The 60,999-nt window shown below is 38.6% G+C and overlaps 1 pseudogene across 1 annotated transcript; it reads left to right on the plus strand.

Moving 5' to 3' along the window:
- The first annotated feature begins 52,710 nt into the window (after nt 1–52,710).
- On the plus strand, nt 52,711–53,327 carry LOC309821432 (solute carrier family 52, riboflavin transporter, member 2-like; annotated as a pseudogene). The gene has a single exon. The product of its transcript is annotated as a solute carrier family 52, riboflavin transporter, member 2-like (transcript).
- The last annotated feature ends 7,672 nt before the right edge of the window (nt 53,328–60,999 follow it).

Raw genomic sequence — 60,999 nt, forward strand, 5'->3', positions numbered from 1 at the left:
TGTATCCATTCAGCCAGTCTATGCTTTTGGTTGGAGCATTTAATCCATTTACATTTAAGGTTATTATCGATATGTATGTTCCTATTACCATTCTCTTAACTGTTTTGGGTTTATTATTGTAGGTCTTTTCCTTCTCTTGTGTTTCCTGCCTAGAGAAATTCCTTTAGCAGTTGTTGTAGAGCTGGTTTGGTGGTGCTGAATTCTCTTAGCTTTTGCTTGTCTGTAAAGGTTTTAAATTCTCCATCGAATCTGAATGAGATCCTTGCTGGGTGGAGTAATCTTGGTTGTAGGCTTTTCCCTTTCATCACTTTAAATATGTCCTGCCACTCCATTGTGTCTTGCAGAGTTTCTGCTGAACGATCAGCTGTTAACCTTATGGGGATTCCCTTATATGTTATTTGTTGTTTTTCCCTTGCTGCCCTTAATTTTTTTTCTTTGTATTTAATTTTTTTTAAACATCTTTATTGAGGTATAATTGCTTTACAATGGTGTGTTAGTTTCTTCTTTATAACAAAGTGAATCGATTATATGTATACATATGTTCCCATATCTGTATTTAATTTTTGATAGTTTGATTAATATCTGTCTTGGCGTGTTTCTCCTTGGATTTATCCTGTATGGGACTTTCTGCACTTCCTGGATTTGACTGACCATTTCCTTTCCCATATTAGGGAAGTTTTCAATTATAATCTCTTCAAATATTTTCTCAGTTCCTTTCTTTTTCTCTTCTTCTTTGGGACCCCTATAATTCGAATGTTGGTGTATTTAATGTTGTCCCAGAGGTCTCTGAGACTGTCCTCAATTCTTTTCATTCTTTTTTCTTTATTCTGCTCTGCAGTTGTTTTTTCCACTATTTTATCTTCCAGGTCACTTATTCGTTCTTCTGCCTCAATTATTCTGCTATTGATTCCTTCTAGAGAATTTTTAATTTCATTTATTGTGTTGTTCATTATTGTTTGTTTTCTCTTTAATTCTTCTAGGTCCTTATCAAGCGTTTCTTGTATTTTCTCCATTCTATTTCCAAGATTTTGGATCATCTTTACTATCATTACTCTGAATTCTTTTTCACATCGACTGCCTATTTCCTGTTCATTTGTTTGGTCCATGGGTTTTTACCTTGCTCCTTATCTGCTGTGTGTTCCTCTGTCTTCTCATTTTGCTTAACTTACTGTTTTTGGGGTCTCCTTTTTCCCAGGCTGCAGGTTCGTTGTTCCTGTTGTTTTTGGTGTCTGCTCCCAGTGGTGAAGGTTGGTACAGTGCATTGTGTTGGCTTCCTGGTGGAGGGGACTGGTGCCTGTGTTCTGGTGGATGAGGCTGGATCTTGTCTTTCTGATGGGCAGGACCAAGTCCAGTGGTGGGTTTTTGGGTGTCTGTGACCTTATTATGATTTTAGGCAGCCTCTCTTCTAATGGGTGGGGTTGTGTTCCTGCCTTGCTAGTTGTTTGGCATAGGGTCTCCTGCACTTTAGCTTGCTGGTTGTTGAGTGGGTCTGGGTGTTAGCATTGAGATGGAGATCTCTGGGAAAGTTTTCGCCATTTGATATTATGTGGAGCCGGGAGGTCTCTGGTGGACCAATGTCCTGAACTCAGCTCTCTCAACCCAGAGACACAGGCCTGACACCCGGCCGGAGCACGAAGACCCTGTCAGCCACACAGCTCAGAAGAAAAGGGAGAAAAAAAGAAAGAAAAGAAATAAAGGAAGGAAGGAAGAAAAATAAAATACAATAACAAAGTTATTAAAATAAAAAATAAAGAAAATCATTAAAATTTTTTAAAAATTAAAAAGTAATTTAAAAAAGAAAGAAAGAAGAGAGCAACCAAACCAAAAAATAAATCCATCAACGATAACCAGCGCTAAAACCTATACTTAAAAAAAAAAAAAAAAAAGAAGGAAAAAAACCGGACAGACAGAACCCTAGGACAAATGGTAAAAGCAAAGCTATACTGACAAAATCACACAAAGAAGCATACACATACACACTCACAAAAAGAGAAAAAGGGAAATATATATATATATATCTTTTGGGAAGTCTGAGGTCTTCTGCCAGCATTCAGTAAGTGTTCTGTACGAGTTTTTCCACATGTAGATGTATTTTTGATGTATTTGTGGGGAGGAAGGTGATCTCCACATCTTACTCCTCCACCATCTTGAAGGTCTCCAGAAATTTTTTTTTAATTTAGGTTCCTGTGTGTTTTCTTCTGCTGTGAAAGACAGAACGACTGAGATTTTTCTTTTAAGAAAAGAAAGGAAGCATCAAATTCTGCCTCAGCACTTGGATATTTGGTCACAACTTCATAAGTTTATGTCACTTCACAGTAATTTTCAGGGTTTCCCTGGTGGTGCAGTGGTTAAGAATCTGCCTGCCAATGCAGGGAACACAGCTTCAAGCCCTGGCCCAGGAAGATCCCACATGTCGTGGAACAACTAAGCCCATATGCCACAACTAGTGAGCCTGCGCTCTAGAGCCCGCGAGCCACAACTACTAAGCCCACATGCCACAACTACCAAAGCCCGCATGCTTAGAGCCCATGCTCTGCAACAAGAGAAGCCACCACAATGAGAAGCCCCTGCACCACAATGAAGAGTAGCCCCCGCTCACCACAACTAAAGCCCACGTGCAGCAACAAAGACCCAATGCAGCCAAAAATAAATAATAAATAAATTAATTTTTTTTAAATAGTAATTTTCAAATGGCATTAAGCAATAGAAAGCAAAATCGTATGTGGGAGCCAAATATTTTTAAAGGAAAAAATAAATAAACTGGCAGTTCTTATTAACCCCTTCCTTATCCCTAAGTCAGGCAGTTCCCGCACCTTTGAGAAGAAATTCATGTGATCATCAGAAGAGTTTGAGGGTCTCTAACAAATAGAAAATACAAGTTAATGTGTGGCTTTAAATTTTTTTAAAGAAGATTTGTTACAGTATCCCAATGAATGAGTTGCACTATCAAATGGGTTTTTTCTTTTTTCTTTTTCCATATCCTGTTGAAAGATGGCTGTAGCGGTGCAGTACACTTAAATTTGGAGAAATTTTTAACCAAGACTATAATCCCAGCCTTAGTTAGCTGATGTTAAGCCCACCTATGGAAAATAATGAGCCCATAGGCTCAGTTGTTTCTTAAGGTCATCCTTTCTTCCTAACAATAAACCATGCAGTCAACATGGAAGAGGTCACTTGAGGCACACAAGAGGGCATGCATCCAATCAATTGAAGAGCCTTGCCAGATTATTTTAAGTTATGCTAGTGATAGAGAGGAAATGACAAACTCCAGTTCTGCAGCAAATGGAAATGAAATTCCTTTTGTAAGAAGACCATTCTTACCTGCTCTAGTCTAGTAACATTATCGTACTAGAAGTTTTGAAAAAGTTATAAATGTTAAAACATGTTCTAAAGAAGAGTCTTCTTTATTTCATTGAAATCTGTCAAGAAATGATAGCAAAAAGCTCAATATCTTCTTTTTCTCAGTATCCCTCTTATCTATTAACTTGGGCAATGAAGCGGTTATCAGTAGTGGAATAATTATACCAAAACTTGATTTTCTCGTGCATGGCATCAGGTCAAGTGACTGTTCTACAGCATTAGTTTTGTTTTGTTCCTTTCTTTTTTCAGAAAAACTTGTCCATAGTCTTGAAGGTATATACAAGGCACTGGTAGGTCTGTAAACTGGGACCAACCAGAGAGCTTTTCTTTCATTAGAACTGGATAACAGCACTTCAGATCCACTCTGATGTAGTCATACAGAGGAGCTATTTAGGGTAAAGTTTGAAAGAAACACTGACACTGCCTCCTGCTTTCAGTTCTGGCAGGGAGGAAAAGAAAAAAGCAACTTCTTTGCTACTACTCCTAGTCTTAAATATTCACAGATGCTTTAAGATGGCAAAGAAAACAACTGATAAAGTTAATAACAAAATTAAAAATTCTTCATGGCAAAACTCACTATAAGAAAAGTTAAGGGCTTCCCTGGTGGCGCGTGGTTGAGAGTCCGCCTGCCGATGCAGGGGACATGGGTTCGTGCCCCGGTCCGGGAAGATCCCACATGCTGTGGAGCGGCTGGGCCCGTGAGCCATGGCTGCTGAGCCTGCACGTCCGGAGCCTGTGCTCCGCAACTGGAGAGGCCACAACAGTGACAGGCCCGCATACCGCAAAAAAAAAAAAAAAAGAAAAGAAAAGTTAAAATACAAATGAAAAATCAAGGGAAAACATAGTTGAAACATGTCAAAGACAAGGGATAATTTCCTTTATAATGGTCTCAGAAAAATCAATAACACCAACAAACCAATAGAAGAAAGGAAAAAAGGACAGGAACAGATAAGCTACAAAAACTACAAATAGCTCTTAAATATATGAAAAAAGTGCCTTATCTCAGTCAGAAAAAGAGAGATAAACATCTAAACAAAATTAGGTACAATTTTTTTTTATCTATAAGATTGTCAAATAGCGAAAAGTTTGATAGCCCTAAATGTTGGTGAAATTGTTGGTGACTTGTAGGATGAAATTCACACAACACTGAGGAGAGAATAGAGACAATGGGAGACTGTACAGACAATATGTGAATAAATTTCCAAATGTCTATCAAATGTACAAACGTACAAGGATATTCACTACCATATAGTGTGCAATAACAAAGGATATCCATTGATGGGTTACTAGTTGAATAAATTATAGAATATACGCAGAGTGGAATGTGACATTGGAAAGAATGAGGAAGTTCCATATGAGTTGGGGGGCAGTCTCCAGCTTTAAAGAAGGGACTTTAAACACTACATCTCCTACCCAGGATCAGCTCTTAGAGTAAGGGAAAGGGTAGATGAATAAATGTTCCTTTTCAGATAATTTCGGCATTCAGAGAGCAAAGTAGGATGGGGCTCATTTCCAAGTGGGGCACATAGTGACAAGCAAAGGCGCTGTTTTAGTCTGCAGAAAAAGGAGAGCCTTAAGAAGGTCTATCTGCTACATATTTTAGGGAGTACAAAAGGCAGGCATGAAAGATAGGGAGAGAAACAGGGAAGGAGATAAGAGGATGCACTATCAAGCCTGGCCATTACAAAACATGACTGATTACTGCATTTTTCTTAACCAATCTCTGAGAAGTCATTTGGGAAGAAAAAGCCCCAAAATGGACCTAATCTGAAATAATTAATGAAAACTGGAATTAACCGGGTAAATTTTCTGCCACCAAGCAGAAATGAGGCTCACGATAGAGATAAGGATGAGTTATAGAAAAAATAAAGCCACATTTCTAGCACCCCTGAGGACACGGCTTGAAAATATTGATCATGTCACTTGTATACTGGCTGATTCAATGACAGCAACATTGAGGATCAGAGCACGTCCAAACTTTAGAGCACGTCTAAAATTCTATCTCAAGTAGAATTTGCAAAGAAACATTGAGTATTAATTAATCAATAGGGCTAGTCTCTTGATATAAGTAAAATTTTCTCTAGATAAGTATATTAGTTTGCTAAGGCTGCAGTAACACAGTACTACAAGCTAGGTGGCTTAAACCCCAGAAATTGATTTTCTCACAGTTCTAAAGGCTAAAAGTGTAAGATTAAATTGTCAACAGGGTTGCTTTCTTCTGAGGCCTCTCTCCTTGTCTTCTAGATGGCTGTCTTCTCCTTGTGTCCTCTTATGTTCTTCCCTTACTACAAATCTGTGTCCAAATTTCCCCTTTTTATCAGATTGGATTAAGGTCACCCTAATGACCTCATTTTAACTTAATCACCTCTATAAGGACCCAATCTCCAAATATGGTTACATTCTGAGGTTAGTACATCAATATAAAGTTTTTTGTGTGGGGGACACAATTGAGCCTGTAACAAGTTACCTTTTCTTTTTTTCTCTCTTTTTTTCTTTTCTTCTTTTTTAAAATGTGTGTTAGGGGCTATGAGGCAGCCGGATAGAGGGAAGGATCTGTAAGAGCATTGACCTGAACATGTGTGCAGAGAGGCTGGGGAAGGTAAACAGCCAAGAGGCTGGTACAAATTATCATAGACATATCAGACCTCCTGAAAGAAACAAAAGTAGACTTTAACGAATGGTAAGACATCCTCTGTTCTTGGATAGGTGACTTGGCATTAAACATGACAGTTTACCTTAGATTAATTTATCAACTCAGTGCAACTGCCCAAAAATTACCAAGAAATTATTTAATAGAGTTAGACAAGTTGATAACTAAAATTTACATGGAAAAACAAATATGCAAGGATAGCCAGGAAAACACTGAAAAAGAAAAACTACAGAGAGGAACTAGCCCTACCAGACATTAAAATATACTATAAAACTTCTGTAATTAAAAGTGTGGTATGGGCACATGAATAGACAAATAGATCAACAGAACAGGATAAAAAGTCCAGAAATAGATACAAATATAGATGAGCATTGAGTATATGATAAAATGGCATCTTAAGTCACTGGGATAAAAATGGACTTTTTAATAAATGGCGCTGGAACAACTTATGGATGCTGACAAGTTGTTTAGAAAAGGTAAAATTAGGTCCATATCTCACACTGTACACAAAAATATTATACTCTGTTTAGCAAATCTGTTTCTCATAGGGGTATGGGCTAGCAATTCTATAATCATTTATGTGTACTCTAGGATTGAACAAATAAGTAAGGATATTATACATATTGAGATCCAGCTTTCTCACTGTGGGAAAAAGAAGTTAAAAATAAGGAAAGAAGGAAGGCTAGAAAGACCTTGGCAGTGTTAGATTGGCATCAGAGATACGAGTATGAACTCAGTTTTTAATGTATATGCAGATATATAAATATAGAAATAAATGTAAATATATGTGTGTATATGTGGGTTAATATATATGCTACCCACTGAGAGGGCCTGGGATCAATGATACTATAGTAACAAGGAGCACACCCAGTACCCAGATCTTCATCTTCTAAATGCCATTCTCCAAAAAAGAAACCAGTCTCCTTGGAGAACTGGCTGATACCAGGACTGGAGTAGAGGAAATATAAGATAAGCCTGGGACATCTTGTGATGCTAGAAAAATAAGGAAATGTACGAAAAGAATGAGATGTGTCAAAGGGACACAAGAGCAAATGGCAAGGAACTCCAAATGGCCAGAGTTGAAAAATGAAAGAAAGAAAAAAAAGAAAGAAAGAGAAGAGAAGAAGAAAGGAAGGAAAAGAGGAAGGGAGGGAGGAAAAAAAGAAAAGGAAAAAAAGAAGAAAAGGAATTGTTGGATTTATAAGCCACATAATAAAATAAACATCCAGGACTCCCTACAGATTATAAATACTTGAATAAATAAATCAGGGATACAGGACATCTCTTCTTATCAGAAAAGTTCCCATTAATAAATGTAAAAGTAAAGAAGGAATTAGAAAATTACCATGAGGCCAACACAACAGTAATATCTGTTACAGACAAGATCCACCAATGGATGCTAATACTGGTGGGCAAAAGTTTGATGAAAAAGAAGATATTACTATACTCTCAAAATATCTACTCCACTAATTAACAATTTCAAATGTATAAATAATAACTTTACAGTGGAAACCCAGCAGATACCACCTTAACCAAGTGATCAAAATTATTGCCAGTAGTAAGACATATCTACTCCCTGCTGGGATGTGCTGAGAAGGATGCAACGTCACCAGTGGTATTTTTGTCGAAAAACCATAACCTCGTTCTAATGATGAGAGAGCATCGACAAACCCAAACTGAGAGAGATATTCTGCAAAACATCTGAATATTTATCAAGATTGTCAAGGTCATGAAAGACATAGAAATAATGTGTCACAGGTTGGAGGAGACTAAGGAGATAGATGAACTAAGTGCAAGTGAGGTCCTCGATAGAACCTTTGGACAGGAAAAGGATATTTCAAGGAGAGGGAAACTGGTGAAATTTGAATCACAACTTTGTAGTTGAGTGATCAGAAGTGTATCAATGTTAATTTCTTGGTTTTGGTCATCGATTTTGATCATTGCACTATGGTTATATAAGTTATTGACAACAGGGACTTCCCTGGTGATGCAGAAGTTAAGAACCCGCCTGCCAATTCAGAGGACATGAGTTCGATGCCTGGTCTGGGAAGATCCCACATGCCACGGAGCAACTAAGCCCGTGCGCCATAACTACGGAGCCTGCACTCTAGAACCTGCAAGCCACAACTACTGAAGCCTGTGTGCCTAGAGCCTGTGCTCCGCAACAAGAGAAGGTACCGCAATGAGAAGCCTGCACACCGCAATGAAGAGTGGCCCCCACTCGCCACAACTAGCGAAAGCCCACGCGCAGCAATGAAGATCCAATGCAGACAAAAATAAATAAAAAAATAAATAATTTTTTAAAGTTATTGACATCAGGGGAAGCTTAGTGAAAAGCATATGTGAACTAGATACAATTTTTGCAACTTTTCTGTAAACTTAAAATTTTTAAAGAGACACTGGGGAGAGAGAAGCATCTCTTACCTGCTACATGAGAAACAGGATTCAAAAGAGAAGAATTCTGCAGATAAAGAGGTTCCAAAATAACAAAGCAAAAGAAGCTACAAAAGTAAAATGGAACTACACATGGAAGACATAGTTTAACCCCTGTTATTCTCTCAAAGAAACTCCCACCCCTAACCAATGGCCCATTTGCAACCTTAACTCTATCAGAGGAGTAGAGAAGAGCCTCTGGAGAGGAAAGCACGTGCCATTAATGTCTACTCACAAGATTATTGGGAGGGTTAATGAGGAAATATATTAAGAGCTCAATTTGGTGACTAATGAATAAGCGGAGCTCAATAAAGCTTAGTTCCTGAAAGGCAGGAGATGGGTTGGTGTCTATCCCCTGCCCTCATACATCCACAGAAGACAGGGGACTCTTGTTCCACTTCCCAGGAAGGAGCAGCAGGAATGAAATTTCCAGCATCTTCTCTGAGTGTTGATGTCACAGAGTGATTAACGAGACTGGGCCATACAACCAGTGAGCTGCTCAAAATCAAGACAGACTCCTTTATTTCTCATTCACTATGGGCTTTCTGCTTCAGATGTCTGTAAAACAAACAAACAAACAAATTTTTTAACCCCCTGGTTTCTCCTCCATGCAGAAAGCAAAGAGAGATCTGCTTCAGCTTGCTTGCCCTCCTACAGCTTTCTGTCTGCAGGTAAGTGGGTAAACCAGAGGTCCCAAGGTCATTTCTCAATGGGCATTCTCAGTTTGGTCCCTTACTAAAAAGCACTGTTCTTAGAAACAGATTAATGGACTATTGTCTGGTCCTTTGATAACAGATATATTTTTACCCCTGGTCTTGTCTTTATGGACATACTCTATGGACGTCGGAGGAGAAGAGGAGTGATGTAATCTAGGCATCAAGCCTGACCCTGAACTTCCTACCATTCTATTCTCTTATATTTATAGAGACTTGGATTTAGTGTAATTATGATATGTTATGTGATCTTTGTCAATGAAGGGTTCCTGAATTCTATTTTATTTATTTGTCTGTTTGTTTGTTTTATTTTGGCTGTGCCCGGTCTTAGTTGTGGCACGTGGCATCTTTGTTGCGGCCTGAATTGTCAACTGGAGCTCTCTTTCATGAAACAAACAATAAAATCCAAGGGTAGAAACTCTACTCTATTGAAAGGCCTTGCTGGAATGATTTAAATTCTAATCAACTCTGGCTTCCAGAGTAAGAGAAGGGAATTAGAAAGCACATTAGAGGAGTCCTTTAGCAGCTCCGCTTTGGTGGTAGATAAATCAATGAGGTGATCATCATGCCAGGGACAGGTCCTCCTCTAGGCTTCCTTTCCCCAAAGCCTGCTAGTTATATAATATTTTAAATATTTATTGAACTGCTTGTGTGTACTCGGCACTGGGTGAACACTGTGAAGAATACAAAAGATGCATGAATTTCCTCTGGAATTCACAATCTCACTGAGGTAATGACAGAAATACAAAATACACAGATTATCAGGAACCATCAAGAGTATTATAAGATCATACGACAATATGTGGTAAAACCAATAAGGTACAGGAAGTCAAAGAAAGAAAAGATCAGAATTGCCAAGCATATGTGAGGAAAGCTTCAGGAGGACGTGAAAACTGGGATAGTTTCTGGAGGATTTATACTTGTCATGGTCAAGACAAGTGCAAGTCAGAAAATGGTGATTAATGCCCCCCCACCAAAGAGGTCCATGCCCCAATCCTGGAACTTGTGAATATGTTACTTTACATGGCAAAGGGATTTTGTAGATGGGGTGATTAACATTGAAGACTCTGTGGAGGAGGGATTATCCTAGATTATTCTGGTGAGAACAATCTAATCATACAAGTCCTTAAAAGTAGAAGAGGAAGGCAAAAGAATCGACAAGGAGATGAGAAGACAAAAGAAGAAGCAGGAGAGATTTGGCGCTTGAGAGGGACTTGACTTGCTGCTGCTGGTTTTGAAGACGGAGGAAGGGGCCACAAGCCAAGATATGCAGGCGGTTCCTAGAAGTTGGGCTTTCAGCTGACAGTCAGCAAGAAAAGAATCCTTAATCCTGCTATTGCAAGGAACTAAATTCTGCCAACAGCCTAAATGACCCTGCAAGCAGAATCTCCCCTAGGACCTCCAGATAAAAATGTAGCCCTGCTGACACTCAGATTTAGTCCAATGATACCCATACAGAACTTCTGACCTACAGAACTGTAAAATAACAAATGTGTGCTCCTTTAAGCTGCTAAATTGGTAATTTATTACAGTATACACAGAAAACTAATGCACATGGGCACAGTTCCCTTAGCGTGCATGGGGAACCTCTGTCAAAACATTAATTTCTTATTTCTTGTGTGGGCTACGCAGCCAATTGAGAGCACCATGAAATCCAGCTGAGAATGCTCAAAGTGGCTTCCATGGCCATAACCCACTTCTGGTTTCCGGATATATAGGTCTCCATGCCCTGAACCACGTAGCCCTAATATCTTGAGCAGAATTCAATGAACAAGGAAAGGACAGCCGACCTAAAGTAACCAAAATAGTTTACCAGAAGGTTAGGGGGTAACCCAGGAGCATGCTATACTTCATGGTGAATGAATGATGGAATGAAATCCCCTCCCCAACCTCAAAAGAGTCATCAGACAGATTGTTGTTGGACAGAAGAAGGAGACAGAGAGAAAAGTGGTAAAAAGAAGTTACTCAGAAGCTAACAGAAGGCATGACTACAAGCCACAAGTTAGCAGAAACCCTACTATTAAAAGAAAAAAAGGAGGGGAACATAGATAATTATCTGATAATAGTAAGAACAGTGGAAGCAGTGTCCACACTTGTGCAGCAGGAGATAGGAAGCAAAAACCTTCTGCTGTTGAGGAGGCACAAAAGGAACAAGATTGCATAAGTAGTATTGTGCTTGAACAAACTTCTGGATTCCATGAAGCCTTCCGAGAAAGCTTCCCATTGTTCATTTCCTATTCTATGTATCCTTGCAATAAGCCTTTTTCTCCTTAGATGACCTGACATCTCTCTTACCTTGCAAGCTGAAAGAGCCGAACCAGCTTACAGGTTCACATGACTCAGTTTATTACTTTCTGAGGGTGACCTGCCCTGTTGAATGAAAAGAGATTTATTGTAAGGGGCTCTTGACTTCTGACCTTTGTGGATTTCATTTATTGTTGTCCTTTAGGTTATTTATTGAGAAGTAAGCTATGATTCCCCAGAAATTACCCTGACAACCAGCCATTCAAAATATCAGTATCAGAAGTGAGCAGAGCCAGATTAGATGAGCAGGAAACCAAAAACTACCCTTAATCCTACATAAACATATCATTTAGCAATTAACTCTATGCATAATCATAATCTAGTATTTTCAGTTATTTCATGGGTAACTGTTCTCCCTTATCACACTATAAATTTTGAGGAGAGAGAATTATCTGACATTTCAATAATGCAGAATACTTAGTTATATACCTAATAAGTGTGCATTAGTTCATTAACTTTGGGGACTTTAGACAAAATAATGTTGTTTCTCAGAAAGATGATCAAAGACCTCACAGCATAATCAAAGGCCATCTTTATTCTCTGTCTACCACTTAATACTCTCCACCTTGCCCACCCTTCATGAAAGAATCCTCTGCCAAAGAGTCCAGCTGCAATAATAACACCCCACCAGACTAACTACTGGGACATGTCTTTCTGATAACAAATGGGTAAGGAGATAGATGACAGTATAGTCATGGTTTCCTTACCTTTTTTAGATATGGATAAAATATAACTACCATTTGCTAAATAGCTATTATGGGCCAGTAGCTGGCCCATAGTCATACATTATGACTAATCTTCACAACAACCATTGTGAAAGGTCACTTCACTTGAGAGGTGAACTGGAGTTGAGAGGGGTTTTGTTTCTTACCCAAAGCATTCAGCTCTAAATGGTGGAGAGGATATCCTGAAGTCAGTACGTTCCAACACCCTCATGCCTTCCACTTCCTTACTCATTGATTTTAAGTATGTAAGTTAGCAGACCCCGATGATCTCAGGAAGCAGGGTTATGAGCCCCACTTTAATCTGCTGAATTTAATTGGTAAACCCCCAGGGAAGGTCAGTGGTCTGTGCTATATAGCTTCAAGGAGAAAAGGTTTGCACTGGGACATGGTGCCACCTGTTGGTTAATCCATGAAACTGATGATGTAGGTAGTTTCACCCCACACACCCATGCCAAAAATCAATCAATCAACCAAGATTTCTTTAAAAATAGAAGTCAAAGACAAATACCATATGATATCGCTTATATGTGGAATCTAAAAAAAGCGTTCAAATGAACTTACCCACAAAACAGACACAGAGTTACAGATGTAGAAAATAAACTTATGGTTACCAGGAAGTAAGGCAGGGGGATAAATCGGAAGACTGGGATTGACATATACACACTACTGTATATAAAATAGATACCTATAAGGACCTACTGTATAGCACAGGGAACTCTACTAAATACTCCATAATGGCCTGTATGAGAAAAGAATCTAATAAAAGAGTGGATATATGCATATGTATAACAGATTCACTTTACTGTACACCTGAAACTAACACAACATCGTAAATCAACTATAATTTTTTTTTAATTTTTTTCCAATAAAAATTAGAAAAAAATAATAGGAGCCATATCAAGAACTGGTCTCTCCGCCCCATTCTTTCCTACCTCAAGCTTCCAAAATCTGTAGGCAACCAGTTGGTACCATGCAAAAAATTACTGAATTTAGAAATCAATTCCTGTTCTCCGACTCACTACTGACAACGCTAAGGAGGTGAGTTAATTTCCCTGAGTTTGAATTTCTCACCCGTAAAATTAAATGATACCTTCCTACATTTCAAGTTTGTTATGAGGATCAAACGAGATAATACAAAACAAAGTGTGGTGTAAATAGAATAACACTCCATAGGCCTTATGTTATTGCTATACTTTATTGGCACCTATCACTACTTTTCATTTAAAGTTTGACTTATATGAAAGAGTTCCTCATGTGCAGTGGATCCGTCCCTCCACAACTAGATCACAGATTCCCTGTCTTTATTCCTGTCCACCTGTGTCAGCATTATCTCTGTACATAACAGTCTCTTCTCCTGGATTATAAACTCCGAAGGGAATGGGCAGAACATATAAATCTTTATGTACTCACAGTACATAGCACAATGTTGCACATATACTGGGAACTCAAATATGTATTTAAATTTAAAAATTTTTTTCCTCAAAAGAATTTGAAAGAGAATAGATACATGTATATGTATAACTGATTCACTTTGCTGTACACCTGAAATTAACACAACATTGTTAAGCAACTATACTCCAATATAAAATAAAACTTAAAAAAAAATTTTTTTAACTTAAATAAAATTTTTTTTAAAAATTTTTTCCTCAATGAGCATGTGGTATTGAGTGAGAATCTAACTGTGAAATGCTTCATTAAAAAAAAAAGAGATGACTTTTAATTAAAGGTAATATTGCTGATTGCTGAGTGCCAATAATCTCCTTACACTTGTCAAGATTTCTTTCTTTTTCAAAATTCTTTCACAAAAAGTCTGGAGAATAGAGATGTTAAACGAATTATCCCTAAGTTACAGTGTACAAATCAGGACAGGAACCTGTGCTTCTTAATTTCCCACCAGTGTTCTTTCACTATATCATGATATCACCTCACCACGTGGCTAGAGTTCAGATTATCACGACGTGCACGCGTGCGCGCGTGTGTGTGTATGGTTTGTCAAACTCCTACTCACACTTCAAAACCCACCTCAAATGTCACTTCTTTGGGAAGCCTTTCATGGTGCCCTCAAGTAGAATTCATGGCATCATTCTCTGTAATCCTATGACAAGCAACAACCCATTTTCTATTTATAGGGCTTTCTCCCCCGACCACCACCACTAAATTATTAGTACAATATCCTACCATTTGACACAATGCTTGGCACATTTTAGATGAGCAATAATGATGAATGCACATTTAATGCTGTTCTTTGCATAGCTGCCTTCTGGGAACTCACTGTTGATAGATATAAGGCAGGATATTCTCTTTTACCTAGTTATATCTAGGTAAGTATAAACAAAGAAAATGACAGAAAAGTAAATCCCATGATTTAAAAGATTAACCAAGACTTTGAACAACATTTAGAAATTACCCACTTTTTAAATGCTAAATATTGGTTAACATTGAAGGACCCTAATAGAAGAATCAGGGCATAAATGTTATCTCATGGGCAAACGTGGGAGTCAGAGGCTCAGGCTTTGGAGTCTTGGGTTCAAATCCAAATTTATTTTCTATGAACTTACATACATAACTTCAATTCTCTAAGCCAAAATCTATTATCTTTGATCTCCTCTTTAAAAATCTTATTAGCAAACTATGTTCAGTCTCCCTCCTTTTACTTTTGCCTCTGTAAGCATATTCTTAACACAAAACCAAGTGAACCCTACAAAATGTAAGATCTGTGCAAAGGTCACCAGTTGCACTGTTAGTAGGGCTGGGGTGAGGGGATGGAACTATGTAGACACAGCTCCAGGAGAAAGCAGAGCTTTATTATTACTCTGAAATACCTGATGTGAAAAAGATTGGATTCAAAGCCTATCCATTTTCACATGAAATTTTACCACTGACTATTTCAACATGATAAAAGGAATCCTTAGTTTTATTAAATATAATTCACCTATAGTAAATGGTTATTAAATAAATCAAATTTTTCACCTGCTTGTTTGTAAGAAGTTTCTAGTTGATGATAACTATCAAGAATTTGAGGCAACTGTCCTTAAAAAAATCTGGTCAGAAATTATGTTACACTGTTTCAAGCCTAAAACATGATGCCAAAAATTTATGGTCATAGAAGTGAGCTCAGGACTTCCCTGTGGTCCAGTGGCTAAGAATCCACCTTCCAATGCAGGGGACACGGGTTCGATCCCTGGTGGGGGAACTAAGATCCCACATGCCGTGGGGCAACTAAGCCTGTGCACCACAACTACCAAGCACACGAGCCACAAATAGAGAGCCCGTGTGCTGAAACTACAGAGCCCATGCACTCTGGAGCCCACGCACCACAACTAGAGAGAAGCCCAAGCACCACAACGAAAGATCCCATGTGCCGCAACTAAGACCAGATGCAGCCAAAAATAAAATAAATAAATAAATATTAAAGAAAAAAAAGAAGTGAGTTCATATCTCTTATTTAAAATGTGACAAGAGCAGATGCAAGCTATTATATATAGGATGGATTAACAACAAGGTCCCACTGTATAGCACAGGGAACTATATTCAATATCCTGTGATAAACTGTAATGGAAAAGAATATGAAAAAGAATATACATATGTATAACTGAATCACTTTGCTGTACAGCAGAAGTTAACACAGCATTGTAAATTAACTATACTTCTTTAAAATTAAAAAAAACTAAAAATAAAACGTGACAAGATTTTATTTATAGGTTTTATAAAAAGTCCTTATACTTTGGTTTTTATTTTTCTTATGGTTTTTGTTTTTCTTATAATAGTTACATAGCATAGGGAAATATGACCATTTGTTTTCCACCAAGCCCCAGTATAGATATTCTCAAATCCCCTTCTGTTTTCTCCGTCTGTATGCAAATATCGTCACTTTCTATGTGTGCTACTACATGAAAAGTTATTGGCAAGTTCTGAAGTAATGGTCAGGAGAGATTGAGACAACAAGCTGGTTCAAACTCATATTTCAGTACTCATTAGCCTGGATTAACCCTTTCTAAACTGTAGTTTCCTTATCTATAAAATGGGGATAATAATACCTACCCTATCGGTTTCTTGTGAGGACTACATGAGGTGATGCATGCAAAGCACTTGGCACAGCGCCAGCTTGTAGGAAGTGCTGTAATTGTAGTAATTGTAGTAGATAACTGCATCTCCATGAGAGCAGTGACGAAGTTATTGGTTGATGTTGATGAAAAGCCTTGAATTATAAGACTGATTTTACATGTCAGTTCCTGAGACATCCTCAGATAACCAAAACTCTCCCACATCTGGAGCTTTATGAAATATAGCAAAAATTGCACACAGACTATAAGAACACGAGTTAAGAACCACATTTCCCACATACTGTGCTGAATGTTCTCTTAAATTTATTAGACTGGGCTTGGTACTGAAATGGTCTCAGCAAACTACAGACATTTCAGGACACTAAATAAGGATTTCTTTAATTAATCCTGAAACCATGAAATACAGCCTAAAGAAAATATTTCATTTTATTCTGTCATTTTGTTCACTTTTCTCAGGGTTAAATATAAATAAGAAGTAAAAATGGCATCATCACTCAAAGAGGCTCATGCATTTTTCATAGATGTGTGACATTAATATACCTTGAGTATCCTGAGCCTCTTACTGGGGGGTTTTTTGTTGTTGTATTTATGATATTCTACCATCTGCAAGTGAGATTCCAACTAGAAGGAAATATTTATATACACCAGGGAGTCATACATAATTTAATGCTGGAGCAGGAAAGAAGAAAGAAAGTGTTCCAGCATGTAGCACAACATCCCTTCCAAGGATATATATCTGAGTAGGAGTTGAAAATCAAAGAATCTTCTTCTTGAGCAACACCAGATATTGAGAATAAGAACAAATTTAATTTGGATTTTTTCCATGGACTATTCCCTAGAAAACCAGGGTTTATTTTATATATCTCTGAATTAAGGGATAAAATTGAAATTTTCCTTGGAATAACTAGAGAGAGAATTTTTTTTATATCACACATATATTTTTCAGCTCTGAGAAAACCTAGTAACAGAACAGATTGGTACATGTTATCTATATCATAATAAACTCAAACATATTCTGGCAATAATCTCTGCCTTTCTAAGTCAGCATTAAGTACATTTATTGCAATACTGGATAATGTGTTTACACTCTAGGTGCCTCATATTTATTGCTTTATTGGAAATTGATGTTATCTGAGAATTTTATAGTGTTTTCTACTTTTAATTTTGCAATTCATTGTACTTGTTAACAGAATGAAAATTGTAAATTAAACATTTTAGACTATATGATAAAGTATAATGCAGCAACGCAGTAATGAAAATGTCAGTATAAAAGCACAAAGACATTAATTAAATAATGTTAAGTGAGGAAAATGGAACACAAATTTTCTATAAACTTGGATTAAAACTAGTAAAATGATGTATATTTTACATAAATAAAGACATTGTGATGGTCATTAATACTGTTCATAAATATTCCAACCTTCTCCTCCTTCTGGATACACAGTAGGTACATTAGAACTTCTGTAATAAAGTACCACAAACTGAGCAGCTTAAAACAACAGAAATTTATCTTTTCACAGTTGAGCAGGCTGCAAGTTGAGAGGCTAGAAGTCTAAAATCAAGGTGTCAGCCAGGTTGGTTCCTTCTGAGAGCTCTGAGGGAGAATCTGTTCTAGGCCTCTCTCCTAGCTTCTGGTAACCTCAGGCACATCTTGGCTTATAGATAATGTTCTCCCTGTGTTTTCACATCATCTTCCCTCTATGCATGTTTATCTCTGTCCAAATTTCTCCTTTTTAAAAGGACACTAGTCATATTAGATTGCAGCCCACCATAATGGCCTCATTTTAACTTGACTACTTTTGTAAAAACCCCATTTCCAAATAAGGTCACATACACAGGTACTGGGGGGTTAGGACATCAACATCTTTTGAGGGGTGGAATTCAACCCATAAAAGAAGAACTGCACTTTCCTGCCCACTCTGGAGTTAGGTCTGATTACGTGATTTATCAGGACCAGTGAAATGTGAGCAGAACTAATGGGTGTCATTTCACCACATGATCCTGCACATCCCCTTCTTGCCTCAGCAACCCATCCAAGGATGTGCTCAGATGGATTCTCCATCAGCCTGAGGCCCTGAGTCACTATGAGGTGCCAACTCTCTGGATATTATGAACAAGAAGTAAATTTCCCCCGTGTCAAGTCATCGAGATGTTAGAGCTGTTGTCACTACACCCTAACTGAGCCTGTTCAGACAGATATAAAAATTGGAACCTAAAAGTAGAATGCTACTGTAATGAACACCTAAACTATGTGGTACTGGCTTAGTGGTCAATTGGCAGACAGCGAGAAAACTGCTAATGGAGGTTGGAAAGACGGCAATACGCATGAGAATGGTGGCAAAACACTTGAAAATAAAGTCACCTGTGGCAACTTGGGAAGCAGATCACTCACCTACTAAACTTGTAGCCATAGAGAAAGCCATGAGGAAGCAAATTGTTGGTATTGAGTATCGGTGTTGTTGCCATCTTTGGCAAGGTTTACAAGAAGGAGGTGAGCTCAGACACTAACTGGCCCAGTTTAAAGACAAAAAGGAACAGTAATAGAGTCCATGAATTCAGAGAGTTGGAGGGTGGAAAGAGGCAACTGCTTCTCGGCCCCAAACAGTGAAATGTAAAATTTAGAAATGCTTTGACTAACAAAGTTGATTAAAACCCAGCCTTGATCCTACCTAACAAGTCAAAAGGATCATACTCATTGCTAAAATCTCTGAATGGATTAGAGTCCCCTAGAGCAATGGTCAGCTAAGGGTATGAGGTCCAGTAAAGACTTTCAGTGGGGGGGCTTCCCTGGTGGCGCAGTGGGTAAGAGTCCGCCTGCCGATGCAGGGGACATGGGTTCATGCCCCGGTCCGGGAAGATCCCACATGGGGTGGAGCGGCTGGGCCCGTGAGCCATGGCCGCTGAGTCTGTGTGTCCGGAGCCTGTGCTCCGCAACGGGAGAGGCCACAACAGCGAGAGGCCCACGTACCGCAAAAAAAACAAAAAACAAAAACAAAAGAAGACTTTCAGTGGGGGAAAACAGCTTTAAAAAAAGAAAGAGAGAAATAAAAGTTTAGGCAGAGCCCATTGCTGACCCTCTTTGGACATGAAGCACTAAAAGAAATAAATATTTGCAGATTAGCAATTTAGTCAAGAGAGAAAAGCAAGGAGAGCAGAAAGCCAAAAAATATATAGAAGTGTAGAAGTCTAGAAACAAACTGTGATATGGTTATTAACACACAAAATTTGATTGGCATCAAATACATGGAAAGCTTACCAAGGTGCCCAGGAAAGCTAAGCTGCCCAAGAAGCCCCTAAACCTGTCCTGATTCAGAAATGAGAATACAAGAGAGAATGAAAATAGCTGCTATGGCAGGGAGTTAAATTAGAGGTGACACTGGGGTTTTCTTTCCTTTCACAATGTTTTATAGTTAACAATGTCTTTAGAGACAAATATCATATGATATCACTTATATGGGGAATCTAAAAGATGACACAAATGAGCCTATCTATGAAACAGAAACAGAAGCAGGGACAGAAAATCGACTGGTGGTTGCCAAGGGGCAGGGGGGTGGAAGAGGGTTGGATTGGGAGTTTGGGATTAGCAGATGCAAACTGGTATATATTGAATGGATAAACAACAAGGTCCTACTGTATAGCACAGGGAACTAGATTCAATATCCTGTGATAAACCATAATGGAAAAGAATATGAAAAAGAATGTATATATGTATAACTGAGTCACTTTGCTATACAGCAGTAATTAACACAACATTGTGATTCAACTACACATCAATAAAAAACAAATTTTAAAAATGTCTTTATAAAAACTAAAAAATAATATATAAAAACTTAAACTCTGGTGGCGACTTTGTTCTTTCTTAAGTAACTAACATTCTCCCAAGCAGTATCAACCCAAGGTCAGGGATGTAAGAAGTGATTTGGTATCATGAGAATCTCAGCAGGAATCAAAAGAACTTGGCTCTGCTGCAAATTTCCACAGATCCCCAGGCAAGTGAGTACAAATTATACTCAGGCAAAAGAAACTCTATTGGGTAAAATTTGGATAGGGAGGATTCATGTCTGCACGTTTTGTTAATACTTGTTACTGAAGGACTATGTCATTTATTGTACTCTTTTAGAGTTGAGTTGATTATTTTTGTGCAAAAACAAGCACTGTAATAAATGGTATATCAGGGCTTCTATTTCTACTTTTAAACATGTTCAGTAAAATCCTTGTTTGATTCATATTTGCAGTTATATGCTTGTAAGCCCAAAAGAGTATAAAAAATTGAGTTCTTGCTTAAGTCTATTATGTTATTATCTATGATAAACAAGTTCATCTGATATACCGAGAAGATCAGATGCTTCAATGCAAGAAAAAAAAAGAAAGAAAAAAAAAACACGAGGTTATAGAGAGCAAGAGGGAATCTTTGATCACAAGGACTATCAGATTCAAAGCAAGGTCTCAGTGGAATTATTTGGTCTTGATTTTGATTTAGAAAGTAAGAGACGAATTCTAACCCAGCCAAATCTAACCCCTTTGATCCAGAGAAATCTTCCTCGGTCTGGAAAAGAGATTTTATGATAATGAATCCCTTGGGAAATCAGACTTCAACAATTTGGCAACATTTTCTGAATACTCATTATTTTACGTCTCTGCAGTTTACATATCAATCTGCAGCCTTAAATTGGATATTCATATGTGGAATACATTTATAGAATATCTTCCTTGCCTCAGAGAGTTACCTATAAAGATGAAGCTAAGTTCTTCTCATGCTCCACCCCCAACACACATGTGGGTACAGGCAGGCACTCACACACACACGTTACTGTCACCAGTCCTATTACTACAGCCAGATCCAAACAGATGCCAAGGGGGCAACAAAAAAGTCAAACCCTAGAACAAAGAATTATACACCAAAAACTATTCAGAACGTGGCTTGCTGATGTTGGCAAAACTCTAAGGAATATGTACAAGAATGTATTTTGAGGTATTTGGCCAAGGAAGAAAAGAATGTAGTTTTATATTGGGGCTAAATTTATCAATACAAGCACATTTAACAGAAATTCTGATTTGATGTCCTTGCTCAATAGCTGGCAGTAGTTCTAAAAGTGTGCTTGGCTGGTTCATGGAAATCTTTTTTTTTTCCAGTTTTATTGAGAAATAATTGACATACATCATGGTATAACTTTAATGCATACACCATGATGGTTTGATTTACATATATTGTGAAACAATTACTACAATAGGTTTGGCTAACATGCATCTTCTCATACAGATACAACAAAGAAAAAAAGGAAAAAATTCTCCTTGTGATGAGAGCTCTTAGGATTTACACTTTTAACAACTTGCTTATGTATTCATACAGCAGTGTTAGCTATAGTCATCATGTTGTACATTACATCCATAGTACCTATTTATCTTATAACTGGAAATCTCTATCTTCTGACCACCTTCCTCTAATTCCCTCTCCCCTCACCCTTTCCTCTGGCAACCATGAGTCTGATCTACTTTTCTACTAGTTTAGTTCTGTGGGTTTTTTTTAGATTCCACATAACTGAGATCATACAGCATTTGTCTTTCTCTGATTTATTCCACTTAGCATAATGCCTTCAAGGTAAATCCACGTTGTTGAAAATGGTAGGATTTCCTTAGTTTTTATGGCTGAATAATATTCCATTGTAACTTCTTGATCCATTCATCCACTGATGGACACTTAGGTTGTTTCCATGTCTTGGCTATTGCAAATGATGCTGCTATGAATGTGGAGGTGTAGATATCTTTTCAAGTTAGTGTTTTCATTTCCTTTGGAATTGCTGAATAGTATGGTGTGGTTCTATTTTTAATTTGGGGAGGATCCTTCATACTATTTTCCATAGTGGCTGTACCCATTTACAATTCCACCAATAGTGCAAATGCTCCACATCTATGCCAACATTTGTTATCTCTCATCTTTTTGATGATGGCCATTCTAATAGGCATGAGGTGATATCTCATAGTGGTTTCAATTTGCATTTCCCTAATAACCAGTGCTGCTGAATATCTTTTCATGTACCTGTTGGCCTTTTCTATATCTTCTTTGTAGAAATGTTCATCCAGGTCCTTAGTCCATTTTTTTCATTGGGTTATTTGGGGTTTTTTACTATTGAGTTGTAAGAGTTCTTTATATATTTTGCATATTAACCCCTTATCAGATGTATGGTTTGCAAATATTTTTTCCCATTCCATAGGTTGTCTTTTCACTTTGTTGATGATTTCTTTTTCTGTGCAGAAATTTTTTAGTTTGATGTTACCCCACTTGTTTATTTTTGATTTTGGTTATGCTTTAGGTGTCATATCCAAAAATTATTACCAAGACCTGTGTCAAAGAGCTTTATTCCTGTATTTTCTTCTAGAAGTTGCATGCTTTAGATCTTATATTTAAGTCTTTAATCCATTTTGAGTTAATTTTTTTGAGTGGTGAAATATATGGGTCCAGTTTCCTTTTACATGTGAAATCCAATTATCTCAGCACCATTTATTGAAGAGACTGTCTTTTCTCCACTGAGTATTCTTGGCTCCCTTATTATATATTAGCTGACCATATATGGGTTTATTTCTGGACTCTTTATTCTGTTCCATTGGTCTCTTTGTCTGTTTTATGCCAGTACCATATTGTTTTGATGACTATAGCTTTGTAGTATAGCTTGAAATCAGGAATGTAATGCCTCCTGCTCTGTTCTTCTTTCTCAGGATTTCTTTGGCTATTTGGGGTCTTTTGTGGTTCCATAAAAACTTTAGGACTGTTTTTTCTACTTCTGTAAAAAAGGACCACTGGAATCTTGACAGGGATTGCACTGAATCTATAAATGGCTTTTGGCAGTATTGACATTTTAACAGTATCAATTCTTCCAATCTGTGAACATGGGATACCTTCTATTTTATTTGTATCTTCTTTGATTTCTTTCATCAATGTCTTACAGTTTTCAGAGTATAGAGTTTTCATCTCCTTAGTTAAATTTACTCCTAAGTTCTTTATTGTTTTTGTTGCTATTACAAATGAAATTGATTTCTTTATTTCTCTTTCAGAAGATTTTTTTTTTTTTTTTTTGCAGTACGCAGGCCCCTCACTGTTGTGGCCTCTCCTGTTGCGGAGCACAGGCTCCCGACGCGCAGGCCCAGCGGCCATGGCTCACGGGCCTAGCCACTCTGCAGCATGTGGGATCTTCCCAGACTGGGGCACGAACCCATGTCCCCTGCATTGGCAGGTGGACTCTCAAACACTGCGCCACCAGGGAAGCCCCCAGAAGATTCATTTTCAGTGCATAAAAACACTACTGATTTGCGGATGTTAGTTTTTTATACTGCAACTTTACTGAATTTATTGATTAGATCTGTTTTTCAGTTGAGTCTTTAGGATTTTCTCTCTATAAAAATCATGTTGTCTGCAAATAGAGACAATTTTACTTCTCCCTTTACAATTCTGACACCTCTTATTTCTTTTTCTCGCCTGATTGATCTAGCTAGGACTTCTAGTACTGTGTTGAATAGGAGTGGTGAGAATGAACACCCGTGTCTTATTCCTGATCTTAGAAGAAAAGCTTTCAACCTTTCACCATTGAGTCTGATATTAGCTGTTGGCTTGTTATATATGGCCTTTTTATGTGAAGCTATGTTCCTTCTTTGCTTAATTTTTTAAGAGTTTTTAACATGAATGGAATTTTGTCAAATGCTTTTTCTGTTTACATTGAGATGATCATATGATTTCTTTCTTTTATTCTATTAATGTGATATATCACATTGATTGATTTGTGTATGTTGAACTATCCTTGCATCCCAGGAATAAATCTCACTTGATTATGGTGAATGATTGTTTTAATGTGCTGTTGAATTTGGTTTTCTAGTATTTTATTCAGAATTTTTGTATCTATATTCACTAGGGATATTGGCCTGTAGTTTTCTTTTCTAGTAATTTCCTTTTCTGGTTTTGGTGTCAGGATAATGCTGGCCTCGTAAAATGAGTTTAGCAGTGTTCTGTTCTCTTTGATTTTTGGAAGAGTTTGAGAAGAATTGGTGTTAAATCTTCTTTAAATGTTTCATAAAATTCACCAGTGAAGCCACCTAGTCCTGGACTTTTCTTCCTTGGGTGATTTTTTATTACAGATTCAATCTCCTTACTAGTAATTGGTCTATTCAGATTTTCCATTTCTTCCTGTTTCAGTCTTGGTAAGTTGTATCTTTTTTAGAATTTTTCTCGTTCTTCTAGGCTGTCCAGTTTGTTGGCCTATAGTTGTTCATAGTAGCTTCTATGATCCTTTGAATTTCTGTGGTATCAGTTGTAATGTCTCCTTTTTCTTTTATAATTTTGTTGCGTTGGGCCCTTTTTTCCGCTTGTTTAATCTAGTGAAGGGTCTGTCAATTTCGTTTATCTTTTCAAAGAACCAGCTCTTAGTTTGGTTAATGTTTTCTATTGTTTTCTGTTTTCTATTTCATTTATTTCTTTTCCAATTTTTATTTCCTTTCTTCTGCTAACTTAGGGCTCAATTTGCTCTTTTTTTTCTCATTCTTTAAGGCATAGAGTCAGGTTGTTTATTTGGGTTCTTCCTTGCTTCTTAATGTAGGTGTTTATTGCTATGAACTTCCCTCTTAGAACAGCTTTTGCTGCATCACACAAGTTCTGGTGTGTTGTGTTTCCTTTGCTGTTTGGCTTCAGAAACTTTTTTATTTCCCCTTTAATTTTTCCTTTGATCCATTGGTTGTTCACAAGAGTGTTGTTTAATTTCCATGTGTTTGTGAATTTTATAGTTTTTCTCTTGTTATTGATTTCTAACTTCATGCCATTGTGGTCAGAGAAGATACCTGTAATGATTTCAGTCTTCCTGAATTTGCTAAGACTTGTTTTATGACCTAACATATGGTCTATCTTAGAAAATGTTCCACGTGCCCTTGAAAAGAATACATAATCTGCTGTTGTTAGACAGAATATTCTATATATATCTGTTAACTCTATTTGGTCTATAATGTTGTTCAAATTTTCTGTTTCCTTATTGATACTCTGCACGACCTATCCATTGTTGAGAGCAGAGTAGTAAAGCCCAGTCTATTATTGTATTACTTTTATTTCCACATTTTATGCTGTTAGTTTTTGTTCTATATAGTTAGGTGATCCAATGTTAGATATGTAAATTTTTTTTTTTTTTTTTTTGCGGTACACGGGCCTCTCACTGTTGTGGCCTCTCCTGTTGCGGAGCACAGGCTCTGGACATGTGAGCTCAGTGGCCATGGCTCACGGACCCAGCCGCTCCGCGGCATGTGGGATCTTCCCGGACCGGGGCACGAACCCATGTCCCCTGCATCAGCAGGTGGACTCTCAACCACTGCGCCACCAGGGAAACCCAGATACATAAATATTTATAATTGTTTTATCTTCTTAATGTATTGACCTCCCTTATCATTATATAATGACCTTCTTTGTCTCTTTTTATCAATTTTAGTTTAAAGTCTATTTTGTCTGATAAGTGTATCTACCCCTGCTTTTTGGTCGTTGTTGCCATTTGATTGAAATGTCTTTTCCATCCCTTCATGCTCAGGTTTCATGTATCTTTAAGGCTAAAGTGAATCTCTTGTAGGCAGCCTATTGTTGGATCTTGTTCTTTTATCCATTCAGTCATTCCATGTCTTTTAATTGGAGAATTTAATTTTTTTATGTTTAGAGTAATTATTGATATGTAAGGACTTACTATTGCCATTTTGTTAATTGTCTTCTGGTTGTTTATAGATCTATTGTTCCTTGTTTCTTATATTACTATCTTTTTTGTATATTTTGATGTCTTCTGGTATCAGTATGCTTTGACTCCTTTATTGTGTTCTTTTGTGTAATTATTACAAGATTTTCTCTTGTGATTACCATGAGGCTTACATAAATATCTTAAACTTATAACACCCTATTTTAAACTGATAACAACTTAGCTTGCATAGAGTTTGTAAACTTTATGCTTTTACTTCTCCTTCTCCTCATATGTTAAATTATTGCTGTTACAATTTATATGTTTTTTGTATTGTGTAACTAATAACAGATTGTACTTATGGTTATTTTTACTATTTTCCTAAGTTTGTTTTTTTAATTTTTAAACTAGAGTTTTCAGTGAATTATGCATCACTATTACCATATTGCAGAATCTAACTATGACTACATAGTTACCATTATCAGTGAGATTTACACTACCTTTTTATGTTTTCATGATGTTAATTAGTATTCTTTTACTTCCACTCAGTGAACTCCCTTTAGTATTCTTGTATGGTAGGTCTGGTAATAATGAACTCCTTCAGCTTTTATTTGTCCAGGAAAGTCTTCTGGACAAGACTTTCTGAAGGTCATTTCTGAAGGAGAGCTTTGCCAGTATATAATTCTTGGTTGACAGTTATTTTCTTTCAATATTTTGAATATGTCATCCCATTGTCTCCTGTCCTGAAAAGTTTCTGTTGAGAAATCTACCAATTATCTTATAGTGGTTCTCTTGTATATAACTTCTCTCTCTTCTCTTGCTGCTCTTAAAATTCTTTCTTTGTCTTTGACTTTTGACAACTTAATTATAATGTGTTTCAGTGTAGCCCTATTCAGGTTCAACCTATTTGGAGTCTTTTAGGCCTCATGGATCTGGATGTTCATTTCATCCCCAGATTTCGGAAGTTTTCGGCCATTATTGCTTCAAATATACTTTCTGTCCCTTTCTCTTTCTCTTCTCCTTCTGGAATCTCCATATTTTCATTGTGTTCATATTTATTTTCATTGTGTCCCATTATTCCCAAAGGCTTTCTTCACTCTTTTTCATTCTCTTTTCTTTTGCTCTTTTGACATGATTCTCCATTTCTTATCCTACAGGTCACTGATTATTTCTTCTGCATGGTCAAGTCTAGTTTTGAAACCCTCTATCGTATTCTTCAATTCAGTTGTTATATTTTTCAACTCTAGAATTTCTAGGCTTTTACAGTTGCTATTTCCTTGTCAAATGTCTCATTTTATCCATGCATTGTTTACTAATTTTGTTTAGGTGTCTGTCTGTGTTTTGCAGTTCACTAAACTTCCTTAAGAGGAATATTCTGAATTATCTGTGGGACAGTTCACAGATCTCCATTTCTTTAGGTTTAGTTATTGGAGCTTTATCAGTTTCATTTGATGGTGTCATTTTTACCTTATTTTTGTGATCTTTGATTCCTTACATTGGTATCTGCGCATTTGCATAATCAGGTTCCTCTTCCAGAATTTACAGATTGCTTTGGCAGAGACTGTTTTTCACCAGTAAGTTCAGTTTGGGTTTCTAGGTGTGTCTTCTGGTAATGTCCTTAGGCAAGTGGCGTCTGCTATTATGGTCTGTTTAAGGGCAAGTCTTCTGTTTGAACTCTGAGGACAGGGATGCGGTTGTGCTGCTGGATGAGGATAATTGGATAAGACTGCTGGCTTGGTTCCCTAACCAAGTAAGGCTGTAGGATGAGCTCTATGATTGCCTGGACTCTGGTCAGGCTTACTAGATGGTTGGGACTGGGTACTATATTCAGTAGTAGATGGGACTATGAATTAGCTGTCCTGCACTGGACCCAGGGCCTGTGCAGCTCATCATTTGAGGACCTGATCAGTTCAGAGGATGCACTGAATTCCCTGGTCAGGTGAAGCCACCAGTTTTGCTCTGCAGACAGGTGAAGAGGCTGTGCTCTCTGTTCAAGTGCCATTGTATGTAGGGCTGTTGAATGGGCTATGTACCTTCCCAGGTGCTCTGATTAGGTTCCCTGGTCAGACAGTCTGAAGGCTGTATTCAGGGATAAGTGGGGCTAAGAATTAGATTCCTTGCCCAGGTTGCAGTGGGAGAAGCAGCTTAAAAGTCAGTAAAGCTCTTTGTTGTCTTAATTCATACCCCAAGTTCTCTAACCAAAAAGGTCCACTAGCTTTACTCTGCAAACCATCAGCCCTGCCTAGCTTTTGGCTCAAGTGCTACTGGGATACACAGGTTCCAGGAGTTGTCTCCAGATCTTCTGGTCAGATGGGGCCAGAAAACACTCTGGCCCCAGCAAATGGGACTATGTCTCGGCTCCCTTACCTTGGTAAAAAGGGGAGGAGCCACTTCAGGCTACTTTTAATTTCCAAAACATGCTCTTAGGTTGAGAGGGACCAGGAGCTACCCTCCACCTTGGCTATGAATTAATCCTCCTGCCTATGCATAGCATGGGTACAGTCCACATTAGTCCTGGCTTTGCTCTGGAGGTGATCAGCTCTGCTCACTCACCTCTAGGCTCAAGTGTCATTGGGCTGCACTGCTTCCGGGAATTGTCTCTAGCCCTTCTGGTCAGATGGGGCCAGAACACCCTCTTCACAGAGGTGGGGCTGTGATTTACCTCCTTGCTTGGACATGGACAAACCAGGCTCTACTGGCTCTACTGAGGCAAAACTCCTCATTTGGATTCAAATCAGGCAGATCTGCACCCCACCAAGTTCCCTGGTAACAGTAGTCCCCAACCTGGTTCTGCAAATGAGCAAAGCCTCTGATTAGGATTACTTCTTGGGCACTTCAGGTATAAACTCTGTCTGCCAAGATCCATGTGCTGGTTGTTGCAAACCCTCCCCGTTCTCGATCACAGATTGCCCTGCAATCCCCATGATGAGAGATCATAGTAGGGGCTCCTGTAAAGTGACCCAGAATGCTGGGGGGAAGGGGCTGCTTGTCCCCCTGGGTTCTGTTTTCCCATTGGAGGAACTGGAGGTTCAGGGGAGACCTGTCTGCATGCTGCAGCACTGGCCTGGAGGAGGTGCAATGTAGTCAATAGGTAGCCACTTCTCTTACCCGTCTGATGTAGCCTATCTTGGTCTCTGTGGTGCAGGGGAGTGCATCTTTCTAGGCTTCTCTCAGTGGTGTCCTGTTCTTGAATAGTTGTTAGCTGTTCTTCTTGTGAGGGAAAGCGAAGCTAGGAACAATCTATGTTGCCATCTTGGTGACGTCACTGTCACAATGTGTTGGACCACAATAAGCAAAACTGAAATGTCAGAAATTTCTCAGTGTTTTGTAATGTGTGGACTCTGAAGACTTTGGAAGATAGGAATGCTAACGTGTATTTATCATATGACCCACTTACTCTTGGACCATGTGCCCCAAAGCGATCCAGAAGGCACTCCCTTCATTAAGTCCTTTGAGGACAGTGCCAGTGTCTGTGAAAAGCTCTTTAGTCACAGAGCTGCATAAGCTAGGGATTCCACTGCAGGAAACTATACTGAAATGGGTTTTCTGATTTCAACTGGATTTGAAGGCTCCTGGAGTGGCAAAAGCCTTAATCCCTAGCAACAAAGTAGGGTGGCTTTCCTAATAGGTATCAAGGCAAGCAATCAAAATGATCCAGTTCTTTGGCAATGACCAGGGGGTCCTAAGAACAGAATATATGGGCAGCTGACTAAGATCCTATTTGATTTTTTAATGAAAAATGTTTCAGACCTCATAAAGAGGTTTGGTGTGCCAATAAAAAATGGGGTTCAGACATAACAATCTCAGTAAATCTCCCAACACATTTTGAGGTTATTTCCCCAGTTTCTAAGCCAATAGTTGAAATGATCTTTTCAGGAACTGGAAAACTCTCTATACTGGTTCGTTAGCCCATGGCATGTACTCTTGATGCCTTGGAAAGAGATATATATACTAGAGAGCAGGGAACAGGTCCTACAGGAATAAAGAGGCCTGAAAACTCACTAAAGAAGACAAGTCAGAGTTCAGTGATTTCAAGTGTGTTGAATATACCCTCTAAAGAAAAAACTGCCTCATCCCACCAATACGAAAGAGAGGCACAATATGCAGTGTGCCTCTTCCAGTGTGAAAGGCAAAATAAGCCACACTTGAAGGAGACGCTCTGATACATTTACTAAGTGACCTACCAGCCACTGGCCTTGACTGGGGCCAAAACCAAGATAATGCTTTCTGGCTAGATAGATAGTAGAACCAGCCAGTAGAGTCAGAAGTTCTGCTGTCAACCTTATGACCTAAAGATGTGGGGGAACTCAAAGGGTCTTAGGTAGATCCTAAGATTCAGGTCAAAAAACACAAACCATCATCTAAGCCTTCAGTGAGCCATAATCTTTTTGCTGGTGGAGCACAGTTAACCAGTCTTCACCTGTATTAAAGACAGTGAAATCTATCTTCTCCCCCTCTTTGGGGACATGTGGAGTAGGAAAAGGGAAGCCAAGAACAGGCAGGCTGCATTTGAATCAAGTGGATTTTCCCTATCAATATACAAACATGTTCTTGTAACTCCAATATTAAACCAAAAAAAAAAAAAAAGCTTTCCTCGATCCACATCCCCCTTCAGCCACTGAGGGAAGACCCTTTTTGGAAGCTCATGCCTTGCTATTAAGCCCAGGTTCAGAGTGAATAACTTACAGTAAGATATGAGTGACCACGAGATCTGAGCTTCATGTGTGATCTGGGCAGCATAAATACGGGCATATCCATCTTCAAGTACAAAAGATACACAGGGAGCTGGGCTCCAGCAAGTCCTGAAGACACAAGGAAGTCATCTGAGCAGGTTGCTTGTACCTCCCAGCCTGCTTACTCCTGCTGCTCAACCAGCTCTTTTCAACTCTCATGTTAACAGTATACCAAACAACACTTCTTCTGAACAATAAACACACTTTATAGTTAAGGAATAAGCTGGGGCCCATGGGATTCACTGATATGATCATATTCCACAACACCTACATGCAGCAGACACTAGATAATCAGTCTATTAGAGACTTGGTTACAGTGCCCAAAGGACCCAACATTTCTAAAGTTGGAGTGCTACTGTGCAAGGTGCAGTAAATGCTCTGAAATAGAAGCAAATCTATGGAACCTAACAATGGTTCCACTGCATTGGAAGCTGACAGCTTCAGACATCTCCCAACGATGGGCAAAAATGAGGGAAATGATGTTATGGTATTGGTGATTATTTTTGATGAGCAAAAATAATAGACTGGCAGCTACTGCCTGTAGGACAAGAAAAGAGTATGGCTGGAGGCCAGATCATCTTTTGTGGAATCCCCCTCATATAGTCATGTCTAGGGGAAGAGTTAATTAACCTACTCTGTGTCAGGCACTATAATAGGCATTTAGAATACTGGAGTAAAAAAGAAGCAAGACTATGATCATCCTGACCCCCAAAAACCAGAGGCAAGGGATTATCAAAAAGGTTATGGAGAAGACAAGTCATAAATTCTCCCATTACTCTATAAAAAAATTAAGTCAGAGATGGAAGAATATCAAGATGGGCTGAAGACACACCTAGAAGACAACATGAAAAGGGCATCTCTCAGAGATACTGAACCAGATGCAAAATATGACAAGGCTTTAGGTTACTTCCCAATGAAGAGGAGTGAGTAGCTTATTGGTTGTTTGAGCAGTATTACATATTTTTCTATTTCAGTGTAAGAATAGGAAAAGGATGTACTTCTTAAGCAGCCAGAGCAGTAGGATCCAGTGAACATTGACCTTTTTTTCTTTTTGGCCTCCCAGCAACCAAACTCCTTCTTCATGGTGTGTAGGATCAGGGAAGTGCTTCCCATTCTGGAAGCCAAAATAGAGGAGCCAATCTCTTCCAGCCCCTGGCAGATGGGGATAAAAAATTCAAACAGGTGGATTCTCCTTCCAAGGTCTGTAAAACTTAAATAAGTGATATAAACATGTAGGAGTGCTTCAGAAAGTACACACGACAGCAAAATCAATAGGCCAATGGCATGTCCTCCAACAAGAGCTAGCAGCTAGACTCTGACCAGTCTATTCATGTGGGTTCATCTTGGCAAATGGGTCCAGCTCCCTTCCCTCCTCTGGATTCTATTTTCTATGCTTGTTTCTCCAGCCATCCCATCTCTTTTCATCACATTGCCTTTTAGCCCAGGTTAGCCAGAGATGTTTCTATTGTTCACAAGAAGGATCCTGAATGGCTACCTGCCTTGCTTATGTCCTTCTGGTCAGTTACTGGATTATGGCTATAGCCTCCATTCTTATCTCTCAACTTCAGCATTCCTCTATTCTAAAAAACCCAAGATATTTAAACCAGAGTATTCTAAGTCTAGACTCTGATCATGCCATTTCACTGCTCAGAATCTTAGTAACCATCTCCCATCACTCCTCACCTCTGTCACCACCTCATTCACATACTGAATTAAGTGATACCCTCTCATCATGGATGAACTTTCTGGCATTTTGCTCACTACCTCTCTGTGTTTCTATAGAACGTTATGACTTTCTGTTCACCAAACACATGCCATGTTTTTATGGTACCGTACCTTTGCTCATCCTGTGCTCTCCACCTATAGTGTTACATCTCTACCTGTCAAAATTCTATCCATCAGTGCCTCACTGAGGGAAACTGGACAGAGACATGTTTGCCTGGTTATAGCAATGTCCTGTGCAGGCCCAATGCTGTAAGACCCCAAATGTAGCAAGTGTCATGTGCCATTTGAATGTTCCTTCTCTTTCTTCCAGTTCAATTTTATAACTACCCTTGGGGTGGTACATTATGTTCGTAGTATTTCACTTTGCATTTTATGGAAAACACATGAACCAGTTGTTAAAAGGAATCATTAATTACTTGTTTTCATGGAATCTGAAATGAATTTTTTTATTAAATTTCTTTGACTTATGTATAACATGTCACACTAAAGTATCTTCCCTAGACAGTAAGGCTTTAATGAATTTTAAATTCTGGGCTTCATAAGAGATTTCAATATCCAAAGCAATTACATTTGTTATAAATTAAATCCTTTATGTGTAATGTGTAGAAGTTCTAGCCATTATTAGAAAATAATTATTTTATTTGTTTAGAAATATGTTGCAATGCTTTTGTTCTTTATTTTTCCTGGCTTTCACTAATAATAGTGGAATAACAATAAAAGTATTCTATCATTTTTATTATGCTATATACCCTTGCTTCTTCTTATTTTATATTAAATACAATAGGATAGAAAATAATCACACCATCAAATCTACTGACATAAAACCATAGTAATGCATTCATGCCTGACTAGAAAATACTGTTACCATCCTTCAAAATCAAAAGACATTAATACCACACTGCAGTTGCTGAAGTGCATCTTATGAAGGCTTAAATTCATATTACACCAAATTCTCGCAGCTTCCCAAAAGACACCCAAACCTTCAAGATTCCATCTTAAATTTCTTTCAGTATCAGATCATACATCATACTCCTACCTAGGTAATAAAATTCAATGATAGAATACAGGCTTTGATGTCAGTAAAAAGCTTTTGCAAAGTTGTTCATGCAGGCTGCTGTTCTATGGCCTTATTCTGACAAATGTGTCAGGCAGACATGCCTCATGTATTTCTCTCTCAGAACAGTTCCTTAATGGCTCTCTCTGGGTGCTGAGTTAATTATTAGTCTTAATTTATAGTGCTTCCCATTCAAGAAATGCAAAGTCTTCTTCTCTCATAAACTATTATTTGGGAGGATATATTGTTACAATATTTCCATAGAATATCTTGACAATGTGTCAAGCCTTAATGTACATTTGAAAGACTTAAAAAATCTGCACACCATTTTACCAAAAATTGCTACTTGTAGAAATTTATCCTAAGAAAAAACTACCCTGAAAGATGGCATCATATATGTGCGTAATAATGTTAGATGCAATATTGTTTACAATATTAAAAATTAGAAAGAACCTAAATGTTTAGCAATAAAAGATTGGCTAAGAAATGTTGTAGAAAAATATTTGTTAGAATGGAAAAGAGTCACAATATATTGCTAAATGAAAAAAAAACACATCACTCAAATACTATTTTGTTTAAATCTGTATCAAGAGGGGTAGATTGATTACAAAGCCACCGCACTTCAACTCTGAACCCCCACTTTCAAGAAGAAAGGAACAGGACTTCCCTGGTGGTGCAGTGGGTAAGAATCTGCCTGCCAATGCAGTGGACACGGGTTCGATTCCTGGTCCGGGAAGACCCCCACATTCCGCGGAGCAACGAAGCCCGTGGGCGACAACAGCTACGGAGCCCACGCACCACAACTACTGAAGGCCGCGCGCCTAGAGCCCGTGCTCCACAAGATAAGCCATGGCGATGAGAAGCCTGTGCACTGAAACGAGGAGTAGCCTCCATTCGCCGCAACTAGAGAAAGCCTGCACGCAACAACAAAGACCCAACGCAGCCAAAAGTAAATAAATAAAAATAAATTAATTTTTAAAATTAATTAATTTTTAAAAAGCAGCTTCAGCCACTGTCCCAGACTGGAGGTCGCTCTCTATATCCCAGGGGTCATCTTTCCAGATTTTCTATAGAAAATGTTATTACAAAATTGTTGTCTTATGAAGAAGCAATCAATGAGTATTCAACCCAAAATGTTGGAGGGAGGAATGTCAAACAATAAAATATTCAACAATAATTTGTTATTTTTCTGGATTATGTGACATTTGTGGTAGTTTTCAACTTTATAAAATTTGTGATTTTTGTGATGTCCTTTACCTTTCTACATAAATATTCACTTTTGAACTCAATTTTGTATCCATACTTTTGTATTCCTTTTTTTAAAGAAGGTCCTCCAAAATGTAAAAGTTTGGGTCTCATAAAAGTTCTAGATTCATTCCTGATCTACAAAAAGTACTAAAAAGACCAAAATACACCATGGTATTAGTGATGAGGAAACCAGTCACTCTAAGGGGGATTCTTGTTTTGCTCTGCTTTTTCATGTTTCCTATACTATGTAATTATATTTTTTTAAAAAACACATAATAGGGCTTCCCTGGTGGCGCAGTGGTTGATAGTCCGCCTGCCGATGCAGGGGACACGGGTTTGTGCCCCGGTCCGGGAAGATCCCACATGCCCCGGAGCGGCTGGGCCCGTGAGCCATGGCCGCTGAGCCTGCGCATCCAGAGCCTGTGCTCTGCAACGGGAGAGGCCACAACAGTGAGAGGCCCACGTACCGCAAAAAAAAAAAAAAACATATAATAGAAAATGCTTAGAGAATTGCAATGTTTTTTTCTAACAACCATACGTCTTATATCTTAACCAACCCCTTAGACTGAATTTAAAATATGATTAAAAAAATAAGCAGTACATACAATCTCTCTCCACCTGGACACACAAGAAGGGTGCCTTACATACAGTTAGAACTCAATGACTGAGTACAAAATACTGTAAACAAAACTCTTAAAAAATATAGTCTTTTATATTTAATTGAGAGAAATGTCTTGCTAATGACATTTGTAACATTGTAAGCTTATTAAATTACCTTAATTCACCTATGAATTAACCTGCCCATAGATTACTTAAAAGATATGCAGGGAAAATATAAAATTGCAACCAATGCCCAAGAAATTATTAACCACCTCTCACAGATATGAGCCCCCCTCTAGGTATGAAGGAACACAAAATAATTAAATAATTAAACTGAGAGATACAGCTTGCTCTCTGGAGGCTTATAAGAAAATTAAAGAAATACAATGAAATAAGTCATAAACAAAACTAATATCCATTACCACTTGTGTAAAAGTACATGGTAGAAACATCTAGAGAACAAGGCAATATATATTAAGATTCTGATTAGGTAGTACAAACTTGGAAGGATTTCAAGAAGGAAATTATCAATGTGTGTAGATATCCTGAATGAGGCCTTACAGGATATGGGTAAAATAGCACTGAGAAAGGCCTTCCAGACTTTACAAATATATTTTTTAAAAACTCAAGGTAGGCTGAGCACAGTAGGGCTGAAAAACAGGCGGGAAGCCAACCCGATGGAAGCCAAATAGTATTTGTTGAGGAATGAAAACTCATATTGACCTTTTTTAAGATGACTACATAGTGATGTTTGAAAAAAGTCATCTCTTCCATGAAATATAAAACTGAGAAAGTCAGTGACATAAACGTATTTTCATTGTGGACATGCTCTTGATTAGAAAAATAAAAATGCAAATTATTCATAATTATTCATCCAAGTCCAGTTTAGTTAACCAAGATTTATTTGTATAACTAACTCTCTCTTATTGAAACCTGAGAACATGGACATATGTTAAAAATATATACATATATCCTTTATTTATTAGCAAATGTCAATAACTGAACCAGAATAATTTGTGTAGATATGGATAAAAAAATCAAGTTTATAATAATCCATTTAATGGTCACCTGATGTACTCTAGCCAGGCATAATTTTCCTCAGTAGTGAAAGGGAATTATTTTTCACATGTCCATCAGGTACTCTATTAAATCTACTTCAAAAAATTATGACAGTTAATTCATTTCCTGGTAGAGAGAGAACATTTTCTCTTGCAATTGAGGGTTTCAGGAGGAAATATGATAATACTAGAGAATTTCAGCAAAAAAAGAAAAAAGAAATTTCTGGCTCAGAACTAATGCAGATTTTGACCCACTTAACTATTTGTTCATATCAATATTGTGACTCTTTCATAGGAAAGTTTAAAACCACCAAAATGGAGTATAAAACCTAAGAAATGAAAATATGATATATGTTGAAAATAGAAATAAGAATATGAAAATAAACAACAGAACCCTGTTAGATTCTTTTGTTCCTAAATAAAGGGAGACTCCTAATTAGATCAAATAGCCCATAAGTGCAGCACTGGCATATTGGGAGTATAAATTTTTTATTTTCTTAAATTTCTCACAAACAGATTTATGAACATCAGTTTTTGTGACCCAAATCTCCCCAAAACAAATTGACCAGAGGGTACAAAAATATCATAATTAGAGTTAACAAGACCCACTTCCGGGTTCACTGATATCTAGTATCAGCCCCAGCTCCTAGGTCAAAGGCCATTTGGGACATCTCTCACAGGCATGCAAATGGCCATGACTGACACCACCCTTCCCTTGCTAGTCCCATTCTCAAGAGGTTCCCAGGGTGCCAAAATAATGGTGCCAGCCATAATCCTCCCACTCTCACCATGACAAGGCTAAACTGGAGGAAATCCACTTGTGCGGCATCCTATTACCAACTCTGCGTATTCACCCAATTTCTTAAAGAAATGCTTAATGGTGCATAGTTTACTTTATTTTATTTGATGTTATTTACTTTTAACTTCTTATTCAGCCCCTCCTCCTAGGTCATTGGCAAAGTTCCCCTGGGGGGCAGGGCCAGATGCTAGTTTGGGTTTACACCATTAACCAGGTATTTATGGCTGGCTGAGCTGAGGTTCAAACATGAGGAATGTGGACAGGCATCACTTCTCTGCCCCTTACTCAATTCTGCATTTTACCCCTACTCAGGTCTTTACTTGCAATACTAATAGAGGTATACTTTCACTTTACGGGCAGGGTTTAAGTGTCAAGGAAAGGGCTGAGGCGAGAGCAGGTGGGGGGATGGAATGGGAGGTATAGCTTCTATTCCCCAATAATTCTCTGTTGGAACACCTGGCACAGTCATTAGAGGCGAATAGGAGCCAAGCTGTGAGAGCTGCTGCCTGGGTGACATCCTGGCTCTTCTGTTTTTTCATGTATAAAATGGCTGTGATGATTAGATCACTATTTTATAGTCTAATATACAGTAAGCTCTCTATGGATAGAAAAATAAGGTCTTGAGAAAAAAATTTTTCCTTTGAAATGCCTACTTTATAAGTAAATGTGAAAACTGAAAAAATATCTTGTAGATCTTCCTATGGGATAGAATATCACCTTTCTAAAGTACATACATAATTGAAAAATGTGTGGACAGTGTCAGAAAATCCTCAGCTCTTGCCTCCCATAAAAGAGAAAACTTAGTGGTTGGTTCATAAAAGAGCTAAAAACTTAATGGCTGGTTTCTGCCTAAGGAGAGAAAAGTCCATTGCAAAGTTGAGAAAGTTTTGCTTAAAAAAAGAAAATATATAAGGAAAGAAAGGATATTATTAGTGGAATACTGTTCCCACTATCTCAGATTATCACATGAAGAATCCAAGCAAAACATTTTGGGGATAGCTCAACTTTTCAACATCAGCTTTTAAAAGTCATTAAAAAGTAAACTTCAATAATAAAGGGTGTTTATTTAGGACAATATCAACAAAAAAAACTTATTTAATGCTTCCAATAGATATTCACAGCCATGACATAATGTAAAAATAGAAGCAATTTCTCAGATTCAGAAAAGAATCTCAAAACTTTGAAAATGGCAATCAGCCCTCTACTTGCAACCTATGATATGTAATGAATAGGAGTTCTGTCATTTTCTGACCCTTATAAAGAGTAAAAAATAAAACCTGTCGACTATGCAATGAAGGATGACATATTCTGATTTATTTATATCTAGTTCCACCTAAAGGATTCTACTCCTGTTATGCTTAAATTTCTCTTCTAAGAGGCATACATTTAGAATGAAAACAAGCTTTCAGTTTCTCTCCAGCATACCAATTAAAACTTCCACACTTGGTGGGAGATGGTGATTTGAGCCTTGAGGTCGCAGGGAAGTTAGGCAAATTTTAAAATTTCGCTTTATTTGCCTCATTATCTAAGCATCACATTGGTTAGTCACTTATTATTTTACTATCATTCTCACAAAGCACTGATTTTTAGGAATATCTATCACACTTATTCATAAATGTATTCTAACCCTTTCTTCACATTCTAAAGAAGAACATTCTGTTCATTGGAATAGGTTACTTTTACAGCACTTTGGCACAAGACTAGAAGCTATCCATCCTAAATTTTTCTCTAGAATAGTCTGAGAAATACTAATCAATCCTACAGGATGAAAGCAAAAAAAAGGATTTGGTTGTCAAATAAGAGTGGAAAATGCTACAAGTTATACCATATTCAAGGCATACAAAAGGTATGAGAATTACTGTGTAGAGAACACTTACCTTTTTTATCTAGTGCTTGTAAATTTTGTCTTTAGTACAAAACCCTTTTTGCACAGAACATCTAGAAACATCTTGGACATTGATCATTTTTGGCCAGCCCACTGGGAAATGCTGGATTAGACAGCAGTAAGGCAGAAGGCTGTATGGATGATATTTCAGAGTCCTCCTAGGATGTGACCCATGATCCTCTGATTTATGGTGTTCTAGGACTTTTCAAGAAGGAATACACTTTTATGTTGTTCTGTAGTGAACTTTCTGGATCACAACATAAATCTCAGTAACAGTTAATTTGTATTCCACTTCCATTTCAACCAAGCCATTTGTTATGCTCATCCTAAGTGCAAAGCGTTTACAACAACTCTGTGTGGGTAGTGATTAGTATTTCATTTTACAAATGAGGAAGCTGGGTTCAGAGAGGTTAATTAATTTGTACAAGATCATGTTGCTATTAAGGGGCAAAAGCAAAGTCTGTCTGTTTCAAAAGTCAGTGCACTTTCTAATACCTTAGAATGTGAAATTAATAGGAATATTAATATTTTGAGCACTCGTTATGGAGCACTTCTGCATTCAGCCCTTGGGATTCAATATTCAGCAAAACTGGACAAGATTCTTGCCATCATGGGGCATGGCGGCCAGAGGGTGAGACCGACATTAGTCAAATAATCATGAATATGAGTAAGGCACTATGTTAGTGATTCAAGGAATTATAGAGACTACACATCCCCTCAAAGATTTCACCATCTAGTTGAGTGATTTTTTAAAAATGAGAAGTTGAATAATAGTACATAGTAGTCAATAATAATATAAATTTAAAATACAATTAGTATCAAGAGGGGATATGTGACTACCAGAATCAAAACTGACTATATGAATAAGAGCCTCCAGATATTTGTAAAAAGCTTTGGGGAGAACACTGGACTCTTCAAAGAAGATGAGATAGGGGGCCGTGACATACTTGGCTAAGCCTCAAAGACAAGGTTACTCAGCTGAGAGAACACAATAGGCATTTGGAGAACAATGAACTGATCTCTGTTGCTAGAGTACAGAGACAAAGATATAAAGACATTTATTTATTCACCAACAAACATTTACTGAGTAACTATTACATGTCAGGCACTATGTTGCATTTGGAACAGACTGTAGAGGGCTTTTTGAAACCAAGACAAAACGTTTAGACAGCCAGGCAAATTCTCATTCCTGGCTCCACTGTATAGAGGTTGCATTAGCGGGGGCAAAGGACTCTCTAAGCTTCATCTTCATCATCTATGGAATAGATACAGTAGGAAAATCTACTTCATTGGAGATTTTGTGCTTTTTAAACCGGAAGTGTATGGGAACAGCTTACCACAGTGACTAAACCATAGCACATGCTCAATAAATAGCAGTGATCAGCAGTCAAAAGAAGCAAAGAGCCATGGGAGTTTTGTGAGGACACACAGGACATGATCAATGAGTGACTGGAGAAGATTAATTAGCAGTGAAGTTAGAATTGGTTGGAGAGGGGAAAGATGAAGCCATGTGCTCTACCCAGTCAGATAGAAGGGCAGGCTGGGTGTGAGATGAAAAGAAAAAGAGTGGGGGCAGGGGTCATGATTTTCAAAACTAGAGGTTAGAAATGTATCAGGGCAGAATTAATATTGATAGGGCCTGGTGATAGTACTGTACCTCATTCAGTGGAGGGGCTTGATACATGCTGTTGGTCAAGTACCACTTTTGACTGAATGTCAAGTTGTTAAATATTATTAACATCACCCCTAAAAGTAACAAAGTGAGGAATTACTAACGCCTCTAAATCTCCTTTTTCTTATCTATAACAGCAGGTGGGAAAGTGGTCAAAGTTTTCCTCCTCTGCAAGCTATTATGCGGCTAAAAGCTAATGTGTGTAGAATGCCCTGTGTAGAGTAGGCACACCATAAATGACTATTAGTATATTAAAAATCCATATTCTACAAGAATTCAGACATCACAGTCCCTTTCTACCATGTTATGCCAGGCCATGGGGCACAGATAGTCTTTAGTGAAGGTTCTAAGCCTCTCTTCTCTTCCATCACATTCACATGGGCCACAAGTTCTCATCAATCCCACTATACGCAGTGATTTCTCAGCATGCCCTGCCCCTCCCATAACACTGCCCCAACTCACTGCTTGGTTCAAAATGACTCAAGATTCAACAGTGACCTATGAGAAAATGCAAAGCATCACTCTGAAATCCTACAGGCACGATTACACACCAGTTTTTGTGTGTACTTTCTTGTTTAATAAAGAGACAGCAGAGGAAATAAAAACTGATCCCAGCATTTAAAATCCTACAGAAGACATGCTTTACCTTCAATCTTCATCCTTACTTAACTCCAGAAATGTTTCCCAGGAGCCTCACAAAATGAGCAACAGAGTGTGCAAGAGGTTTTATGACAAATGAGTCCTGATTAGATTCAGACCCAGTGCATGGTAGGCAGACCAAGTAGAGGTGTTTATTACAATGCCATCCAAGGAACATTGAGGGTGACAGCCAGACTGAGGGGTAGTGTGTTGGAGCATTTGTTTGTGTCAGAACTAGGAGGAACTGGAGAGCTCATCCACTGCACCTCCACACCCACTATTCCTGTGGCCCTCTACAACATATCCAAGGATGCAAAGCTCTTGCTGAAAAACGCCGTGGGGGAAACCACAGATGTTTTAGAGTTTGTGAAAGTTCTGGTTGTTAAGAGTTTCACTCCAATGAGTTGAAATTCTGCATCCACATTCCTTGGCTGAGGGCGTCGTACAATCTGGTGTTCTCACAGGCAATTTCTTCCTTCAAAACACAACTTCAATTCATTCACAGTATGCAGCTAATGAAGCAATGTACTTTCTGGGCTTCTCTAATTATGTTTCAATTCCAGTATAGTCAGCAAACAAGTTGTATTTGCAAAACAAAAGCCAATATTTACAAAATGTAAATAATAATAAAGAGGAAGAAGAAAGAGAGAAATAAAATGAGACAAAGGAGTGTCAGTAGCTAAAGAAAAGCACTTCCTAAAAAACAAACGTAGGTAACGTTTAAAAATACATAGGATTTCCATTAATAGCACATAGGAGACTGAAAGCCACAGGCCGTAAAACACCTGGAAATGCTAGACAGAGAGTTTAAACACTTTTTTAAATGCATTGCTGAGCCTGTAAGAAAGTAAAAAACCTCCAGATGCCATAAATAAAGTAAAATCATCAATATGAAAGCCAACCCAGCAGCTGCCTATCTCCAGCAAACCTGAATTTTCAGTTTTAGTATGTGGCTCTTTGCATAGAAATAGTAAATTAGTAAAGATAAGACAAAGAAATCACAAATGTAGGACCACAAATCAAAACATACTTCTTGATGAAGGAGTAAAGTAAAAACCCACCAGACCAAACAAATGAAGAGGAACTAGGCAATCTACCTGAAAAAGAATTCAGAGTAATGATAGTAAAGATGATCTAAAATCTTGGAAACAGAATGGAGAAAATACAAGAAATGTTTAACAAGGATCTAGAAGAACTAAAGGGCAAACAAACAATCATGAACAACACAATAAATGAATTTAAAAATTCCCTACAAGGAATCAATAGCAGAATAACTGAGGCAGAAGAACAGATAAGTAACCTGGAAGATAAAATAGTGGAAATAACTACAACAGAGTAGAATAAAGAAAAAGGAATGAAAAGAATTGAGGACAGTCTCAGAGACCTCTGGGACAACATTAAACGCACCAACATTCGAATTATAGGGGTCCCAAAAGAAGAAGAGAAAAAGAAAGGGACTGAGAAAATATTTAAAGAGACTATAGTTGAAAATTTCCCTAATATGGGAAAGGAAATAGTCAATCAAGTCCAGGAAGGGCAGAGAGTCCCATACAGGATAAATCCAAGGAGAAACATGCCAAGACAGATATTAATCAAACTATCAAAAATTAAATACCAAGAAAAAATATAAAAAGAGGGGAAAAAAACAAAAAACATACAAGGGAATCCCCATAAGGTAACAGCTGATATTTCAGCAGAAACCCTGCAAGCCAGAAGCGAGTGGCAGGACATATTTAAAGTGATGAAAGGGAAAAACCTACAACCAAGATTACTCTACCCAGAAAGGATCTCATTCAGATTTCACAGAGAAATTAAAACCTTTACAGACAAGCAAAAGCTAAGAGAATTCAGCACCACCAAACCAGCTTTACAACAAATGCTAAAGGAACTTCTCTAGGCAGGAAACACAAGAGAAGGAAAAGACCTACAATAATAAACCCAAAACAATTAAGAAAATGGTAATAGGAACATACATATCGATAATAACCTTAAATGAAAATGGATTAAATGCTCCAACCAAAAGACATAGACTGGCTGAAAGAATACAGAAACAAGACCCGTATATATGTTGTCTAAAAGAGACCCACTTCAGTCCTAGGGACACATACAGATTGAAACTGAGGGGGTGGAAAAAGATATTCCATGCAAATGGAAATCAAAAGAAAGCTGGAGTAGCAATTCCCAGATCAGAACAAAACAGACTTTAAAACAAAGACTATTACAAGTGACAAAGAAGGATACTACATAATGATCAAGGGATCAATCCAAGAAGAAGATATAACAATTGAAAATATTTATGCACCCAACATAGGATCACCTCAATAAATAAGGCCAATGCTAACAGCCATAAAAAGGGAAATCAACAGTACCACAACCATAGTAGGGGACTTTAACACCCCACTTTCACCAATGGACACATCATCCAAAATGAAAATAAACAAGGAAACACAAGCTTCAAGTGACACATTAAACAAGATGACTTAGTTGATATTTATACGATATTCCATCTAAAAACAGCAGAATACACTTTCTTCTCAAGTGCTCATGGAACACTGATGAGGATAGATCATATCTTGGGTCACAAAGCAAGACTCGGTAAGTTTAAAAAAATTGAAATCGTATCTTTTCTGACCACAACACCATGAGATTAGATATCAATTACAGGAAAAAAACTATAAAAAATACAAACACATGGAGGCTAAACAATACACTACTAAATAACCAAGAGATCACTGAAGAAATTAAAGAGAAAATCAAAAAATACCTAGAAACAAATGACAATGAAAACACGACGACCCAAATCCTATGGGATGCAGCAAAAGCAGTTCTAAGAGGGAAGTTTATAGCAATACAATCCTACCTTAAGAAACAAGAAACACCTCAAATAAACAACCTAACCTTACACCTAAAGCAATTAGAGAAAGAAGAACAAAAAACCCCAAATTCAGCAGAAGGAAACAAATCATAAAGATCAGATCAGAAAGAAATGAAGGAAACGATAGCAAAGATCAATAAAACTAAAAGCTGGTTCTTTGAGAAGATAAACAAAATTGATAAACCATTAGCCAGACTCATCAAGAAAAAAAAAGGGAGAAGACTCAAATCAATAGAATTAGAAATGAAAAAGGAGAAATAACAACTGACACTGCAGAAATACAAAGGATCCTGAGAGATTACTACAAGCAACTCTATGCCAATAAAATGGACAACCTGGAAGAAATGGACATATTCTTAGGAATGCACAACCTTCCAAGACTGAACCAAGAAGAAATAGAAAATATGAACAGACCAATCACAAGCACTGAAATTGAAACTGTGATTAAAAATCCTCCAACAAACAAAAGCCCAGGACCAGATGGCTTAACAGGCGAATTCTATCAAATATTTAGAGAAGACATAACACGTATCCTTCTCAAACTCTTCCAAAATATAGCAGAGGGAAGAACACTCCCAAACTCATTCTATGAGGCCACCATCACCCTGATATCAAAACCAGACAAAGATGTCACAAAGAAAGAAAACTACAGGCCAATATCACTGATGAACATAGATGAAAAAATCCTCAACAAAATACTAGCAAACAGAATCCAACAGCACATTAAGAGGATCATACTCTATGATCAAGTGGGGTTTATCCCAGGAATGCAAGGATACTTCGATATATGCAAATCAATCCATGTGATAAACCATATTAACAAACTGAAGGAGAAAAACCATATGATCATCTCAATAGATGCAGAGAAAGCTTTCAAAAGAACTCAGCACCCATTTATGATAAAAACCCTCCAAAAAGTACGCATAGAGGGAACTTACCTCAACATAATAAAGGCCATATATGACAAACCAACAGCCAACATCATTCTCAATGGTGAAAAACTGAAACCATTTCCTCTAAGATCAGGAACAAGACAAGGTTGTCCACTCTCACTGCTAGTATTCAACATAGTTTGGAAGTTTTAGCCACAGCAATCAGAGAAGAAGAAAAGAAATAAAAGGAATGCAAATTGGAAAAGAAGAAGTAAAGCTGTCACTGTTTGCAGATGACATGATATTATACATAGAGAATACTAAAGATGCTACCAGAAAACTACTAGAGCTAATTGATGAATTTGATAAAGTAGCAGGATACAAAATTAATGCACAGAAATCTCTTGCATTCCTATACACTAATGATGAAAAATCTGAAAGTGCAAGTAAGAAAACACTGCCATTTACCACTGCAATGAAAAGAATAAAATACGTAGGAATAAACCTACCTAAGGAGACAAGAGACCTGTATGCAGAAAATTATAAGACACTGATGAAAGAAATTAAAGATGATACAAATAGATGGAGAGATACACCATGTTCTTGGATTGGAAGAATCAACATTGTGAAAATGACTGTACTACCCAAAGCAATCTACAGTTTCAGTGCAATCCCTATCAAACTACCAATGGAATTTTTCACAGAACTAGAACAAAAAATTTCACAATATGTATGGAAACACAAAAGACCCCAAATAGCCAAAGCAATCTTGAGAAAGAAAAACGTAGCTGGAAGATCAGGCTCCCAGACTTCAGACTATACTACAAAGCTACAGTAATCAAGACAGTATGGTACTGGCACAAAAACAGAAATATAGATCAATGGAACAGGATAGAAAGCTCAGAGATAAACCGACGCACATATGGTCACCTTATCTTTGATAAAGGAGGCAAGAATATCCAATGGAGAAAAGACAGCCTCTTCAATAAGTGGTGCTGGGAAAACTGGACAGCTACATGTAAAAGAATGCAATTAGAACACTCCCTCACAACATACACAAAAATAAACTCAAAATGGATTAAAGACCTAAATGTAAGGCCAGACACTATAAAACTCTTAGAGGAAAACATAGGCAGAACACTCTATGACATAAATCACAGCAATATCCTTTTTGACCCACATCCTAGAGGAATGGAAATAAAAACAAAAATAAACAAATGGGACCTAATGAAACTTAAAAGCCTTGGCCAGCAAAGGAAACCATAAACAAGACGGAAAGACAACCCTCAGAATGGGAGAAAATATTTGCAAATGAAGCAACTGACAAAGGATTAATCCCCAAAATTTACAAGCAGCTCATGCAGCTCAATATCAAAAAAACAAATAACCCAATCCAAAAATGGGCAGAACACCCAAACAGACATTTCTCCAAAGAAGATATACAGATTGCCAACAAACACATGAAAGAATGCTCAACATCATTAAACATTAGAGAAATGCAAATCAAAACTACAATGAGATATCATCTCACACCAGTCAGAATGGCCATCATCAAAAAATCTAAAAACAATAAGTGCTGGAGAGGGTGTGGAGAAAAGGGAACCCTCTTGCACTGTTGGTGGGAATGTAAATTGATACAGCCACTATGGAGAACAGTATGGAGGTTCCTTAAAAAACTAAAAATAGAACTACCATACAACCCAGCAATCCCACTACTGGGCATATACCCTGAGAAAACCATAATTCAAAGAGTCATGTACCACATGTTCATTGCAGCTCTATTTACAATAGCCAGGACATGGACGCAAGCTAAGTGTCCATCAACAGATGAATGGATAAAGACTATGTGGCACATATATACAATGGAATATTACTCAGCCATAAAAAGGAACAGAAGTGAGTTATTTGTAGTGAGGTGGATGGACCTAGAGACTGTCATACAGAGTGAAGTAAGTGCGAAAGAGAAAAATAAATACCATATGCTAACACATATACATGGAATCTTAAAAAAAAATAAAATGGTTCTGAAGAACCTAGGGGCAGGACAGGAATAAAGACGCAGACGTAGGGAATGGACTTGAGGACACGGGGACGGGGAACGGTAAGCTGGGACAAAGTGAGAGATTGGCATGGACATATATACACTACCAAATGTGAAATCAATAGCTAGTGGGAAGCAGCCGCATAGCACAGGGAGGTCAGCTCGGTGCTTTGTGACCACCTAGAGGGGTGGGATAGGGAGGGTGGGAGGGAGGGAGACGCAAGAGGGAAGAGATATGGGAAGATAAGTATATGTATAACTGATTCACTTTGTTATACAGCAGAAACTAACACACCATTGTAAAGCAATTATACTCCAATAAAGATGTTTTAAAAAAAAGCATACTTTAGTAAACAATCTTTAAGAATGTCAAAGTAAGTAAACAAAAATTCAGAATATCAACCTATTAACTGACATATGCACAATGAGCATGTCCTATGGGTTCAATATTATATCCAAGTCATGGCTATAAAAAATGTGTAACCAAGTGTGAGACACACAAACACACACTCAAAATTACACATAATATGAGGGACTTTATGAGTAAGGATTGAATGGGGCATGCTACAAATTCAAAATAAGAGTCCAGGGCTTCCCTGGTGGCGCAGTGGTTGAGAGTCCGCCTGCCGATGCAGGGGACACGAGTTTGTGTCCCGGTCCGGGAAGATCCCACATGCCGCGGAGCGGCTGGGCCCGTGAGCCATGGCCGCTGAGCCTGCACGTCCAGAGCCTGTGCTCCGCAACGGGAGAGACCACAACAGTGAGAGGCCCGCGTACCGCAAAAAAAAAAAAAAAGAGGAAGTAAAGCAAGATAAGCAGAAAGAGGGCAGGCTGCGGGGTCTTCTGAAGCTCAACAAATTAAGGAACCTTCCCAAGATCACACAGCCAGTGAGGGCCTGAGCCAGGATGCAGCCCACCAGCACTGTTGCATTAATTGTTCTCACCCCCCCACCTCAGATATATTTTATAAAATTTGCAGTTAGGAAAAAATTGTTGCCAAAACAAACAGCTATTTGGGGGGGTTAATGGTTCCATCATCATGAAAGCATTTTCTTCAACTTTCTTCCCATATTATGGATCTTCTCCTAGCAGATTTTCATCCAGCAGGTTCCCATTGGGCAAGAATCTCTTTGCCCCCTCCTCATCTTTCCTGGGTGCTGCTCCAACTAAAGAGCATCCCCTCCTTCTTCCTGGTTTCTGAACGAATTCTAACTTCTCTTCAATGATAAGCTCCCAGAACGTTCTACTGTCTGTCTCAGTTCCTCTAAACCCACACCAATGTCTCCTTTCTCTGAATCTTTCTAGTGTTTACAATTTGCACCACATGCTTGAGCTCTTAATTATATATTATTTTGTATTGTTCTCTAATGTTTATGTCAGTCTGATTTACAATATCTTACTAAAAACACCATATATACAGGAATCACATCATATTTTTTTCTGTGTTTGCCATAACTCTAGATACATATTATTTACCTTTATTACTCTTTCCCCTTTTCTTCAGTACAGCTTTACTTAAATGGTTCCACAGGTTAGAAATACTGATGGCTAACATGGGCAGTGTCATCCACATTCTCTCCTGGGAGAAGAACTGAATAGGACATGAAACTAAGAACATCTTGTAAATTTCCAAGTCACTTAACCTTTTCAAAATGATCTCACGGAACATAATGTCAGATAATACAGAGAGCTAAAATAATAAAAATGGGTTTTTTTCCTCTGCTCATTTTTGTTTGAAAAACATAGAGAAATCAATTATGGGTTCTAAAATCTGAAATGTTTGATTCACCCACTTCAGAAAAATAAGCATATTAAAATGCAATGTTTATTTTAAAATTTGCTGCTAGAAGCATCCAAAATTTAAAATCCAGATGAGTCACAAGTTATCTTTATGTTTAATTCAGGGACCAGAACTAGTCAAAGGTCAATAACAGCTGAGTTGCTACAAATTGATATGCAAAAATTGTGTCTCCCTAGCAGTTCATAACTCTCCTTCAAGCAAAACAGTCTCAGGGTAACTCAATTAGCAATGGATTAATTCGATAGTTAGTTAGAATGTACAGATTTCATTAGGAAAAGCATTGGCTAAAGTGTTAACTATATCCAGTTCTTGCAAAATCATTTGTGATGTACCTTTCTATTTTACCTTGTAATAATTCTTGCACATACACAAGGAGAGGGTAAGACAATTTAAAAGGTTTTATAATGCTAACAGGTGCTTCCTTAACTGTTCCACTTAAGATTGACATTTAATATACTCTTAGGAGGACATAAATTCTATGTTTTATTCCCAAGTGATAATTTGACATCTCAGATGATACAGAAAGGTTTTAATACTTAAGAGCATGTACGTTCATCACCTCCCACAGTATCTACAAGCCATACAGATGGACCAGACTCAGGCAATTTCCAGGCTGCAAGGAAGGGGCTGGGGGGCGAGGGGACACTAAACAGAGCCCAAAGTTGAGGAGACAGAGAATGAGTTAGGAGAGGCCTAGATGATTAGAATTTTCAGGGCCAAGAACAGGAGAGGAGGCACCACGTGGAGAGAGAGCACCTGAGCCCTGGAGGCCTTGCAGGCAGAGCACTGGTTGGCACATGTGTGAAAGGCCAAGGAAAGAACTAAGAAAAAGGAGCAGAACAATTTCCAAACATCACACATGGCTCTGAGTAGTTCCTATTCCCACCAACCTTTAGGGAGCAAAGAAACTCAGCAGTAAAGGAAGATTGTTCAGGGAACTGCTACTTTTCATAAGAGGCCTTGTGAAACTATTTGACTCTGAAAACTATGTGCCTACACAGCATTTATAGGAACAATTTTTAAAAACACTTATTAGAGCAGCACTATTCACAATAGCCAAAAGGTGGAATCAGCCCAAATGTCCATCAATGAATGAATAAATAAACAAAACTTGGTAGAACCATGCAATAAAATATTATTTAGTCATAAAAAGGAATGAAGGGATAATTCTGGAATGATATCACGAAGATGGAGACATAGGACATTTCCCTCCTTCCACGGACCAAATGAGTAGCTACACTCAGAGCAGTTTCCTCTGAGAGAAATCCATAAACTAGTTGAGTAACTCCTACACTTCAGGTGACTGAAAAAGTATCCACATCGAAGCAGGTGGGACAGGCTAAAACACACTTGCACCATAAACCCCACCTCCAGCACAGCCCCTTACAATCAGGAGTGATTCCAGCTTCTTCCTAAGAATTGAAGCGTTTGGACTACTCATATGCACTCCAACTTTTAAGGCCGCCACCCAAGGGCCCGCAAATCATTTACCTCTGAGAGCCAATGGAGCTTGCTATAGTCCCAAGATCTATAGCACACAGAGCAGTTCTTAAATGGGTGTGCTGGCACTCCCCATGGCTATCTCCCCAGGCTCAGCACAGAGGAAGCAGACAAAATCGCCCACCTCCCAGTTTTTTCTGGGAGAAATTTGACTGCATGTGTCACTAGCTGCTGTCTGAAGTTCTGGCACCTGGTTAGCTAGCATCTAGGTGCTGCCTGGGATCGTCCAAGGAGCCCAAAAGAGCAATTAGGCAAGAAAAAGAATTAAAAGGCGTCCAAAGCAAACAGGAAGAAGTAAAATTGTTCCTGTTTGCAGATGGAATGATATCATATACGGAAAACCGTGAAGTCTCCACCAAAAAAAATAAAAACTGTTTGAAACTAATAAATTCAGTGAAGTGGTAGGATAGAAAATCAATATACAAAAATCAGTCGCATTTTTTTATATATTAACAACAAACTATGGGAAGGAAATTCAGAAAACAACCTCATTTACAATAGCATCAAAAATAAAATAAAATACTTGGGAATAAATTTAACCAAGGAAGCGAAAGATCTGTACACTGAAAACCAGAAAACACTGATGAAAGAAATTTAACAAGACACAAATAAATGGAAAGATATTTAGTGCTCATGGATAGGAAGAATTAATGCTGTTAAAATGTCCATACTACTCAAAGTTATCTACAGATTCAATTCAATCCTTAGTAAAATTCCAATAGCTTTTTTCACAGAAATAGAAAAAACAGTTCTTAAATTGGTATGGAACCACAAAATACCCCGAATGGACAAAACCATCTTGAAAAAGAACAATGCTGGAGGCATCACAGGGCCTGATTTCAAACCATGTTTCAAAGCTCTAGTAATCGGGCTTCCCTGGTGGCACAGTGGTTGAGAGTCCGCCTGCCGATGCAGGGGACACGGGTTCCTACCCCGGTCCGGGAGGATCCCACATGCCGCGGAGCAGCTGGGCCCGTGAGCCATGGCCGCTGGGCCTGCGCGTCCGGAACCTGTGCTCCGCAACGGGAGAGGCCACAGCAGTAAGAGGCCCGCGTACCGCCAAAAAAAAAAGACAAAAAAAAAACAAAAAAAAGCTCCAGTAATCAAAACAGTGTGCAATCAGCATAAAACCAGATACATAGATGGATGGAACAGAACAGTAGAATACGAGACCCCAGAAATAAACCCACAGATACCTGCTCAATTAATTTTTGACAAGCCATGATATCACTCAAAAGTGGAATCTTTTAAAAAAACAAAAAAACAAACAAATATATATATATATCTCAAACTCACATGAGCGCTGGACCATGCCGGGGGCACGCCGGCCCAGGGCTTCCCTGAGTCCAGGACGGCAAGTTGGAGTCCTCACACCGGCTTAGCTGCGCTTTCCGCCCCCACCGGCTCTGGGACCGAGCCGCGACCCTGGGCGAGAGGCAGCGCCCTCGAAGCTCGGCGGGCAGGCCTGCCACCGGGTCAGGGAGTGCAGGCCTCTGACAGGGAGCATGGACCCGGGCGGGCGGGTGGGTGCGTGCGTGCGTGCCCTGGACCTCTCTGCGCCGCCGCCTGACGCAGCGAGGGGCGGTGCCCGCCGCGGCAACGCCCCCAGGCCCCACTCGGCCCGGCGGTCAAGGGTCTCACAGAAGACGCGGAGCTCTGCGTGGCGCTTGAGAGCAGATCCTGTCCCGGAGTCTTTGTTCCGTGATGTGAGGGTGAGTGTGGTGGTGGTGTCGGGAGGTCGGACCCGAAGGCCACCTCCCTCTTTCATCATCCTCCCCTGGGGCTGTGGCGCCTTCCTGACCCCCTGCCTGACGGCCTTGCCATGTGGTGTTGCTTGACGGGGTCTTCTGTCCCCAGCAGAGCCTGAAGCATCTTCTTTGGCCCTAGGTGAGGACAGAGGAGCTGGCTGTGACCTTGGCCCTGTCCTGGATGTCCCAGCCTTGGGCTGAATGGCGGCACCCCCGCTGGGCCTTCCGGTGCTGACCCACCTGCTGGCAGCCCTCTTTGGCACGGCTCATGGGCTGCTGTCACAGGATCCGGGTGGCTGCCTGGGGGTGGTAAAAGACCTCCCCGAGGGTTGGAGTCTCCCCTCCTACCTCTCTGTGCTTGTGGCGCTGGACACCCTGGGTCTGCTGCTGGTGGTGACTCTGGCAGCAGTCGGCCCCAGGCAAGGGCGAGGGGACCCCCATCCTGCTGCCGCCTTCTAGGGTCTCCTGCTGCTGTTGCTGTCACCGCCAGCTGTACCCACAAGGGGCCCAGGGCCTGGCCTGCAAATGGGAGACCCAGGAGTGGAGGAAGAGGCCTGGCGCGGCAGGAGCTACCCGGCCAGGTGGCAGGCATCACCCCCAGCCCAGACCCTGCAGCCCATCGGTGGTGGTGCCTGTCTGCTGGGCCTGCTGGCCACCACCAACGCTCTGACCAAGGATGGGTTGCCTGTTGTGCAGAGCTGGTTCTGCCCGCCCTACAGACACCTGGCCTACCACTTGGCCGTGGTGCTGGGCAGTGCCGCCTCACTTGCTTCCTGACCATGGACGTTCTATGCAGGTCCCTGGCAGGGCTGGGCAGTCTCTCTCTGCTGGGCATGCTCTTTGGGGCCTGCCTGATGGTGCTGGCAATCCTGAGCCCCTGCCCACCCCTGGTGGGCACCTCTGCAGGGGTGGTCCTTGTGGTGGTGGTGTAGATTCTGTGTCTGGGCATGTTCTCATACGTGAAGGCGGCTGCCAGCTCCCTGCTGCATGGGGGGGATGGGGAAGTGGGGAGCTGTCACTGCTGGCGGCAGGCTTGGCCATCCATGTGGGCTTCCCTTTTCAGCGCTGTTGTCATATTCCCTCTCACCATCTACCACGCGTTCCCCAGCAGGAAGAACCATGTGGCCCAATGTGCCTTCTAAACCTGGGCAGGTGGGGACTTTGCTCCACCCCACCTGTCTTCAGATTGGGGCTGCCACAGTGCCTGAGTGCCCACAGCCCAGAGAGGCCCACCCCACACACAGCATGCTGTAGGACACCTGCGCTCTCCACAGGAGAATTTGGGGACCACAGAGCAGGCTTGAAGCCAAAGCCAAGCTGGGGATGTGGACTTGGCCCCCGGCCTGGGATCTGTGTGGGATTTGTACAATAAAGCATTTTTATTCAAAAAAAAGAAAAAATCAAAAGAAGCAGAGTAGAATGATGGTTGCCAGATGTTGGGGTGGGGGGGTGAGGGAAATGAGAAGAGACCGGTGAAGAGTACAAACTTTGTTATAAAGTGAATAAGTTCTGTGGGTCTAATGTATAGCGTGGTGACTATAGTTGATTAGACTGTACTGTATATTTTGAAATTTGCTAAGAGAGTAGATCTTAAGTGTTCTCACAAGCACACACAAAAAAGATAAATATATAACGTGATGGAGGTGATGGACATGTTAACTTGATTGTGGGATTTCTTTCACGATGTATATGGATATGAAATCATCACATTGTACCCTTTAAATATATTACAATTTTATTTGTCCATTATACCTCAGTAAAGCTGAAAACAAGGAGTGAAATATGATACATGCTATAGTGTGGATGAACCTTGAATACGTAACACTGAGTGAAAGAAATCAGACACAGAGGGTCACATGTTGTATGATTCCATTTATATGAAATATCCAGAAGAATTAAATCCAGAGATAGAACACAATGGTGGTTGACAGAGGCTGGGGAGAGGAAGGAATGGGGAGAAACTGTTTAATGGATAGGGGTTTTACTCTGGAGTGATGGAAATGTTTTGGAACTAGATAGAGGTAGTGGTTTCACAACATTGTGATTGTGCTAAATGCCACCAAATTGTTCACTTTAAAATGATTCTTTTTATGTTATGTGAATTTGACGTTCATAACTTATTTTTAAAGAGCACTTATTAGACAAAAATAGTAGATGGCATATGTAATCAAGCTTTAGCTGTGAATTGCCAATTAGTTGAGCTCTAATTAAGCTTTGTAATAACTAACACAATTTATTTTCTCCAGAAATCTTGATGGAAAGACTTTCGAAAGATTAGATCCACAGTGAATGACAGTCATCATTGCCAAAATATTAACATAACAAGAAAAGTTGCTAATTTGTTTGCAATTTACTGAAGAAACCAACATTGTCAAGATAGTGGGGAGGATTTGTTGATGCTGAATCTCTGCCACATTTGTACAGGGAAGCCTTAAAGCACCTTTATCTTTTAAACAAAATAAAAATTGCTTTTTGATTCAACACTGCTAGCCTAACAAGTGGGAAATTTCTCCTATTTTAAATTCAGCTGATGATGAGAATTATATCTAAGTGTATAATGAATGAGAGCTATTTAGAAACATGAATGTAAATGTTCTGTGGCTTATGGTCAGTCCTGTGTTTTCAACAGCTGATGCATTTGGCTTCTCTAGCTTGTATTTGTATTCTGATTGTGAAGATTATTTCTGAATCTTTGTTTCACATATTGCAATGCCATTTGACATTGGAAAACCTGGAAGATATGATTACTTTGGGTTTGGTTTTCTTTTGTTTGAATGCAAATCAAAACGACATGGAAACATCACAAGCATTTTTGCAATTTGCACTTTAACAGGAAAAAATCAAACATTAGTTTCTTCCTTTGGATTTCAATAGGAGGCAACGTGATATGGAGTTAGGGAGTCAGGACGACTTAGATTTGAAGCCGGGTCCTGCCCTTAAAAACTTACATTGCAGTGCCCATAATAGGTAGCTATAATTATTACCATTATCCAAAAAAGCAGAGGTTTGAAAGAGAAGAAAAGGGAAGTATATGAGAAAGGAAGGAGAAGAGAAGATTAGGAAAAGGAAGAGGAAAGTGAGGAAAGAATAAATTAGAATTTCAAGAGAATCTAATTGGTGATTTATGCTGAAATGGAAAGCAAGAATCCTGAATCTTTGCCCTGGTTATTCCTCTGATTTTACTATTTGTTCTTCCTTTTCTTTGCTTTCCTCTCTTTGGGGTTGTTACTTAAAATGTCTCATCAGTTTCCATCTCCTCTTGGGTAATACTCTATGAATACACAGAATTCATTAATGAGATAAAGGAATAACAAAGCAGTGAGATAAACAAGATTTGTGAGGTCAAATTTTAACTTGATCTGAACATAATGGAAATCTAGTGTTTCAAGCCCAAAGACTTGACAACTTTACTTTTCCTAATGCATCCTTTTTCTGACTATTAAAGTCACTATTAATACATGATCCCCACAGAAAGTTTAGAAGCACAAGAAAGTGCTAGGAAAAAAATAAAATCACAGTAAACATCCCCACCCTGAGATAACACCAGTAGTATTTTATTTTTTTCTTTCCAGTCTTTTTTTTCTAGTCTGTGGTCTCAGTCTATAATGTAATATTGTCCTCTGATGTTTTAGTTTTCATTACATCATGAGCACTTTCCATGTCATTTTTTCCAAAAATACCGTTTCTATTGTGTAGATGTATCTTAGTTCCATTTAACATTAATAAAACATTAATGTTAAACCTTCTGCCCCAACGAGCACCCTGACCCCAAACACTTCCCCTCAGAATCATAGCAGAGCTGTAAAAGAAAGGTAACCTGGGCCTTAAGATTTAAGTGTTGTCATGTGTATCTTAGTTTTACAAGTAAAAATTCAAGGTATATCTGAAAAATCTAAAAACTTGGAAAAGATTGAGAAATAAGACAGCCTTTTTCCCAAGTATTTTTTTACTCTTCATATTGTATTACACCTCTCATTTCCACATCAACTTCCATACAAGTGTAAAGAAAGCTTTTCCCCTCAAGTTCTTTTTCGACTTGAATTTGTTGCTTGCTTTAGCAAAGGCAAGGCCATGCCCTCCAGGAGACAAAGAGATCATTCTGGCCACAGACATGCTCAGGCCTTGACTTTTCCTTAGTCAGAAAGGCAATTTGCCCACAAAATTAACTAAGTCATGTCTCAGCTGACTGCAAGTCAATGGTTTTCCCTCAAATTTGGTCCAACTTACCCCAGACCTGACATAAAAATTAAAAAAGAAAATGAAAACCAATTCAGGTGCTACCCTGAGCATTTGGGGTTTTATTTATTTCAAAAAAGAAAGTATGAAATGCACAGTTTCTTTTTAATTTTCTGGAGACAAGAATTAGGGAGAGGCATCTTAAATATTTCAACTCCCTTAAATATTTTAACCTCCTCATAAATGCTATGCACTAAATAAATATTTGTTGATATGAGCGAATGAATGAATAAATTTTAGCATTTAATAATGTAGACTTCAGAAACCAGGGAACAGGAGTCAACTCTTACGAGCCTCAGTGTTGCGGAAAGAGGTGGCAATAGAAACATGTTTGAGTCCTGCCGTCTCTGTTTTCTAGTTTTGTTTTGTGCAGGTCACTCAGACATTTTTTTTTCCTGCATGAGAAGTAAAAATCTGGCTGAGCCTTAGTTTCCCCATCTGTTTACAAAATTACATTGTAACCATTTGTCTTCACAGATGGGGGTGATGAGTTGAGATAATCGTGATTATTCATGTATGCTGTAAACAGCAGAGTTAATGGAGAGCAACAGACCTCAGCCCACATTTAGCCATGCCAGTTTGGGCAAGTGACTCAAATTCAGTAAGCCTGTTTTCTTACCAGTGAAATGCGGATAATACAAACTTAGGAAACAGCAGCTTTAAAATGTGATAATATGTGTAACATGCGTTGCAGAGGCCTGGCTTCTAACAGTAGAAGCCAGGCCTCTGCAACGCATGTTACACATATTATCCCCTTCTGCTTCACAACAGAAGCTTATTTGGGGACTGTCCTTCAGGCTTATCATGGTACATGTAGCCCAAGACAGGAAGTATCAAACCAAAAATCTGGCCTCTTCAGAGTTCTTCCGGTTTCCGGGCTCCAGCACTTCTTCCAGTGCTGTGCCCTCTGATCTTTTCCAGCCATTAAATACTCTTTTCCTGGGGAATTAAAATTGTTTAAACTTGTCAAGAATTTTTAGATGTAGATTAAGTTGTAATTATGTTTCAGGAACTCTTGATGCTACAATTTAAAAAGTTAAGGGAAAATACTTGTTTGTATTTCATTTTTTTCCCTTTTTTTCCCCTCCGCTGATTTCTTAAAAATAGAACAACTTTCACTATTCATGACATAGATATCAGGCAGAATGATATTGGGAAACCCCTAGTATTTAACAGCAGACATTTAGCAGGTGTTAATGATGAACTTTTGTGTTCAAACATTAATAGTTTTAATAAGTAGTTTAAGGAGTCAACTTCACAATTAGTTTTGCTTTGTTAATTAAATGATTACCACCCGATAATATAATTTTAAGAACATATTTTATTAATGAAAGTGTAATGAACAAAAACCAATTATGCTGAAGTTGCTACAGTGATTTAAGTTTATTTGAAATATTTTTGCTTCCATTTACATCCTTGCAAAGTGAATTTTTATGTTTTTCAAAATAAAGGGGAATTGAGCCCCTAGACACACCCTCCCCCAAGGAGCTCACCCATTTTGAAGCCATGTAAATTGTTTAATATATAGTGAGAGACTATGGCCCCCAAAGTCTTGCAACAGTTAATTCATGTACCATACAAAGAATAGTCTTTGTGATAGTTTATTTCCAGCTAGCAGCCATTAATTTTTCCCCTCCTGGTACCATTCCCCCATCATACAGTGGAATCTATTTTTTATGTCATTCCCCCATGTAAAAGTAGAATCTATTCCCTTCCTCCCCTTGAAACTGTGCTGGATTGAGAGACCTGATTGACCAATAGAATGCAGAGGAATGATGCTCTGGGACTTTTGAAGCTAAGTAATTGGAAGCCTTACAGCTTGGTATATACTTTTGCTTTCTCTTAAAATGCTCTGTAGGTAGCCAGCTACCACTTGAGAAGTTTCACTCCTGTGGCACCACTAATGTAATAAGCCCAAGCAACTTGGAGAGGCCCTGGAGTGTGAGAAGCTATATGGAGAATGAGAGGTACCCAGGAGCACTGAGAAGCCAATTATGTGAGTGAAAAAGCCATGTTGGGAACAGGTCTTCAAGCCACAGCCACCCCAGTTGATGCCACAGGGAAGAGAGGAACTGCCCAATGAAGCCTTTCCCAAAATCCTAACTTACAAAATTTTGAACAAAATAAAATGGTTGTTTAAGCTAATAAATTTTGGCATTGTTTGTTACTCAGTGATAACTGCAATACAAAAAACTAATCTTCTCTTAGAAATCTGGTGTCATTGATCCATCGACAGTTCACAAATACTTTTTTTCCCATTGTGTGACATTGGTATGAGCTGATCTACTTACACTCACGTAGTTTCGATTGTGATCAGTCACAAACATTTATGAGACAACTGGGCAGAGTTCAAGATGCAGATTCTGGATGGAGAAGATGGAGAAATTAAACAACTTATATAGTAGTAAAACCTCCAACCCTGGCTTCATGTAGCTCAATAAACTTCCAAGGAATAATGGAAAAAATGTGCAGGATTCAGCCTGTTGGGTCAATTTCATAAGGATATATTTCTTATATTAACATTAGAACTAGATTAACATTAATGTTAATCTAATTAACATTAGATTCCTTCCTTCCACCAACTTGCAGGAAGAAATCTAGTGGAACAGTTAAGAAAATGTTGCCTTAAATAAGGTGAATAATACAAATGCAGTCTAACTAAGCATAAGCTCTATCTATGATTATTTGGGTTATTAAATAATTTGCCCTACAATCACCTTTAGCAAGGTAACTGAAAATTTTTAATTACAAGCCCTGAACTTAAAAACTCAATAGCTGTAAAACACAGGGACTTGTGACAAAGACTTAACAATGGAAAATAAAGTCTGAAATAATTTCCTTCTAAAAGTGAAAATTTTTGATACATCACATTGTGGTGATGAATAAAAATGTAGGTTTTTGTTTAAGAAACCAACATGAACAAGCTAGAGGAATTCAAATTATTTTAATAAAATATATGTTCTTCACTGTAGTTTTTAGAAAAGAAAGATGAGAGGATTGAAACCAAAAATACGACCACAAGAGAAAATATAAAAACTCTGCTCCCAGGTAATGCTCAGATGAAAATAACATACATGCTCATGTCTCATAAATGTATCTTTTTATCCCAATTTAATATTAAATTATTTATGCTTTTCTATTTCCTTTGTATTGAATTTTTTAGCCCTAGTTGGAGACAATAAATCAGAAATTAAAAGACATTGAGTTTTAGACTTTTTACAGACTGACATGTTATTGATTAATGTAAATATTTAGTTTAGAAAGCTCTAAAAAGTTACAACTTTATTTAGAAAACAAGGGAAACTGTGCACAGTTACAATTTGTACCTTTTATTACTACTGTCTTGCGATCAATTATCCTGTCAATATTTTTGCTTTTTTTCATAAGGGAACTAGATATGGTGTTTTTATTTTATTTTTCTGATAATCTCTTTTCATTATTCTATTATACTTCAAAGGGCATTTGACAGCATTTCAGAGACATATTCAGAATAGATAAGCCTGTGTCATTAGCACCAAGACATGGCCCACCCAAGAGCCTGTAGGCCCCAGTGCTGGGACACAGCAGGCTAAACAACAAACAAGGTGGAACACAGTCCCTCCCATCAACAGACAGGCTGCCTAAAGACTTCCTGAGCCCACAGTACCTCCAGACATACCCCTAGACACAGCCCTGCCCACAAGAGGGCCAAGATCCAGCTCCACCCACCAATGGGAAGGCACCAGCCCCTCTCACTAGGAAGCTTGCATAAGCCTGTGAGCCAACCTCACCCACCAGGGGACAGACACCAAGAGCAAGAAAACTAAAATCCCACATCCTGTGTAACCGAGTCCACAAACACAGGTCAGAACCTACTTTGTGACCAGCTGGTCCCTGGCCCTTGGGTGACAGAAGAGGAGTGTATTGCTGGGACACGTAGGACACCCCTACAGAGGGCCACTTCTCCAATGTCAAGAAACATAATTAACTTTCCACATACATAAAAGTACAAATAGAAATTTAGACAAAATGGGACATCAGGGGAACATGTTCAAGACAAAGGAACAATATAAAACCCCAGAAGAAGAACTAAGTGACATGGAGATAGGCAATCGACCTGAGAAAGAGTTCAGAGTAATGATTGTAAAGATAACCCAAGAACTCGTGAAAAGAATGGATGCACAGGGTGAGAAGTTACAAGAAGTTTTTAACAAAGAGTTAGAAAATATAAAGAACATCCAAACACAGTTGAAGAATACAATAAATGAAATGAAAAAATACACTAGAAGGAATCAATTGCAGAATAAATGAGGCAGAAGAACAGATAAGTGAGCTAGAAGACAGAGTGGTGGAAATCACTGCCGCAGAACAGAAGAAAGAAAAAAGAATGAAAGAAACAAGGACAGTTTTAGAGACCACTGGGACAAAGTCAGACACACAAATATTCACATTATAGGGGTCCCAGAAAGAGAAGAGAGAAGGAAAGAGCCTGAGAAAATATTTGAAGACATAATACCTGAAAACTTCCATAACATGGGAAAGAAAACAGTTACCCAAGTCCAGGAAGCTCAGAGTCCCATACAGGATTAACCCAAGGAG

The sequence above is a fragment of the Grampus griseus genome, assembly GCF_964374135.1.
Source record: "Grampus griseus genome assembly, chromosome: 1".
Taxonomy (NCBI): domain Eukaryota; kingdom Metazoa; phylum Chordata; class Mammalia; order Artiodactyla; family Delphinidae; genus Grampus; species Grampus griseus.